We start from the raw sequence: 72,089 nt of genomic DNA, 5'->3' as shown, positions 1-72,089 counted from the left end.
ACAAACTTAAACAGTTATAAGATCAGAATTAAGGCAGCAGAGAGCAGTGTCAAAAAGTTCCCCCTGAGATGATGCCTTAATCTTTTTTCAGTCAATTTATATATAAGGAAAACAGTTCCCCAATGTGATTCCCCCTGAGTCCATATTAATTTTTTTCCCCCTTTTGGCATCATTAAAAAGAATAAAAGCACAAAGAAGTCCAGCCAAGCTAACTCATGCCACATATGTACACACTAGCATGAGAAAGAACAGAACGCAAAGAAAAAGTAATAGACAAAATAAAAAAGGATTTAGATTAATAATAGTTTCATATGGCCCTTCTTTTGAAAAAGAAAGAGGCAACATTTGGACTTGATCACGGGAGCAATAGTAGTAGTACATCCCAACCACAATGAAAAAAAACAACAAAAAAAATCCACCAATCATCAACAGAAAAAAAACACATCCAGATAACTGGTCACTGAGGGGAAACTTAGGGGGCACTAGGAGGAAAAGGCTTGGAAGCAGCGGCAAGTGTTTGGAAAACAAGGTCTATTCGGGTCTTTTCCGACTTTTGCTCGTTGAGCAGTTCGGCTTTCAAGTTCTCAACTTGCGCCCTGAGGTCAGCATTTTCTTGAGTCAAACGGATCACCTCATCATTCGACATGGGAACCGCTCGAGCTTGCTGGCCTTCTAGGATGGCATTCCTGGCCTTCAGTCGACGTATCTCCTCAGCTGCGATGTTTTGGGCATTGATGAGCTGAGACACAGTTGAAGTGCTTCCTACACCCCCATACTTCTCAATACACTCGCACTCTTCCAAGGTTGTCTGTGAGAATGCCTGCTTGTGGGTCCCTAGTTTACCTGTTCCCAACGGAACCTCAAAGTATTTCAGCACTTGCGTGAGCAAGAATCCATAAGGAAGCCCGTGATTGCCATTCTTGAAATCAGCCACTTTCTGCATGTGCTCAATCATTATGGCAGGCAGACTCATAGGGTTGAAACCGTTCAATTGCTCCATTAAGAATAAATCAGATTTGGAAGTGATAGATCTCCTTTCTGCTCGAGGCAACAGGACTTTGTTCACCAGTTCAAACAACAACTGGTAGACGGGAAACAGTGCTTTCTTATGAACCTGGTCCCCTTCTGACTAGAATTATCTTTCACGACTGCATATCAGAAGTTGTATTGACAAACATCTCTCACACTAGACACCCCAACAATAGGAACCTGCAGAATTTCCCCAAGTAATTTCACGTCAAAGACAATATCCACCCCATTTACTAAAGCACACACATGGTCAGTATCCACTGGAAAGAGACTGGCGAATAAGCTCTTGACCTCTTCCTCATACACTTTAGGAGCATCAATGTAGAACAGATGTGTCCATTGCTGAAACTCCACCATTTCTAGAAGCTGACACATTCCTGCCATCTCAAAGATTGTTGGGTCAAACATGCGACCCAGCAAAACCTTTTGTTGCCTTAGTCGCTCAGATCCAAGGCAGACGTCACTTCTGGCTTTCTTCCCAGACCTAGGTTCTTTAACTGTTTCTTATTTGCGTTTCCTATGCTTTTCTCCACTAACTTTACCTTTCCCCTTGGACTTGACAAGAATATCTTCATCACTCACTGCCTCCTTTGTCTTGGTCTTGGAAGTAGATCCTTTTTCTATGGAGACAGACTCAACCTTTTTCGAGGACCTCCTAACAAGGGAACCAGGTTCCTCAGGGGTTCCTTCCTCCACCACAACGACAAGGATAACTTCATCACTTACAGGGACACCATTTTTTTACCAACTTTCTCCTTTTCTTTTTACTACTTTTCTTGCTCTTTTGAAGTGCAGAATCGTAGGTTGCTTTGACTTGAAGCCTGGTAGTAGGCTGCTTACTTTCAGACTCAAGAGTGGTAACAACCTTGCGCTGACTCAAGAATGCATCTAGGGCCACATTCTCTAGGTCTTCTTCATCACTAGACCTCATTTCTGATGCTTGCATTTTCAGGGGCACAATATTGAAAGCAGGTACAACACTATCCTGGGGATGAGAGTCCTGACCTAGGTCCTCCGAATTGGGATCAGGTTCCTCATGAGATGCCCCAGTAGTGTATACTGCTGCATCCCTTTCAACAGCCAGAAGGGTCCCTTCTACCTACACGCTTTGTGACTCTTGTCTCTGAGAAATAACTTCATGCAGTATGCCATCCGAGGATACAACAAACACAGTCTTCTCTTCCTCAACCAGTACTTCCACAACCATGGAGTTGACGGTAACGATGGCGGAGCCTTTCGTGAAGTTAGTATTTTCACCTTGTTTTCCAGGGCATCAGATGACGTTGAGGATGGAACAGTGGTTTTAGGAGTTTTAGAGTAGGGAGAAGGTTGGGAAACTAGGGAAGGAGTGATTGTAGCAGTGGAGGTGATAGAGGGTGACACGGACTCAATGAAGGGGAGAGGTTCCATGGATGGGTCGGAGGTTTTCTCATGGAAGAGGAGGTGTGATGATCCTTCCTTTTTGGTGAATCTAGAATAGGGCTTATGGTTAGGAAGATCATACGAGAGAGGTCTTTAAATGGAGAGGACAATTAGAATAGGTACCGGTTCTGAAACGGCGGTTGGGCATGTAGAATCGTGATGTTTCAGAGGGAGATGGAACATTTTGAATTGAAGAGACGTGACAGCCGGATCTGAAAAGTTGATGACATGGAAGTTGTATTTTGTGCCTTTTAAGATGTGTATTAAAGGATGTACAGAACTACTAACCTTTAGTACAAGAACCTGGTTCTTGCGAAACATTTTTTTCAAGCCCTCAAGACCTTCTTCCCCTTTTTTTTGAAAAGAATTAATCCTCTTTTATCAGTCATGTACTGCATCTACTGCTTCTATGCTCATCGTGCGTGATTACCTGCAACGTATTGAAGTGAGTTAGGCAGGGCCAGAAAACAATTTGAACCTATTATTTCTTAATAACTCTAGCCAACTCAAAAAGGGATCAGGTTCTTAGTTTGGCCTGAACAGTCCCAACTTTACCCTGTTTCTTTCAAACTATTCCTTACTTAGTGCCTTGGTAAAAATGTCTGCAATTTGATCTTTAGTGCTGCAGAACTTCATGCATATCAACTCTTTCTCCACATTATCTCTTAGAAAGTGATGCCTCACATCAATATGTTTGGTCCTTTTATGTTGGACTGGATTCTTTACCATGCTGAGTGCACTGGTGTTGTCATATAGGAGAGGCACACTCTCAGTGAGAACTCCAAAATCCTCCAGTTGCTACTTGATCCACAGAAGCTGAGCACAGCAGGATGCTGCAGCCACATATTAAGCTTCAGCTATTGAAAGAGCCTCTGAATTTTGCTTTCTTGTACCCCAAGAGATAAGACATGATCCTAAGAAGTGAGCTATCCCAGAAGTACTTTTTTGTCCACACGATAACCTGCATAGTCTGTATCAGCATACCCAATTAGATTAAAATTGTCACCTGATGGATAATATAGCACTAGGTCCTGCGTGCCTTTGAGATATCTTAGTATTCTTTTGGCAGCCTTCAAGTGAAACCTCACACACAACCCCACACTGAAAACAATATCACGTCGACTGGTAGTGAGATAGAGAAGAGGCCCAATGATGCCTCTATACATTGTTTGATTCACAGTAGATCTTGTTTCATCCATGTCCAATTGAGTGGCAGTTGCAATGGGAGTGTCTATCATCTTTGATGCTTCCATGTCAAACCTATTCAATAGTTCCCGGATGTATTTTTGCTGACAGATGGAAGTACCTTTTGGGGAATATTTTACTTGAAGACCCAAGAAGAAATTTAATCCCCCCATCATGCTCATTTCAAATTTACTTCCCATAAGTTTTGCAAATTCTTCACATAGAGAGTTAGCTATTGCTCTAAAGATTATATCATCAACATAGACTTGAACAATGAGCAGGTTCCTTCCTCGTTTCTTTAAGAAAAGAGTGTTGTCAATCTTCCCTCTCTTAAAGCCATTTTCTAAGAGATATTTTGACAATCTTTCATACCACGCTTGAGGAGCCTGCTTTAGCCGATACAGGGCTTTGTCCAATTTAAACACATACTCAGGGTGCTCATGACATTCAAACCCAGGTGGTTTCTTCACATAGACTTCTTCCTTAAGTAATCCATTCAAGAATGCACTTTTGACATCCATTTGGAACAGAGTGAATTCCATATGGGAAGCAAAGGCGAGAACTTTGATGTCTCCATTTAGATGATTGGGGTTCATTCTGAGAAGAAGAAGGTATGTTTGTCTGATTTTCCTCTATCTTTTTCTTAGATGCAAGTGGAGTTCCCTGAACTGCATCAACCACTTTTTCTTTAGCTTCAGTGGTTGTAATTGAAGTGCTTGGTTCTGTAGATGATGAGGCAGCGTTGTCTTCATTTGCCTCCTTCATTTGACTCATCATATTTGCCTTTCCGTTTGTCATGTTAATGACTTCGCCAGGAAAAAGTAAGGGTTCTCTATCTTGACCTTCCTCAGCGTTCTTCTCAAATGATTGGTGAGATTTATCAAAGATAACATGGATGCTTTCTTCAACACATTGAGTCCGCTTGTTATATATCTTGTAAGCCTTGCTTTGAGAAGAGTAGCCAAGAAATATCCCTTCGTCACTTTTTGCATCGAACTTACCAAGCTGATCTTTTCCATTGTTGAGAACATAACATTTACATCCAAACGTTCTTAGGTAGGTCAACTTGGGTTTTCTTCCATTTAGCAGTTCATATGGTGTCTTGTTCAGAATTATCTGATCATGCACCTGTTCACTAAGTAGCAGGCAGTATTGACAGCTTCAGCCCAAAAGTTCTTTGCAAGTCCACTATCAATCAGCATTGTTTTTGTCATTTCTTCCAAAGTTCTGTTCTTTCTTTCTACTACACCATTTTGCTGAGGAGTTCTGGGAGCTGAGAAGTTGTGAGAGATACCATTTTCATTGCAGAAATCATCAAATTTGACATTGTCAAATTCTGTCCCATGATCTGATCTAATGCATACAACTCTAGACTCCATCTTCACCTAAATTTTCTTCATAAAGGCCACAAATACTTCAGCTGTTTCATCTTTTGTTCTGAGAAACAGAGTCCATGTGAATCTGGAATAGTCATCCGCAATCACGAAAATGTATCTCTTTCCTCCTATACTTTTCACCCTCATAGGTCTACACAGATCCATATGCAAGAGCTCAAGTGGTTTTGAGGTGCTCACATCTCTTTTTGACTTAAAGGAGGACTTTACATGTTTTCTTCTAGCACAGGCATTGCAGACTTTTTGAGTTTTGAATTATGACATAGGCAAACCATGGACCAGGTCCTTCTGAATTAGTTTTTTCAGAAGAGAGAAGCTTGCATGACTCAGTCTTCTATGCCATAGTTCAGCATCATCGTTAACCGCCTTCAGACAACTCAGATCACCACTCTGTAAAGATTCAAAATCAGAAACATAGATATTCTTGTATCTTTTGGCCATCAGGACTAATTCACCAGTCACAAGGTCAGTGACTGTACATATTTTGGACAAGAACTCCACCTTGTTTCCCTTATCGCAAATTTTAGAGACACTCAGGAGACCGTACTTAAGTCCATTGACATAGTACACATACAATAGAGTGAGTGAGTGACTTCTCAACTTTTCCAACTCCAAAAATGTACCCCTTTTTGCCACTGCCAAAGGATACACTCCCTCCCTGCAGGGCTTTTAGTGAAAGAAAGTTTTTGGTATTCCCAGTCATGTGTTTCGAACATCCACTATCCATGAACCATTGTTGACCACTTCCCTTCACTGTTCCCTGCACAAGAATTTTAGGAGTTATTTTTAGGAACCCAAACAAGTTTGGGTCCCTTGTAGTAACCAAGAGGAAGAATAAGAGCTATTTTAGTCCATGCAGGTAATGTGCATTCTCTATAAGTGGAACCTGGTCCCTCTTTTGTGATCACAGTTTCAGCAACCACTTTATCTTTTGGTACTGATTGATTTTTGGCTGGACACCTTCCTTAGAGTGCCCAGTGTTCCCACATTAGGTCTGAGGCCAGTTATCAGATGTAGTGGCGTTCTTGCTATAAGGGTTGTAAAGATCTTTTTTCCTTGAAGACCCTGCTCCCTGCCCTTTTTCACTATCATTAGTGAACAAGGCAGTGGTAGCCTCTATGGACCAGGCCACTTTAGAGACTTTTCAAGGTCATTCATTAATTTTTCTAGATTGGCTTGGAGGAGCTCATTTTTCTCAATTTCAGCGCTCATCCTACATCTCAAGGACTTCACCTCATCTTCAAGCATAACATACTCCTCACTAACTATCTCCTTTACTCTTTCAGGGTTTTCAGGTTTTGACTTAGTCAAGGGCTCTACTATTTGTTCCCTTTGGTCAGCAGCTTCTGCCAAGAGATCACTCTTTTCTTTTCTAAGAGTTTCAATGGCATTCTTTTGATTAGTAATTACAGCCAATAAGCCTTTCCTAGTATGTTCAGATTCTTCTAGTTCTAAGAACAAGGAATCTCTATCCTCTGCAAGACTACAAAATGTTGTAATTAAAACATCAGCTAAACACATGAGTTTTTTTGGAGAGTAGGATTTCAGATTTTTCTGAACATCCCTGAAGTTAACCTTTTCGTTGCTATTATCTTCATCATTGTCTGATTGCCCCATCAAAGCAAGTGTTGAGTCATATCCAGTCTCCTCGCCTTCAACTGCCATCGTAGAACTATCGTCAGTATTAGATTTATTTTGTTTTACTTGTGTAGTTCCATCATAAGCTATTTCCAAATCCTCCCATATTTCCTTGGCAGTGTCGCATGTAGAGATTCTGTCGTACACATTTGGTTCCAAACTATATACCAGAATTTTCTTGGCACAAAAATTCTTCTTCAATGCTTTCTTGTGTGCTTCAGTGTATTCTCTGCTGGTCTTGATTGGAACAAACGGACCATTGCAGATATATCCCAAAGCTCGCAATCCTCACATATGATGAAATCATACATTCTAGCTTTCCACCACCAATAGCATTTTCCATCAAACTTAGGTGGGTGCTATATGGATTGACCTTCTTCAAGATTTAGTAGAGCCATCATGAGGATCCTTTCTAGGTGTTAACCTAATAGGAGGAACCCGCTCTGATACCAATTGATAGTTTGTATGGGTCCACCAAGTCTTAGAGTATCTGGTCCTCTACAAGTTTCTGCTGAGAGGACTTAGTAAAGTAGTAAGTAAATGAGGCAGAGAATTTTTACTTGGAAAAATCCCGCACAAAGGGATCAAAAAAACCACGACCTACACCTGTAGGCTTTTAACTTTACTAACTTGTAATCTTACCTATTACAAGCCACTTTACAATACTTCCGATTGCAAAGGATTTACTCAACTAACTTGTGGTACCTTTACCACAAGCCACTTTGTGACTATCCTAGTTACAAAGGCTTTTTCTAACTTGTGGTGCTATCACCCCAAGTCACTTTACAACATTACGATTATAAAGACTTTTCTTTATGACTAAATCTAGTCACAACCTAAACTCAGCGAGTTCGAGAATTTACAAGAGGACTCCTAATCAGTATGCTTCTAAGTAAGCGAATTTAGGAGATATAGCAAGTACAACAACAAGGTTACAACTCAACTAGGACAACAACAATCAATCTTTTAGTAACTGGTCCGTAGTGGCGTTCAACCTTGTTCTTCAAGCTTGAGAGGATGATGAGTTTTCTATTTTTGCAAAAGCTTGAATTGAGAAACAGAAACCTTCCAGTGATGTCTTTGTATGAAGCTTCATCGGGTACATCTTGATCACATCACTTGAGGTGATGTGAGTGCTTTGTTTGGTCAAAGAGTGAGTGGGCTGAGAGTGTATTGTAGTGCGGCAGAAACAATGCCGTCAGTCACTTCAGTTCCAGTTGTGGAATCCGTTTAAGTTTGCAGCAATCCAAGTAGGTCAGGTTCCCTATCTGGTTCTTATCAGTAAGTTTGTTAGATCATCAAAACACAAGGCAAGAGTATTTAAGATCTATCACAAACAGTTTCGCTCAGTCAAAATTGGCGATCATATTTTTACCCGACAACTCTTTCATCCTTCCCGGGTAAAGAGGGGCAGCTGTTGATACCCAATTTTTCCATATATATTTCTTAAATATTCAAAATACCTGCAAAATGGCATATATATGCATACATAATCATATCCAAGGTTTTTATTATTTTCTAAAATTTTAAAAGGTTTAAATTGATTTATTTTTCCCTTTTTATCCATAAAATCCCCAATAATAATTTCCAAAATTATTGTTTTGATAATTTATCTATTTTATTTCAATATTTATGCCAAAATATGGCTAAAGTAATTTTTATAATTTTATTTAGTATTTTTAAAACTAATTTGCACATAATTGCAATATTAGCCCTTTTAAGATGTAATTATGTTTTATGTGCATAAAATTGGATCCTATATTTTTAAATTATTGATTATGTATTATAAATCATTTTAGTACTTTAAATTAGTTTTCAGATACTATTTACTATTTTTATAAATTAAAAAGGAAAAATAGCTATTTAAAATGTAGCCAAATTTGCTTTCAATTATAGCCCAAATAAAACCCCAATTTCCCAGCTCAATTTCAATTAAAAACCGATCCTAAACAAATTCAAATCCTACCCAAACCCGGATCCCCACTACCCGTCTCACCCTAGCCGTTGATCTCTAAGATCAACAACCCTTATTTCCCCTTACCTTTTTTAACCCAAACGACCCCCTAACCTAAATCATTCTTACCAATCCGCCGCCCTTGAATCCCCTTTCCTCTCCAATTCTCTCTGAAAACCTAACTCAAACCCTAGTCGCCGCCGCCCAAACCATCCCTAATCCCCTTCGATCCTCACTCAATCCATGGATTCCCATGGCTGTTTGAGACATATACTCGTCTCCTACGTCTCTTGGCTGCCCATTTTTGTGATTTCGTGGAAAGATCTCGAAGAGATATAGCCCAGATCTTGCTCAACTTCCACCCATGGTCTCTTATGCTACTTTCCGGCCATCCATGGCCGTTCGAGTAAGATCCATGGCTTTTCCGGCTGAAATCGGTAACGATCTAATGTTTTCTCATCTTCCTTGGGTTCTCTGAAACCCTAGCTCCTGAGATTTTCCATTTTGCTTTAGATCTGTCTTAGATCTAAGTGTGTCCATGAGTTTTAACCGATTTTTCTTCATCTTTGCTATTTTTTCGAAACCCTAACTTACTACTGTTCGATTCTTCACAGATCTTTATAGATCTAAGATGATTCAAGTATTATTAAATGTTTTACTTAAAAAATCTCCTGTTTTGAGTAACTATTTTGATTTTAGTGGCTCTTTTCTAAACTAGGGTTTACTGAAACTTGTCTTCTCAAAGTTTTCATGATTTTTGAGTGTTAATCATATGTTCTTAGGTATTATTGACTGATTTCTGCTAAGATTGTCTGGACCCTAACTATTTTGTGTTAAAGCCCTAATTTTCTTATGTTTTGCTTTGACTTTGAGTCTTTCCGAGCTACTTGTTACATTGTTGGTGTTGTGCTTTGACTTTTATGATTTCCCCCTTTAGCCTAATTCAGTATCTTGTGACTTTTACCCTAGTTCATCTCTACTAGGGTTTCTGAGTCGATCCCTTGGCAAGTTTATGCATGCTTATGAAATTCTATTTTTGCCTATTTGTCTATTTACGGAAAACTGATATTTTCCCTCTCTTCAAATCAGTATTATTTTTGAAATTTTAGTGGCCTGGTTTGTTTTGTTAAAGATTCGTATGCATGAACTTTATTTGTTTCCTTATTTGTAATTTTAATTGATCATACTTGCCTTAACTATCCGTCAGTATGATTTTGTGATTTTTACTGATCCTTTACTTTGTATGATTGGGATTCTTGCCTTAATTAGACTCTCTTGTTATTACCGTTAATCAATTACCTCTAATTAAGGGGTCTATTCCCGACTCCCTTATGATAATTGATTCTGTGATTGGTTGATTGATCCTTAATTGATTGAACTCTGATTCCCTTTACCTTATTAGTTCTACTCCTAAAGTGCTATATATACACTCTTGTTTTACCTCTCAACACACGAACAATTAGTTCAGAACAGACACATATACACTCAAACTCTCTCTTCTTTCTCTACTACTTGTGCTACTTCTTTGTCTAGCCGGCTGGAAGCCAAGGCTAGACTGTGGAACTCTGATTGCTTTACTTTTTCTGCATTTTGCTTCTTCAACTGGTATGTTCCTTGTTAAAATTCTGAAACTCAACTCTATGTGTTCCCTTGTTTGTCAATCCCTGTCTCTTTCTACACTGATTTAATGGCTTATGCTGTTAAATTGCACTTCTTGTTTACTGCTTTACTCAGCATGCCTAAAATTCTGCCCTCTCTTGTTCAAATGTAATCAGCATGTTTACTTGTTCCTGTTTATGTCCCTCAACTAGTATGTCTCCTAATGTACTTGATTAATACTAATTCATGACTGATTATGTGTAATAGGCCCCCTACATGACTATCCCATACCCTGTCCCTATGTTTTATTACTGTTATAATTCCAAGCATGATTCCCCTAAAGTAGTTGTTTGTGTTTTGAAGACCAATTAGCCCCTGCTCACCCCTTGTATTTACTGGTCTATATGCATCTCTTCTCAGCCATGATTATGTGTTTCTAATTTGGACCCTCTGTGTCCCCAACCCCTACTTCCCTGACTTTTGAAGTTGTACTGTTCTTTGAACTTGTTCTGTATGTGTTGTTGTTGCTCCTATCCCCTTCCTTTTTCAAAACTATTTTCCTTAAGCAATTGTTCTGTTGTCTTTTTGCAAACTCACTTCAAACATGATTGTTTTCAAAATTGTTTTCCAACTCAACTCCTCTAAATCTATGTCAAGCACTCTAACATATACTTTTAGACCACTAGGTTCTGCCCCTTTTGTGTGAGCCTTGCTTTGGGACCCTTGAGCTCCCTTTGAACCTGGACATATAAGAGCTGGCCCTTCCACACTGCACTTACTCTTGGTTATGCAATCTAGATGTGAGCACTACTCCGGATCCCTGGAGGTCCTTAGGGAACTCTGACACACACAGATATGAGAAAGGCTATGGAATGATATTGGCACTTGAGGTGGTTTATTACATAACTCAGAGAGAAAGTCCTAATCAGGCTTCCTATAGTGTAGCTTCTTATTTTTCATTTCTACTTATATAATTCCCTCACATGATCTATAATAATTTGTAACAAGTATTGGGGTGGTTAGTAAAAAGGGATAGGGTAAATATGCATGCTATAATTTGTTAAGGGTAGAAGACATGTTATTAGGTTTATATTTCTAATTGTGCAATAGAAACCATGCTTAGAATTCATACAATGCATTAGAAATCATGTTTTTAGGGCCTATGTTTCTTGCTTCCGCACCTCATTCATTGATCCATGCTGTATGTCTATGCACTTAGAAATACTACTCTTAGGGAAATTCTGCAACCCTGCCATGTGCATTTAGAAATCCTGCTCTTAGGAAATTTTGCAATCCTGCCATATGCATTTAGAAATCCCGCTCTTAGGAAATTCTTCAATCCTGCCATATGCATTTAGAAATCCTGCTCTAGGAATTCTGCGTCATGAGTTTTATACATGCACGTTAGACAACATGTTTTAGGATCTTCTTTGCACTTGCATTCACACTTAGTGTAAATTGCTAATTATAGAAGAGGTAAAAATAGCTTCACACTTGATTCTCCCATTTAAAATAACTGGTAATAATCTCTGCATCTGACTAGAACAACATGCTCTTAGGGTAAAAAATAAGCTCCAAACCGTCTTTCAATAATTCTAAATAACTACTGCATATTGCTTTACGCCTAGGCAAGCCTTAGGTAATAACTGGAACTGCCTTTGTTTAATTATCAACTGTTAAAATCAGTAGGCAAACCTGATTCGGACTTCTTTTCTGAGTCATGTAATAAATCTGGTTATGCTATTATCACTTAAACACCCTTCTTTAGGATTATGAATTCAAACTTTAGTTGTGCATGAGCCATGCTATCTATGTGCGTTATTAGTGGAGGTATACTTGAGCCTTCTACTTGCTTCTATGTTTTCCCCCTAAGTGCAGTCTTATATGTTTTTTATGTCGCTTTAGTATTTTGCCTTAAAACCTGAGGGTATGCCTAGAACCTCCTTCTTATAGGATAGGAGTCCTAAATTCCTCTGGGACTAATAGGAAGGGATGGGTAACAGCATGCAATAGGGGTCGGGACCAACCCTTGCTTTAATTACCTTCACGGGCGGGAAAGGGTAGATATGAATATGATGACTGGTGTGCTAATACCACGTGTAACTCCTCTTTTGAGGAGTGTCATACTGGGTATTGCATTGATGTGATCTATATTATTATAAAGTCTAGGACCCCCTCCTCCTTTTAGGCTTAGATTGTAATTTTTTCTCAAAAATCTTGCTTTCCACTAATTGTTTTCAAACACTCACTATTTGAGCCCTACTTGTCTACTTGCTAATTGCACAAATTCACAAAAACTGTCTGGCCGGGAACCACACTAGTGGATCCTGAGGAGTGCCTAACACCTTCCCCTTAGGATAATTTCAAGCCCTTACCCTATCTTTAGTTATCCAAACATAGTTAGAAATGAACCCTATAGGTGCCCTAACGCACCTTAAAATCGTTAGGTGGCGACTCTTCAAAATTGCAAAACCCCTTTCCCAATAGGAAAGAGTTGTCTCATACCAAAATGTCATGAACCTGATTTCCGCGGAACGAAAAAAGGAGGCGCGACAAGGCTAAGCATTGCCTTTCCCTGAATGAGACTAAGTATTGCCTCCTCTTTGCATGAGGCTAAGCATTACCTCCCTAATTGCATAAGGCTAAGCACTGCCTTTCCCTGAATGAGACTAAGCATTGTCTCCTATCTACATGAGGCTAAGCCCTGCCTCCCTAATTGCATAAGGCTAAGCACTGTCTCCTCTTCTTGCATGAGGCTAAGCACTGCCTTTTCCCGCATAAGACCGAATGCTATCTCCATTACGCGATTCAAGACTTAGCACTATCCTCTACTCACCTGGGGCTAATCACTCCCTTAATCTTACACAAGACTAAGCTTTATCTTGTTTTGCATATGACCAAGCATCATATTCTTGCATTTCATGGGCTTTAATGTTGCCATTCTATCCAAAGGCGTCATAGTCCGAAGGCATCATCCTCATAGCTGTAAGACACCATTCCATGGCATGAGGATCTTTCAATATTGCACATCTTTATTCAAAGGCGTCATGGTTCAGACGCATCATTCTCATATCCCGAGGATATCATTTCATGGCCTGCAAATCCCTTATCTCACGATTCATGGCCCATGACATCATGGTCTAAGGACATCATCCTCACCGTCCAAAGACAACCTTCACGGTCCAAAGTGAATTTGCATCATGTTTAAATTCTCGCAATAATCCATATATATATTTGCATGCATCGTGTTTTAAGTTTTGCAGGTAATCCAGGAAGTAACCGTTCTTCAAACGGGAGCAATCTTCGCTCTGGTTTCCGTTCATAACGTTCACATCCTGCAATTGTTTTAAATGTAACTGACTACCAGTAATTGCCCACCTTTTACTCTATGATCGTTCAAATATTTACCCTATGATATATCCATAACGTCTCAAGTTCACATTCATGACTTCGCATAAATTCATCTGATACTATCCTTCCCAAAAGAACATTTTCCAAAACGTACGACCATTCCTACAACAACTCCATCAGTTTCGTTCACCGTTGGATCCAGAACTACACCCGGCCTGATGCCCGTAACACCAGGGATTTGTAGGCAACTCAGGAACCAGGGTTTGGCCCCCATTTTTTCAAAATTACATCCTCCCTCACTCAATTCGGCCAAAATTGGTCATCATTTCTTTACTTGACAACTCTTTCATCATTCCTGGAAAAAGAGGGGCAGCTGTTGATACCCAATTTTGCCCTCATATTTTCTCAAATAGTATATATACTTTCAAAACATCAATTTGCATCATCATTTAATTTACAAACCTATACAAACATTTTCTATAATTTTTCATAATATTTGGAGCTTTAAAATTAATTTTCTTATATTTAAATAACTAGTAATTATCCTTTAAATTATTTTGTGATGACTTAGTTGCCTAAAATAATTATTTTTCACCTATAATATATGTTTCAAATATTTTTAGTCCTATTTCTTTAATTATATTAGCATTTTTAAGCTATTTATCTAATTTTGCAATAATGACCTATATTCATACATAAAGTCTCTTTATTCAATATTATTAGCAAATTTATATTTTTATAATACATATTTATTATTTTAAGTATTTCAGTGCATAAAATATATTTTTATTCATTTATTAAGCATTTTTTTATAAATTATTTTGATAAATTTTGGGGTATTTAAATAATAGCCTAATTTCTTACCTATTTTCGGACCTAAAACTACCCAGACCTCGACCCAATTACCCCAAACCTTAGCCCCATTACCCCAAGCCCAACACCAGCAACCCACTACCCATACCCATTTAATTAACCCACCCCAGTTCTCTTAAAATCCCGGCCGTTGATCTCTAGAATCAACGACCCACAATAACCCTACCCCTTTTAACTACCTGACCCCATAAACCCTAACCCCATTTCCCTTTATCCACTGCCTCAAAATCCTTTCTACTCTCATCTTCTCTAACCCTAGCCGCCTCACTCAAACCTTCTCCGAATCCGTCTCAGTCATGGATTCCTTCCATGATATTCTTACCATTTATGTAATTCCTCAGTATTCTTTGCAAGACTATGGTGTTACATAGTACTTGCCCCAATTTTGGCAAGTACCAGTCCCCAAATAGGATTCCTCTGCCTTCAACTTTTGGGATTTAGATGATATTTCGTCTATGTGCACTCGCTATCAGGCTATATGGTCCGATTCAGTGAGATTTTCGACCATCTATGCTTTCCTTTTGAACTAGGGTTTGAGATTTTCCCTTCTTATTTACTTATTTTCAATTGATATTCTTCCTTTTCCCGTGTTTGACTAATATTTTCCTTATTTCTATTTAACCCACCTTGTTTCTTTTTTTTTACTTTATTTTGCCCTAAGTCTGACTCTAATTGATTTTCGTATGATATTTTCCTTATTCTCTATTGTATTCCCTTATTTTAAGTGTTATTTGCATGATTATTTTTTCCTTATTCCTTGTTAGTTTGTTGATCTCCCTTGTTTTATGTATTATTTGCCCTAAAAATTGATTCTAATTGATTCGGGTATATGTTTCCTTATTTTATTTTTAATGTTTACTGTGTTTCCTATTTTATGTAGGAAATATGCTACTTTATAAACCCCTCTCATGAAACCCCTAAAACAATATTTGAATCTCCTAATCTCGGCTACTGTTTTCACTACTCTCTTCTCTCACTCACTCATTGTTACACTCAAACTCTCTAAAATTTTTGAACAACCTCCTCCAGTGCAAGCACTGCTCGGAGCCCATTCTCGAGGCTCTTGTGAACTCTGAAGAATCGAGGATTTGGGGTTTTTGCTATTACACTCTTCACTCTTTTGGTTCTGCTACTAGTTAGTGTTTAAACCCTCACAATGCTTAATTTCTTTCCTTCTATCTGCATATGCATTTGAACTTGTATGAGCATGATTCAATTATGATAACGTTTAATTTTAATGTGATTCTGTGTTAGTTGTACGCATGGGAATAGTCTATTGTTTGAGTTATGCTTCACCATGACCTGCAGTCTGTGATCTCTTATCTCCTAAGATTGGTTCTGCACCCTGTAGTATCTTAACGTATTTAATTTTGGACTTTAGTAGCAATCCACTCCAATATGAGCCTGATTATTGTGGTTGTATGTTGTTAAGTTGCCAATTACTGCATATTGTGTTTAGATACTACCCTAACTCTATGAAAACCCTTTTTACTTGAATGAACCCTTTTGGTACTAAGTCATGTGTATATTGGAATGCTCTTTAATGTTGCCCTAAAGTCTGTTCTAAACTTTTTTCATACTATCCTGGTCTTCTAAAGACAAACACTCTACTTTCTAGGACTCTTATGCTAACATGTTTCCCAATATGCCTTGGTTCATCTGCTATTCTCCCCTTTCTGTGATTATCAACATGTGTATCCCCCATTTTGTTCAAGTGTTGATTAATATGAGATTAGGTTAGACTTAACATAATTTAGACCCTTAGATGTCCACTAGTGCAACTTATGTATGCTTGCAAACTTGTTTCTTTTCCTAATTGTTATGATGGTTGTTTATGTGATACTTTTCTATGTGAACCTTGCTAAACCTATTGGCTTGCTTGACCAGTTCTGATGTATGCTCAGTTCAGTGATCTCTGTCTCCTCTTTTTACTTGTTACTATGACATTCTAAGTTCCTATTCTTAGCGGGATGAAAGCCAAGGCTACCTAGGATATTTGTTGGTCTCCCTAGTGTGAGCATTGCTCGGGGTCCAATTGAGGCCCTTGTGAACTATGACACACTAAGGCTAGGTTCTAGTCATTCCCTCAACCTCCAAACTGTCCCTAATACTATATCTATACTGGTTGTTCCAAGTGGTGCAACACTTGGTGTTGTGGTTCATTGAAAAGGGTCTGGACTTCCCTATGGGCCTGTGATCGTGTGGTTCTTTGTTGAAGGCCTAAGTATACTATGTCAGAAGTATTGAAGGCCCAGCAAGGTTGGGTATTTAGTTGTTTTATTTTGGCCTGCTATAGGCCTATCTGTTGTCATGTAATATTACTACTTTACTTATTAATTTAGGTCTGTAATAATATCCTTGTATAAACGATTGGGGTGCTAGTAAAAGGGGATAGGGTAGATTCTAATATTAATATGAGATGAGTAGATAACATGCCTATAGGATTGAATGATGTACTTGCTTTCTGTTATTCATACTCTATGCACACTGTAGAAAGCATGCTATTAGGAAAAGCATACACTTGCGCTACTTGTTTATTGGCAGAGCATGAGCTCAAATGCCTCAATATCTTTGTTGCTATATGTTATTAGAAAACATGCCCGTAGGAAATAAATATCACAGAACTCCCCTCTAATTTGCATTACTGCAGTGTATCCACTAGAGATCATACCTATAGGACTCTAATCCCTTTATTTATCATTGCATCACATTATTCACCTAGAAAACCTGCCTATAAGGTTTAATAAAAAAATCAGGTTCCCAAATATTAATCGTTACCAATCCTGCATATAGGATGCTACTGTTCGCCTTAATAACTGGTAATGACACCCCTTTTAATATTGTTCATCGCTCACTTAGGCCGTTATCAAAAGCATGAATAATTCTGAGTTTCTACTCTCGCTATCAAATCACCTAGACGCAACAGCTGCAAGACTAATAACTGGGAATTCGCCTTCTCAATAATCAGTGTGTAACAACCTATGCAATCCTATCTATAAATAACATTGGTCCCTAAAATTGTTTGCATGCCTTGATGCCTATCACGTAGAAATCATGCCTATAGGGATTTATGTTCCTTAATCTTGAACTGCATAACATGAAAACCTATTTCGCATGCATTTGTTGTTTAAGTGTGGAGGCTAACTTGAGCCTTTAATTGCCTATATGTGAAGTCCAACGTGTTTTTATGTCGCCTAGTTTTGACATTTTCTTAGCACCCTAAGTAAGGTCTAGAACCACCCAAAAAAATAGAGGTCCAATGCCTCATGGACCATAAGTATGGGACGGATAGTGCACATATAAGGTACGACTTAAAATCGTTAGATGGCGGCTCTTCTCTTTTAACCCTTCCATCAAAAAAGTTGTCAATGTTCGCTTTCGCGAGAAAACAGGGCGCGACAACGCTTCCGGATCCGAAATGGTACTTGTACTCAAGATCCCTACCGGTAAAGTAATTTGCCAGTCCATAAGATGCCCAGATATGACTAACAATGAGGCCGAGTATGAGGTCGTAATCTACTTTTACCAGACCCCACTAGTGGAATTTTACTAGGTATGTTGTTGTTATCAGGTATGGGGCAAAGCGGTTGAAGCTCTATTATGATTCACAACTTGTAGTCAACCAAGTCACAAGGACTTTCCAAATCAAAGTACAAAGGATGCAAAAATATCAGACCGAGATTTGTAAGTTGCTGCCCAAGTTCGACGAATGCCAGCTCGACTAGATCCTACATGCTCGGAATGTCAAAGCGGACGGCCTCGCCAAATTGGTCACAGCCACCAAAAGCATCACGACCGAGGATAAAAGTGTAGTCCACCTCCTTAACTCTCTTCTAGACCAAATCGTAGTAAGATCTGTAAGTTTAACTTGGGATTGGGGAAATCGTATTATTGCCTTCTTGCAGGATGACACACTCCAAAACGATAAAAAAGAATCAAAAAAACAAAGAATGCAGGCAGCCAGATACAACCTCCCCCATAGCGACCTATACAAGCGGACATGTGGCGGCCCTCTAGCGAAATGTCTGGGCCCAAACCAAACCTAGCACGTCCTCGAAGAAGTCCATGAGGGCCATTGCGACGCTCACTCCGGCGATCGAGTGCTCGTTAGGTGTCTCATACGGGCAGGATACTACTAGCCCACCATGAAAAAAGATGCCTCAGAGTTTGTGAAGAAATGCGAACAATGTTAGAAATACGCCCCAATAATTCACCAAGCAGGCGAGCATCTCCACTCAGTCACCTCTCCATGGCAATTCATCAAGTGGGGAATGGACATCGTAGGCTCCCTCCAAGTGGGGCGAGGTAATGTACAATTTCTTCTAGTTTTAGCTGACTATTTCTCTAAATGGGTAGAAGCAGAAACGTTCGCCTATATATGCGAACAAGAGGTGATCACCTTCATATGGAAAAATATTAGCTGTCGATTCGGCCTACCCAAAGAGATAATTTACGACAACTGACCCTAGTTTACGAGAAAGAAAACCGCCGAATTCTTCGAGAAACACCATATTAAGAGGATACTTTCAATCCCATATCACCCGGCAGGTAACGGGCAGTCAGAATCCTCCAACAAGTCCATATTAAACATCATGAAGAAAAATCTCGAAGATGCTAAGGGGTTGTGGCTGGAAATACTCCCAGAAGTATTGTGGGTGTGTAGAACACCCCAAAGACAAGCACAGGAGAGACACCCTACTCTCTGATCTATGGAACCGAAGCAGTCATACCAGTCGAAGTCAGAGAACCCGGCCTAAGGTACTCCCACGAAAGCGATACTAGCAATGACGAGAGTAGAAGGCAATAGGAGATTGCCGAACAAAGAGATATGGCGTACCTAAGAATGATCGCCCAAAAGCAGCTATCAGAATGGTACTACAACAAGAAAGCAAATGTTCGGCCGCTCAAAGTCGGGGACTACATACTGAAAGCCAAAACCCAAGCAAGTATAGATCCATGGGAAGAAAAACTTGAACAAACTGGGACGGCCGATACAAAATAGCCAAAGCAAACAAGGGTTCATTCCGACTAGAGACATTGGAAGGAAAACAATTACCAAACAATTGGAAAATCAGCCACCTCAAATACATCAACTTCTAAAGGAAGAAGCTCCCAAGTCGTACCCTTTTTCCCTCGCTTGAATTTTGTCCCATTAGGGTTTTATCAAAAAGATTTTTAACGAGGCGAAGAAAGGGACACTTCGAGTTAAAATATGCGAAGAAAGGACCGATTTCTCTTTCATTGCCCAACTCCTCAATACTCTCCAAGTCAGACAATGAAGGGACTAGATAGACAGAAACTGGGATGCCAGCCGATACCAAAAGTTTGTAACTTTCTCCAGTTATGTAATCAGAGCAACAACGTCAAAGTAATAGAAACTTACGTTTATCAAAATCGCCTTAACAAAAGGTTAAGTTTGACCAAGTTCGAACAACACCTATCGGCCCTCGACCGCAAGTTAATAAAAGGTTAAGTTCGACCATGTTCAAAAAACACCTATCGGCCCTCGGCCACGACTTAACAAAAGGTTAAATTCGACCATGTTCAAACAACACCTATCGGCCCTCAGTCGCGAGTTAATAAAAGGTTAAGTTCGATCAAGTTTGAACAACACCTACCGGCCCTCGGCCGCGACTTAACAAAGGTTAAGTTCGAAAAAACACTTATCGGCCCTCGGCCGCGAGTTAGTAAAAGGTTAAGTTCGACCAAGTTCAAACGACACCTATCGGCCCTCAGTCGCGATTTAAAAAAAAGGTTAAGTTCGACCAAGTTCAAAAAGCACTTATCGCCCCTCGGCCACTAGTTAATAAAAGGTTAAGTTCGACCAAGTTCGAACAACACCTATCGGCCCTCGACCGCGACTTAACAAAAGGTTAGGTTCGACCAAGTTCGAACAACACGTATCGGCCCTCGTCCACGAGTTAGTAAAAGGTTAAGTTCGACCAAGTTATAACAACACCTATCGGCCCTCGGTAGCGATTTAACAAAAAGTTAAGTTCGACCAAGTTTGAACAACACCTATCAGCCCTCGACCGCGATTTAACAAAAGGTTAAGTTTGACCAAGTTCAAACAACACTTATTGGCCCTCGATCGCGACTTAACGAAAGGTTAACTTCGACTAAGTTCGAACAACACCTATAATCCCTCGGCCACGACTTGTGAAAAGTCACAGATTCGACCAAGTTCGAACAACATCTACCATCTCTCAACCACGTCTCAATGGAAGGCTAAATTTAACCAAACAAGAGGCTAAATCCGACCAAGATCAAACTTAACTGATCGATCCTCAACTAAGGAGACATACTCGATCTATACAGGCAAATGAATGATTCAGCCTATGGCTATTCAACCCAAGGACTACGATCAGTTAGAGGACAAAAACAAAAATATAAAGGAGCAAAACACGCAAGTACAGAAACAAATCACGGCAAATAAGAAAGGCACGAACGAAAGCACAAAATCAACTTTGATATTTATAGACAAAGGTTTTTTACAAAGGCTCTTGGAGACGCCTGCAAAAATACACAAAATGATAAAAAAAAACTACTACCGGCCATCGCCATCACGACCCACTGCGTCCTTACTGGTCCTACCCTCAACAACATCGCCTCTCTAATCGTTAATACCATCACCGCCCCAACCGTTAGCGGCCTTTCCATCCTCTCCCTGAGGGTAAATAGAATTGTACCAGGGCTCATCCTCAATATGATCCATATCATCCTCCCCTTTCTCATTTTCTTCATCAGGGCGAGGCGTAGGAGGGTCATAGACATAAGCAATCCGAGCCTTGACCATAGCATCCTCAAGGGTCGCCCCAGAAATGGAGCCCATTGAATAGAACTCACAAAGAACTTCCAGTCGGGCCTCGACATGGATCCATTCTTCATAAAGTTCATAGGGGACGTTGGGGAAGCCAGAAGCAGTAGACGAAGAAGGTGTGCAAGAAGTTGGGCCTTCTCGACCTTTAGAGCAATAACTCGATTAAAGATCGAAAGTTTCTTTTTCCAACTCCCCAATCCTCTCATCAAGCCATTCCTCCTTAGTGCTCGCTATCAACAGGTCATTTTCCCGCTTAGAACAATGATTTTGGTCGATAACTCAAGGAAATCCACCCTCCTCCAAGCCTCCAACCAAGCAGACTCCGCCTTATCGAGCTCCTCCTACTTCTCGACGACCTCGCCACTGAGAGCCTTTTCCTTGAACTGGCACAATTCAAGTTTACCTCACAGTTGGACTACTTGGTCTTGAAGATCGCTACATAAGGCCTCTACGCCCCAACTAAGCTCAAGCTCCTCCTCTTTGCTCCTCAACGTCCCTTTAAGTCCTCCCTCAGGACCCCCACATCGCCGCCTTCGCGAAGCCAACATCGAAACTCCCGATACTTTCTATGGCATGTTATATACTTGTCTTTCAACTTCACGTAAATTTCTTTACGTCTCCTCTCCCATCGAGTACTTTCAATCTCTAGTATAACCGTCTACAAAACAAAGAAAAGGTGCTAGAACTTATAAAGAAACTAAGTCATAAGGAAAAGAACAGTCGATAGTCGTACTTACCGTGAGAGCAAGATCAGCAATGTTATTCGATAGATTATAGTCGTTTATCGTCTCAAGGGTCATACCCTCAAACTCAGAACAAAGAGGATCGAGGGCAGGGACTACTCCCTTAGTATTTACAAGTAGATTACGATCCATTGGGATCATAATAGTCTTGGATCCACCTTCCTACCTCACCTCGAGTTGAGTAAGTCCCTCATCGATCATCCTCAACTCGTCCAGATCCATATCAGAATCAGACACGACATCCTCCTCAGCCATGGTCTTCGAGGGGACATCCACTACAGCCCTAGAGGACGAAGCCTCCTTTTGCCTCGGAAGGGCGAGATTGTCATCAAGTATCCTCCTTTCGATCGTCTCCCCCGTAGGATGCACCGATTCATCCACACTTATCTCCTACAGGTGTGGGGCCTCAGAGTACATCTCAATGCCCTCTCCAACATGAACTGCAGTCGTCTCTCCAAGAGCGAAGTCTCCCTCCTCCAAGTCGATGGCTATTGGCCTTTCTCCTCTCGCATCTATGGCTCTCCTCTTATGGGGCAGTAAACCACCATCTTCAAGAGAGATATCGATGTCCTCATCAATCAGTGAAAAGAGTTGAGGAGCGGAAGTAGCGGATAGAACGAAGGTAGGTTATTGGACTACGGTAGCTGAGGGAGGGGTCAGTACAAAAGGGGTAATTGTCGCAATAGGGGCAGAAGCCGAAGGTGCAGTAGCCTTCCTCCGAAAGGATGGCACCGGTGCGCGGCTCTTTCGAGAAGACCCCCTGCTTGGAAAAAATACAAGCGTTGAAATTAGTAAAACGAATCGGCATACAACAGAAAATGAAACGACCACAGCCAAACAGAAGAAGTTACCTATCTAAGGAAGAACCGGTTTGAACTTCTTGATAAAGCTCGGCCAATCACAGATTCCTACGATGTGGGGGAGGATTTGCTCGACCCAGTCAAAAATGCGCGTGACTAGAAGGGGAGGTTGATTATTGGCTACATGAAAAGGAAAGTCCTTCAACTAATTTTGAAGCAAGTAAATGAGTGCAAATAAAAATCAAACACTTACGTGTATAATTCCAAGCCTCAGGAGAGCCATTGGCGTTAGCCACCACGTCCTCGATCCTGACGTAAAAGAAACTGAGCCAGAACTGGCTATTGTCCTTATCGTCCATCTTCACCACCAAGCATTTGTCTTTGCGATAGTGAAGATTCAACATCGTTACCCTATAGAAGCTATGGGCGAAGAGATGTATGCTGCAGAGTTGGTTCGACCTCGGCCAGCTCGGCAAATTTGGTCAATATTTTAATAATCTTGTAGAAGTATGGCGCAAGCTGAGTAGGACAGATGTCGTAGTGACGGCAGAATTTCCTCCACCAATGGAAGGAGGGGGAAAGGATAGCTGACAAGAAAGATATAGGCGTATAGAGCATAGTATCCGGGGCGATGAACCTGTACCATGTCTCCACCAACCGGGATCAGTTCGACGTGATTTGGAAGACCGAACTTGGCCTTGAGTTCTGCCAATTCTTTAGACGTCATCATCGATACGAAAATCCCGGGTGCAGCTCCGATGATCGGGTAAGATTAGACCTAACATCGGGATTGCAGGGATTATTTCCTCCACTGACAGGAATGCTCCATCCTCAACAATGACAGAAACACCATCCACATGGGAAGGAAACACAACTGCCAAGGGAGCAACGCGGCTCCCTTCACTAGCATCTGAGGGTAAGTTGCACATGATGCAAAGTGATAAAGAAGAATAACAAACGGGAGAGAATGGGGATGATTTAGGGCAACAAAACAAGGAAAGGAAGTTCAAAGAAGAAAAATGCAGAGAAGAAGGTTGGTGCTCTGAAAAATTAGAAGAAACAAACTTTAAATTCAAGTTCAAGAACCTCTATTTATAGAGATCATGGAACTAAACCCAAAAATAGCTTGTCATAATTGGCACCAGAATCGAAACGGCGGATCCAATCAAGGGTCACACATGAATCGAAGCAATATATCGGGAATATGTGTCATAATAATGCATGATGTCATGACGTCACTCTAACCTTGGGCAGGATAACTCCAACAAATCGCTTGGAAAACTTGAGATATTTGAAATATGCAGCCCATAGAGGGCCACATTGTCTGTTCGAGACGACGTGTATGACTCTTGCAGCTTACTCGATAAGTTCGACCGAAAATGACATTATCCGCTCATTAAGCTCACCTGCGAGGACGACCTCAATAAATGGAGGGACTAACTATATGGGTCAAAAATTATCTTTGATATGATCAAACCATGTTAACATTAAGGAGGTACTCATAGACTACCACATGTCATCAATACGACTTCAACAAAGACTTGCCCAAGGTCGAAGTGGTCCCTGAAGCGATGAAGGGTGTGGTCGAAGAGTCAGCAAAGATCAAGGTCGAAAAGTCATCGTAGATGAAGATCGAGGTCGAGCATCTTAGATAGAGTCATAACGGCTAGTTTTAGGATAGGACGCAAAAGAGAATATTTTAGTGGATATTCTCTGTACATGTACTGTTAGGGCTTTTAGGAATATGTTCCTCATAAATTGAAAGAGACATAATGATAGGGGACATAAGATATTTACTTGTAAGAAAACACATTGACTTTATAGAAGGAATCTGGCCATATTGCAAGTATACAAAAACAATCTTTTTACTAAAATTCTTGTCTAACCTTTCCACTTGATCCAAGAACAACCTGAATGTTCAAAGACTCATCAATCATTCATCATTGTCAGAAAGAATATCTACAGATCCCACCTTTTTTCGAGTGACTCACACGTTCTTATTTACTTAAATGTCATTCATTGCTATTTTTTACTTTTTAATGCTATCTTCCACCTTTGTGGATCATTGAATATTGTTAGTGTTGCTCACATCTATTGACATTCGGTTAAATATATATACTATCTGCCACAAAATCGATAATCTTGTCTTTCGGATATTAATATTAACGAAGATTGACTCTATTTTACTTAAATTTAATTGGTTGAACCCGAGTCTAAATTTTGAGTCAAACAAATATGACTAAAGACAGTTTTATCACTTTACGTTTAGAATGAATACGATTTAACAATCATGGGGGAAATACGTATATCTACCCATCCTTTATGAGTTAAGTTATATTACTAGAATACATAGTTTTGTGTCAAGGAAATTAAGTTAATGGGGAATATAAATTCATAACACTAGTACCTAGTCTTTAATTGATTGAATGTCTATAGAATATATATACTCCCTCCATTGACTTTTACTTATCTACAATGAACTTTGCACGCTCCTTAAGAAATAGTAGATGAAGTGCATGTTTTACTATAGTATCCATGACAATGATAGTATTTTTAAAAGTCTTGAGAAATAATTTGTAAAATAAGATATATTAATAATAAGGGTAAAACCAGAAAATATCTTCTCTTGATTTGTTTAAATTGAAAAGTAAAAGTAAAAATAATAAAGAAGGCTCGGTTCCACACTGAAGTTGACAAGTACAAGAAAAATGATGAATCAATGATTGTTTGGTTATGTGGTAGACCGTTCTAAGATAGTAGTACTTCCTCCATCTCGAATTATCTATCGTGGTTTTTAAAAATAGTTGTCTCAAATTAATTGTCATTTTAGAAGTTTAAAATTAAATTAATTATTTTTTTCTTATTTTACCCTTAATATTAATTGTTCTTAAAGACTACAAATACCTCAATTATGCGAAAATATTAAATAAAGAGAGGTTAAATCTTAAGACATAGATAAGAGTAATACAGTCAAAAACCTCTCTTATTTAATATTTTTTTAAAGAACGTGTAAAAGAGAAACATGATAGATAATTTGAAACGGAGGGATTAATGAGCTTTGTTCATACTAGCTTCCTATGGTAGAAGAAGACTTAAATCTCGGTGGTTAAATGTTTCAACGGCCACTTCCACTTTTATGAGCACTCAGTTCTACATCTATGAAAGTTCAATTATTGGGCTATTCAACAACCAGAATTCCTAGTTGGTGGAGTAATGGTGGAAGATAAGAGTTTTTGGAATAAATTGGAAACTTTTACTCACTTTGTCCCATTTTAACTACTATCTAGTACTTTTCACGTTCATCAAGAAAACAATAAATGGCGACGTATAATTTATTAAATTACTCTTGTTAAAAACTTTTTGAGAATTGAGCAGTTATAAAAGGAACTACTACTTTAATATTAAGTGTATAGTTGAAAATAATTAACAAATTTAATTTTGAATGCCTAAAGCGACTATTATTTTGGGACAATATTTTTGAACACACTTAGTCAAAGCTCAATTTCTATCTGATTAAGTTAAATGACCAACCATTGTCCTGTTAATATAACTTGATTTTTTTTATATTAGTTAATTGAAAATTCATGGTCTAATGTTACTACTCAACTTCATCGACGGGTGTTCGGGATACGGCTTGCTTTGAAGGATCATCTGAACAACATATGTTGCTACTCTAAATCTGACATGAGTGCGGCAACATCTTTGAAGCATCAGAGCAAAATGGGGGGTTACTCTTAAATTTACTTTTTTTTTTGAAAAATTCTCAGGGAAACCTGCATCAACTATTCTTTGGGTGCGCATTGGGTAACCTGTGCAATAGCTCGCAAACTACACATGAGATGTAAACCGCACAAGGCAAGCCCGGTGCAACGAGCCCTGACTGAGGAGACTGCTGGTGAGGAGAATCAATCCCAGGTCTCCCATGTGGAAAACCACTTACCCAACCAACTCAGTCAACCCTTGCGGACCTTTTATATTAAAGAAGAAACTATTATTCTGGGTAAGGGCCTAGAGGGTAGTCTGTGTCTAGGTGGTTGAAACTAACAAACCAACTGTACAAGGGGCACCTTACTTTCTACTGTTAAGACTATCCCCTGGTACCTCTCTACCTACTGGTTCTAAGATGACACTTCAAACCTCCAAATTCTCTTACCCCCCTCAAACCTCCAAATTCTCTTACCCCAGGCTTAGCAATTGTAAAGAAAGTAAAGAAACGATTCTTCGGGTTATTGTATCAAACATCGTCACAATAGACCCCTGTGGTCCGGCCCTTCTCCCGACCCCGCGCATAGCGGGAGTTTAGTGCACCGGGCGGTTCTTTATCGTCCCATTAGGCTAAAGTCTATAAATGAAAATATATGAATCACAAGCGTTTGTGTAAGACAGAAGACACACATGTAATTGAGCTGCTAAAACATAGTATTAGGATTTAGCATCTTATTTACATTACATACCACGACTAATGAAAGATATTCTTGGATGTAGCTTGTTTAGCATTTTGCCAGAGAAGTATAATCAAAGATCATGAGGTGTATGCATAAACTATGTACAACACTTTACAACCTAGTAGTTCAGGATTAAGGTTGGAAAACTAATCAGTTTCTGTACGACGAACTGATCATCACCTTTCTTGTATTAGTAGTTGACAAGCTTCATACTTCATGCTGCTGCTGGTGTGGAAGAAAGGTGATTAGCAACAATGCTATTATTAATCTTGCCATTCAATTCTGTGCATTTTGTAGTATTGCCATACTTTCCAACTTTTGGTTCAAATAGACTACTGATCATATTTCCCAAGGTCTCAGCTGTGTATTTTATGTGCTGATCACCAGTACTAGCAACTTCAAGTTCCATAGAGGGCATGTATTTTGCCAAGTAGCTACTGTAAGAAGGGACAACAACCTGCAAAACGAGTTGGCGTACTCGCCATCTTAACCCCTTATCACACAATTCCCAATGGGAATGCCTCTTGTAAATTTCGTCGAAAGCCTTAGTGAATTCCTTGAATCTCTTCTTAACCACTTGTCGATCAATGGCTCTCCCTCCAGGGAACAACACTAGACCTTCCTCGCTCACAAGGTCCGGGAGTTTTCCCCAGCTCTCTTTCAAATATAGTGTCTCGTAATACTCCATGTTTTCCTCGTGACCTCTAATCCATTCGTGTCCCATTAGCTCGCCAAGTTTTGTTCCTTTCGTGTACTTGCACAAGTACCAATGGTTATTCATCAAGAAGAGATTGGAGAGAGAATCGTCTTCGTATGTCTTTTCCCAACTCTCTATATTGAGCTCAATTACCATTATTATTTTTCGCATCTCATTTAGAAGAAGCCTCTTATCCAAGCTCTCGTGGTTCCAACTTTGATGTATCTCCACAACTTGGATAAGTGTGGACCAATATTCATCCTCAAGAAGCTGATTACAATACTCCGTGACAAAGTTAACCAGCCTCGGAACACTACCATTCGCCGGAGGACTAATTGTCCTCTGCAGTTCCACTTGGAGAGAAAGTTGCCAGAAAATTTCACAAGCACCATTCACAACTTTCTTGATCAGATCCCTTGTTTGGCTCTGGATTTCACCACACGCTTTTCCACTGAAAAGTCTGTTGAAATCGGAGCGTACTTTGTTTAGAGCAGCAAACATGTCCAATAACTTCAACAGCTTAACTGCTTCTTTCTTCCCTCTGGTAATTGTGTTGCCAAATTTGATGAAAGAATGAATCCCAGATTGGACTGCAATTTTCGCGAAGCAGTCCGTACAGCTACTATCTTTAGATGCCGATTTCTGGAATATTTCATTGCAAAGCCTGTGTTCTATGTCTAACAAATCCTTCACTGCGAATTCCAAGTGCTCGCGCCATTGGTCAATGTGAGACTCTACACTCAAAACACTGTCAAACTCTGTCAATGATATCTCCTCCAGATAGTCCAAATCCAGCTCTTCTAAAGTTTTTCTCACATTTGAACTCCGAACCTCAATATAAATAGACATACATTTGTCAAATCTATGGTTCGCGTCCAATCTATCAATAATGGCTTGCACATTTTGAATGATATTAGGTAAAGGCAAAGAGAGTGGGGCTATATCCGTTAACGAGGATGCCAATTCACTTTCCAGCTTGTCTAGTGCGACCATCAATGCTCCACCTTTGGCACGAGAACGTTCCTCTGTAGCCTGGAGTTGCCTAAGTATATTCAAACACTTGTTCACATTCATAACATACCAACTTTCAGCAACTGATGAAGAATTGCAGTTGCTGTTTTCAAGCCAAGAAATGACTAATTTGCAGTTATCGGTGAGAAGGCCGAGTGCTTCTTCCATCCATTTGAGTGTAGTGAGATAAGCTGAGATATCATCAGAAGGGCCAGTGGAAAGAGTTTTTTCAAGTCCACAAATGACATCAAATATCTTAACAACAGATGCAGCAGGACCAATAGCGCGATCAATATCACGACCAATCATCTTGTATAATGTACATTTACATGCTATAGTTCTAAGGGCATCTGCTAAGAAATTCAGCCTCTGCCCACAACTCTCCAATCTGCAGCCACTATCACCAATTTCTACTCCTAATTCTCTTGATTTCTCTATGTTAAACTTCAGAATTTCTCTTGCAGCTTTGATCTTCTCAATCCCATGCATTTTTTTGATCTTTTCTTTTCTTTCTTGAGAAAAGAAATTCTCTCAACACATTTAATGAAATAATTAAGATGGAAAATGATTGTTATACTGTATTGTTTACCATATAGTGATTACATGCATAAGGCTTATTTTTTCTTTACCAAACTCAACAAATGAGGTTAAACCAATTTCAAACCAAACTTCACTGCCAAAACAAGAATACATGTATGTGTAATAGTAAATCCACAACCACCCAAAACGTAGATCACTTTAAAGAGAATGTGCTCACATATTAATATAGTACACTTGCTTTTTAATATTTTCTTCTAATTGCCTTTGCTTCACTCTTCTTGGGGTGCCTTTTTTTCTCCAAAATTGTTCATCCTTTACAAGCCAAGAAACCACCAAGTTTGCCTTTTCTAAAGTGTGAATTTTTCTATGAGCAATTCTTTGCCATAAAAATATGTGGAAAAGCAAAAAATATTCCTAGTTGGGCGAGATGGAAGCAACTAGGACCGAGTCTAATGCTGGTAGGAAATTAAAAGGGGAAAGGGAAAAATTCACCTCATTTAACGATTTGGAAATTGAGCAACTTTACTCTCGGTTAAACTTTGGGTCTAATCTTACTTTGGTTGGTAGAAAAAAGTCTTATTTTTGTCCTTAACCCTTAACAAATCTCCACTTCGAAGGTAATTGTACACACTCAAAATAAAAGGGGAATTATAAATATTTTTCTTGAAAATTTTGGACACGCTAATTTCATGATGAAGCTCCGTTAATATAAAGGATAAATACAAAACTATTTGTTAATGGCAGGAATATGAATGGAGAAAATATCTAATGGATGGCGACATTGAGCAATTTTGGATAATAGATAAGTAAATTTGGACCTTTTCCTAAATTAAAAAGGCAAAAAGGAAAATTGATAGTATATGAATGTGGACCGGTTTTTGACTTTCTTAAACATTTGTGCATGTGTCACCATCTTGAAAATAATAAAAACAGAGGAAGACTTGTGGCATAAGTGAACATTTTCTCTTTGGTGGGTCTATTCCTAGGATTACTGTTTTTATACGATGAATCATGATCGTACCAAAGGAAGGAAAAAAGATACTCTACAAAAAGAGAACGCGGGAGAAAAGTTGCTATCTGTCACAATTATATATATCACGCTCTTTTTATTTAAAAATAAAATTTTAAAATATTTAATTTCATTCATTTCTACATAATTTCAGTGATCTTAAATTTAAATTTTGATATTTTATCTATCAGACTAAATTTTCAATTAATCTTAAATAGCATCAATTTATACTTCATATTTCATATTAATATTTTAAACTCTATAACTAATAAAATATAAAGTTATATAAATGAGACGGAGGGTATACTATCTTTTGTTTGGGTGAAAAGAAAAAGAGAGCAAAATTATGGACAATACTTGTTTGGGAAGAAATTTTTGTACCCTCTCTCTCTCACTTATCTCTTTTTGTTTCCGTGTAACTTTTTATTCACTGAGGCTAGATGAATGGTACCTTTGTAATTATTGTGCGCTGTGGAACGTCGCTCGATATGTTAATGGATCATTTCGAACTTTGACTCATTGAGTCAAGTGACAAACAGGTCATTACGCAATTCATTTAAACTTGGTCACTTTAGACGAATTACAAATTGATTTCGCCACCTCATATACTATAGCAAAGGCTGTAGTTGGCATCTTCTTGTCAAACCTGCGGTAGAAACAAGGACATTAAACACTATAAAAAGAACGCAATATTGGGACTCTAGGTCATTTGTGACTAAATTAAATACGATTACATTGTATTAATCCAGAATTGGAGAATAAAATAAGATTCAACCATCACAAAGGGTATGTATGTGTGTGTGTGTATATAAAAACAAGTAAATTATTTCTTCTTTATAATCTCCCGCGTTCAATTTATTTCTAGAAGGTAGCTTTCATCCTTGGAGCTCGCTGAAATTATCATATTTATTGCTATCAACATATCTCTTTTCCAAAGCGAACATATTTGCCTAATCGCCTTTGTAGTAAAAAACAGAAAACACGTCTCTTTATTATATGTGAAACTTTATATCCTTTTCTATAAAGGAAACTTTATTTACACATCCTTCTTTAAATGCTGCAGCAAGTAGGTGATATGCATTGTGTGACCTAAAGTTCCTCCAGCGAGACCACTCAACATGTTACAGGGGTTGATTTCATGTATTGTCATTATGCTTTTGCCAGTAAAGTCACAAATCTATTTTTTGTCACATTAACATAACCGGGCTATATCCATTACAACAGTAGAGACACAAATCTATTTTTGGTCACATTAAAGAAACTGAACCTTTCAATAAATTACTACTCTAAGACTAATAAACAATATATAATTCTATGATTTTCATGCACATGATAGTGTCCAAGCAATTCAACACTCAACTGATTATTAGCAACATGTATAGCCAAAGGAAATCACAAGGATTTAGAAGGGTACATCTACGTCTTGTGTTTCTTATAGACCCACATCAGAATGCTCCACATACTACAAGAATCATATGAACTGATAAATTCATGTGCTTGTCGTTTTCTATGCAGACTTGCACAGGTTTTGCCTGCAAAATACTCCAATATCCAAATGTGATGGAAAAGACAACTAACTCCCCCCCCCCCAAGAGTCTCTTTTTATATTCTCTTTCTTTCCACTTCATTAAGGCTTTTTCCCTTTAGCCCCTCGAGTGATAATTCTCACATACCTTATGTCTTTCCCACAGGTTCTGACAATTATTTACACTTATTTTACTATCACAAATATGTGTCAACTGAATTGAAAAAGGAAATGTGAGTTAAGAACTTGATATTGCTCCTAAGAAATAAAAAACAAAAACAAAAAAGAAACCACCACATAGGTTACCTCTAGGAACATGAATAAAGAAGGAAAATCTACATATTCTGTTCAGATAAGATGAAGGCATGAATAAGGCTCTGAGCAGCTCGTGCTTGATCTGGTGTCCCCGACACAACAACAGTGCCTTCTGTAGAACTGGCTACAGGATCATGAACTATTATCTTAGCACCTGAAATCTGAACCCCAAACACAAATGTTAACTACCTTATCTAAGAAGAGAAACAAAGCTTCCACAAGGAAACTGACCTACCCTTGTTATATCACTAAGGTTGCGAGAATCCTCTCCATAAACATGTTTTAACAAAATCTGAGGAATTACAACTTCAATAACAATGCCTGGCAAATTAGGTGTTGCCGTCTCACTGCAAAAAGAGTTTAATATAGTGGATATGCAAACCGATGGCAAGATATGAAAAGGATACGACAAATAGCAAATTAAACAACAATCGAAATCAACCAAGAAAAATAAATAGATCTATGAACTTCCAAGTCAAATGTTCAGATTCTACACCCCTTTCTCTTTCATTCATTAACAATGAATTGAACACCTCAAGTATCTCCAACAGACTTATCTTTATACTACAGTCAAGTTTAACATTTAATTAAAGACCTCAATATCTCCAACACAAACTTTACAACTCAAATTTTAAAGCAGGTGACCCGTGAGCTCTGCAGGGATTCCATTGACTTGCATTTGAAGTTTATGTGGATACTATTCTTACAAGAGAGAAGGGGTTCATACCTCAGTAAAGGAAATTCTATCTCATCATGTAATCTACGTCTCTATCTAGCATTCCTGTTTATAAGAACTTTACATTTTATAGACAAATGCAAATTACAGGAAGCTGAACGACTTAACAAATCTGCCCTCATCCAGCTCATAAGGCGGAGCTGCATACTCATGTTTGACCAATTTTCTGTAATCGTCCAGCCGCCAAACCCCAGGTTAAGAGAAATTTGAAGACTACAATAGCATATCCTCTACCCTATATTTTTTAAGATAGCCTCTTTTCGTACTTCCATAAAGAAGCATGTTCTTTTACATGGCTTGTCTATGTTGTGCATGCAAAGACATAACTTCCCTGACAAAATGGATTAACAGTGAATTGAGTTCATGCTTCTATATAGCTTTTAAATTCCTATACTGTAGCCTGCAACAAAATTAATCAAGCCGCTACCAACTAATTGCCCACAGCTCTCCACTTAAAGTTGCACAAGGAAAACCAAACTAGTATCCCCAAAAGGAAACAATTTTACCCCAAGTGAATCAGAAACCGGTGAGTCCTGCACTAACAGGGAAACCAGTAGCCCCTTTAGTGCATCCAACCCAGCACTCCCCTGGGAGATTCAATGGATCGCTTCAAGTTATTAGCAGTGATCACAATTTCATAAGCAACCTAAGACATTGTTGCAGACAGAGGAAAACAAGTTACCTGCCATTGTGCCCATTCTTCAAGGCAAAGCCTCCACTTAAATCAGCCACTCCAGCTGTATATCTAGAACTGACTGCCTGGATAAAACAGCAAGAAGGAACGTGAATAGTCGGGAATGCAACATTCCCAATCATAAAAAATGTGTCAATAATTTACATTTACTGGAAAGAGCTCCCACAAACCTGAGGACCCCATCTTCCAGGTGAAGGAGGTCTATCAAAAAATGGAACATGTCCTTGTCTTTCATAGCCATGGAAATGGGGAGCACGATCTGAATAAACATTACGGTCTAAATAATGTGAGCCAGCAGTTCATAGGGTTTGGATAAAATACCAGGTGATCTGAATACCAGGTTCCATACCATGAGGGTAGCCAGCAGGTGAGCGGTAACTAGGAGAAGCAGGACCGTGCCTTGGCCTGAATGATGGGGATGGAATTTCAGAATAGGAGGGAAAATGCGAAGGGGCAATATTTGAAATATGTGGCTTCATGGGAAACATTGTATCACGAAGCCTACAAGTAATTTGGAACAAAGCATCCTGGACAGAGTGCATGCTCCCAATAACCTGTAGAGAATTCAAAATCAGAAGTCACAGTTGGAACAATGAAGGATAGAAAACAAGGTTGAACTCCTTCTCATTTATATTTTTTATATAGTGCTGGTGGAGGTAAGTTCCACCAAGTGAGACAGAAATGCAATTCAATTTATTTGAGATACACGTGCATGTAACAAGTATCAGAAAATACAGACATGGAATGCACGTCTCTTTGATGATCATCATCGAAACACTTTGATTAGTCTATCTGAATACTCTCACATCTTAAATGCTACTCTCTCCCCACCCATCCCCAAGAAATTTAAGCAATATGAGTTTATAGAACAGAGGTCGAAATGCAACTCAATTTATTTGAGATCCATATTCATCTAATTAGAAGTATCACAAAATGCAGAAACAGAGAACACATGCATCCAGTAATCATCAACAACACACACCGTGATTTCCCTGTCAGAACACTAACTTCAACGTACCACTGTCCCTCCCCCCCCCCCCCAGAAAAAAGAAAAGGAAAATTCCAAGCAACACAAGTTATATAGCTGAGATGTAACGACTACTACATATTTTTTAGAATGAAAATCTGTATTTACCTGTAAAACTTCTTCAGTGTGGGAACCATATTTTGGAGAATGTTCTCTAGGAAAAATACGTATACTAGCACCAGTGAGTCGTCGCAATTCAGCAATTAGAATACTTCCATTACCAAAGAGAGAACTCATGTGACGTGCATGTACCAGAAGCCTTGAAACAACTGCAGCTCCTGGTTCAAATCCAATCTCGGCAATTCTGGCCTGTACACGAATAAGAGCTTCCTGAGCAGGGGAATGTCTTTGCTCTGGGTTCTGCAGAAAGAGCAAAGCAGCTGATCTCAATAAATCTTGGCAAGGATAGAGTAGCAATGTTAAAAGATCAACACATGCAATTCCTCCTCACTCAATTATATATTCAACAAGTTTAAATAATCTTCAAATTGACTCTACACAGTTGATCATATGACTGCCAAGTGGCACAACAAGGAAGTGAGCATATGACTTTAACATAACAAATGCAAGTTGGATCAGTGTTTCAAAAAGCATAAACAGTTGCTTAGTTAATGGTCAGCCTACCCACCTCCCTTGCAGATATCACAACAACTCTTTCATCTAAATCAGATGCTGAATCAGCAATCTTGATAGAAGCACCAGTTTCATTCTGCATCACCCTTATAATTGAGCCTCCTTTTCCTATTAAGTTTCCAACTTTGTCAACCGGACACAACACCTTAAACATGATCTCTTCCTCCAAGACCATCCTGTGGTTGATTCCAGCACTTTCAACACCAGAACTCCTTGAAAACTGATCTGGAGTGTGATAACCAGTTCCAGTTTGTGACATTCCTGAAAATTTTGGGGTAGAGGCATTTACTGAATCTATCCTCGAGTTATCCTGAAGACAACTTGAAACAGACAACAGAGCTTTTCTCACAGCTGAAAAGCTTCCGGTTATCTGCAACGTGAAGATATCCTCTGAGAAGTCAAAACCACATACAGAGTGATGTAATCATGCAAGCGAGACAAAAACAATTAAAAAAATGAACAAAAATATTTCTCAAATAAAGCTAATAAATCAATCCAGCATTTGACTCTGCTAAAATCACATATTCTATATAATACACACAGAAACATCACATATACTTGTAACAGATCTACTTGGTATAAAGTGGAGGAGATTGAACTTCTGGAAGCATACTTGGTATGGGATCATTGTTTAAAAGGATTGCCCCCAGCATCTGTTTGCCATCTCTGAAAATCAGCCAGCTCTGGTGGAGGGAATAGAAGAAAACAAAGATTTAGAAGGAATTGCAGGTTTAGGAGATGGAGGAGTTGGACGATATGATCACACTGTGTCTCATCAACTTTTAATGTGAGGGAACAGAAACTTGCAGGTGGAAGGATCAACTGATAGTAAAATCTCAGTCATTCTTTCTATTAGTACCTGTCAAGAGTGATACAAGGGATTTTCCCCTTTGCATCAGCATAAACAGAGGTACAAGTAAAGTGGTTCCATTTGTCTCGTGTATGCTCCTCCTTGCCCTCCAACTTAATATTACAACGGTCAGCTTTGGATATTGTCATGACACTACGAAGGTTACTTTGGTCTAGGTTTATGAATAAAATCAACGAGTAAAAGTACCTCCAACTCAACCAATATTTATATATCATAACTGCTTAGACTTGGTCGAGTTTGTCAGAAGACATTGTTTCATGGGTTCATTGATTGGCACAAACAATCCTATCACGATAGTATATATTTTGTGCACAGCTGATATTCAATATGTCTATATGACTGGAGGGGTGTTGTAGAAAGGAACTATTCTGCATAGGGCTCCTACTTTATATACCGCTTGTATAGAGGATCTTCCCATTGTCCACAGGGGGGGGGGGGGGGGCACTAATAAATGATGCCCTTTTATGCTAGATTGATATAGTATATAGTATCAATCTCACTCATGCATTGCCTTACTCACAGAATACATCACTGTTGTTCCTTTTCCTCCTTTCCTTTTTATCATTTTGTATCCATCATGCTTCAAGTTACGGACTTCCAAAAACATGCACTCAACTTTGTTTCACCTGCTTCCAGTATAGACTGCGGTCCAAAAAACTTATTTCCTTAAATGGCAGATTTTTTTTTTTAATCAAGACCTTAAATGGCAGAATTTACAATCTTCATGCATTCAATTGAACATAATACATTGCTATGCGATACTTTCAATTAGATGTAAGAGCTTTGCTGACTCCATTAAATTTTTATTTCAACATATCTCTATGAACTCAAGTATAATTAATCTATTCCAACTTCTTCCTCTTACTCTCCATTTTTGTTACTGCTGCAGGTGAACCTACTTTTGACAGGTGAGCATGCAAGATAACAGCGAACCTATCAGAAAGGAGGTCTATTAATTCCCTTTTTGAGTATAATTTACACATTCTAACAATTGTTTCTTCCTCCGTAGAGAAACAACAAGTTCAACACTACTGTGTTCCTTTAGGTACATGGAAGTCGTGAGCATGATCAAAGAACCAATTAAGCACAAAACTCCTCAACGAGAACAAATATTGTTCAGAGTAGTGTTCAGAGACAGTGATATGCAATCAGCAACTCTCTTCGTTTCAAAACATGTGGCAACATTTCCTTTTTAATCCATCCCAAAAAGAATGACGTCTTTCTAAATTCGAAAATAAGTTAAACTTTCCATTTTACCTCAATAACAAGCTTTTATTGCCACACGAATGTTATGTCATGGGCTGCTTTCCAGACATGCCCCATGACCCCTTGGCCGCGCCCCATGGCGGCCTAGCAAGCCTCACAATGCCTAGCGCCATGGTCGGCCCCGTGGTCTTGGCTGCGCCAAGTGACAAGCGCGCATGTGCCTCTGTCGCCCCACCGATGCCTCTCGCCAGCGCCCAAGGGCTGGCCAATGACAACAGCGCCGCGCGCCCTGACAATGCCGCGCGCGCAGATCCTGATGCCTCGCCAGCGCCCAGCTGCAGGCCCATTCCAGCAGCGCCTCGCGCACAGACCCTGATGCCAAGCACCAGTGCCCAGCCTCAGGCCAGCACATCAAGTGTCGCGCGCGCCCACAGCAACGCGCGCGCAGACCCGCAAGACAAAGATGCTGCCATCGGACTTAGTTTTTCCTTGTAATAATCTAAGTCCTTTTCATTGTAATCATAGACTAGTTTTCATCATTTTCATTTCAGTGTGCTTCTACAGCTTTATTAGGACTAGTCTTGTAATGTTGGTTTATTTTTTTTAAGCATTATTAAGGGGGACCAAACAATCAAACATTTCAATCAGCATTTTCTGGTGTCTCTCCCCCTCGACACCACATCATTGTAATCAGCATTTTCATTCAGCAATAAAATCATCATCATCATTCAAAACCCAATTCTCTCTCAGCTTCCGCAATTTGCTTACGACATTGGTTTTCCCGCACGGCACTGACAATCTAGTCTAGCGTGCGGCGAGGACCTCATTGGCGGACAGCAACCGCACTGACATCGGTTGCTTAGCCTTACGTTGCCCTTCCAAAGATCATCAGGAAGGCGTTGCGTAACAGTTGGTATCAGAGCCTAGGCTCGACATCGGACGAGGGAACATTTGCCATCATCACCATTTCTGACCATGGTGAATCATGGGGAGCGTCTAGCATCCCTAGAAGAGACGGTTGACCGATTACGACCCATCGTAGAAACGGTGCCTGATCAAAGCAACAACCTAGTGCAAAGGTTGGACGACCTGGACCGCCGAATGCGGCAGGCCGAAAATGACATTGCAAACATCAGTCGTGACTCCGACGAGGACCGACAAACGGCAGCCATCGAAACTGCCAATATTCATGGCAAATTTGAGGACCTCCAACAGGAGCGTGCCGACGATTAAGCCCATCAGCAACATGAGGCAGACAGACTAACTGCCATGCAGCAAACCATAAACGACTTGACTGACAAGCTCAACGTTGTCAATGCTGCCTTACAGAGCCTACTTCGAGAAGGCGATCATCACATCAGGGGTGCAGCAAACCTCACCCCCATTCCACAAAAGCTTAAGATACCGGAGCCAAAGCCATACAACGGATCCCGGGATGCTAAAGAAGTGGAAAACTTCATCTTCGACATCGAACAATACTTCGATGCCGTGGGCCATTTGGAGGAATCCAAAAAGGTAGCGACTGCTGCCATGTATCTTCAGGGCGATGCCAAACTTTGGTGGCGGGTCAAACACGAAGCCATCAAGGCCGATGAAGATACTCTTCAGACATGGGACGAATTGAAGGTAGCCATACGCCTGCAGTTCTTTCCCGCAAATGTGGAATACAATTCCAGGAGAAAGCTACGGGACCTCCGCCACACCAGATCAGTGAGGGAGTACGTGCGCGAATTCTCCGCACTCATGCTAAACATACGCGACATGGGGGACAAAGACAAACTCTTCGCATTCATAGAAGGTTTGAAACCTCATGCCCGTATGGAACTACAGCGACAACGGGTAGACACCCTGCCCAAGGCCATTCAAGCTGCAGAATGCCTTGGCGACTATCATTTGGGAACTCAGAACGACAGGCCCCAGCCGTCTGTCCGAGGGGGATTCAACGGGCACCATCCCAGCAATGGTGGTCCAAGCAAAAGTGGGGGAGATCGGAGTGCATCCAAAACTAAGACTCCTCCCTCCAACAGCAACAGTGCTGCATCCATCAACAACAATCAGGGAAGAAAGCCTCCCTCAGAATGCCGTCATTGCGGCGGGGCACATTGGAACAATGAATGCCCAAACATCAAGGTCAATGCTCATCAGACTGTCGAGGATGAGACAGATGCATCAGACACATCTGAAGACAACCAGGTAGGCGCCTTCAATGCAATTGTTGGCTCTATCCCTCATGCCTTAGCGGGGACCAGTGCATGTCCTCCTAAGAAAACATCAGTCCTGATCACCAGGAAAGGGAAAGAAAAGATGGACGAAGGACCTCCTAAGCAAGCGAGGACCCTAATGTTCGTCGAATTGAAAGTGAACGGCAAGCCCCTTCACGCATTGATAGACACGGGTGCCACCCATAACTACTTGTCATCAACGCAAGTAGAGCGCCTAGGTCTTGTGGTACAAAAGAGCAAAGGCCGCGTCAAGGCTATCAACTCACCACCTCAAACATTGGGTGGAACAGCTACAAATGTCCCAGTGAAACTTGGCCCATACAAAGGAAGCATCGACCTGCGCATCGCAATCATAGATGACTTCGACATCATAGTGGGTTTGGAGTTCATGAGGCAAACCAACACCATTCCAGTACCATTTGCCAACATGCTCCTGATGATGGGAGAAAACGGGGCCAAGCCCTGCACCATACCATGCTTTCCCATAAAGATGGCCGCTGAAAACATCTCGGCCATGCAGTTGGAGAAGGTAGTCAACAGACATGAACCTCAGGTTCAGGCTACCCTTCGCAGCAACAATCAACCATCATGTCATCGGCCTCAAAAGACTGGTGACGCTCATCATCGTGTGAAGACTTGTCAGCCATGCCACAAGGACAAGTCGGATCACTCATCACAGCCGGGACCCTCGCAGCCATTACATGTCCCTCAGAGACCATGGGAAAGTGTTTCCCTCAGATTCATCACGGGATTGCCCCAAGTCGGCAATCTTGCATCCATCATGGTTGTCATAGATCAGTTCTCAGACTATGCAACTTTCATAGCAGCCCCGCAAAACATCTCAGCAGAAGATACAGCTCGACTCTTCTTCTCGCACATTGTCAAACATTGGGGCCTGCCCAAAAACATTGTTAGTAGGCGCGACTCACGCTTCACTAGCAACTTTTGGACCCATCTCTTCAGGTGCTTTGGGTCAACATTGAGTCGCAACACAGACATCCATCCACCATCGGATGGCCAGACAGACCGGTTCGATGACATGCTGGAGGAATATCTCCGCAACTTCGCAACCGGATCACAGAAGCATTGGGTGAAGCTCCTGGATGCTGCTCAACTGTGTTTCAATTCTCAAAAGAGCCATCATACAAACAAGAGCCCTTTTGAAATTGTTACCGGACAGCAACCGCTTCTCCCGCAAACGGTGAATGCCTCAACCATGCCGAAATCTCCTCGAGCTGCCAACTTCTCGAGCGAATGGGAGCGCAACATGGAGATAGTGCGGAGCTATCTCATCAGGGCCCAAGAGCGGGCAAAAAGGTTCACCGAACAGAAGCTTTGCTTTGCCCAACATCAACCAGGGGACAAAGTAATGCTATGCATCCCAAAGCGGTACTTGTTTGCAGAAAGGACCCATGACCCTCGCCTGCAACAAAAATACATCGGGCCCCTGCCCATTGCAAAACGCATTGGGAAGTCCACATACCAGGTCAAAACTCCATCCTGGTGGAAGATCCATCCAGTCTTCCATGTCAGCCGCATGCAATCATTGCTTCGCTACAACAGCAAGCTCAAAGAACAGAGGGGCGCAGACCTCCCATCCAACAACCATCAGAAACATCATCATCATCATCATCATCATAAGGCTCCGAGGACGGCGCCAACTCAGGTGGGGGAGAATGTCATGGGCTGCTTTCCAGACATGCCCCATGACCCCTTGGCCGCGCCCCATGGCGGCCTAGCAAGCCTCACAATGCCTAGCGCCATGGTCGGCCCCGTGGTCTTGGCTGCGCCAAGTGACAAGCGCGCATGTGCCTCTGTCGCCCCACCGATGCCTCTCGCCAGCGCCCAAGGGCTGGCCAATGACAACAGCGTCGCGCGCCCTGACAATGCCGCGCGCGCAGATCCTGATGCCTCGCCAGCGCCCAGCTGCAGGCCCATTCCAGCAGCGCCTCGCGCACAGACCCTGATGCCAAGCACCAGTGCCCAGCCTCAGGCCAGCACATCAAGTGTCGCGCGCGCCCACAGCAACGCGCGCGCAGACCCGCAAGACAAAGATGCTGCCATCGGACTTAGTTTTTCCTTGTAATAATCTAAGTCCTTTTCATTGTAATCATAGACTAGTTTTCATCATTTTCATTTCAGTGTGCTTCTACAGCTTTATTAGGACTAGTCTTGTAATGTTGGTTTATTTTTTTAAGCATTATTAAGGGGGACCAAACAATCAAACATTTCAATCAGCATTTTCTGGTGTCTCTCCCCTCGACACCACATCATTGTAATCAGCATTTTCATTCAGCAATAAAATCATCATCATCATTCAAAACCCAATTCTCTCTCAGCTTCCGCAATTTGCTTACGACATTGGTTTTCCCGCACGGCACTGACAATCTAGTCTAGCGTGCGGCGAGGACCTCATTGGCGGACAGCAACCGCACTGACATCGGTTGCTTAGCCTTACGTTGCCCTTCCAAAGATCATCAGGAAGGCGTTGCGTAACAGTTGGTATCAGAGCCTAGGCTCGACATCGGACGAGGGAACATTTGCCATCATCACCATTTCTGACCATGGTGAATCATGGGGAGCGTCTAGCATCCCTAGAAGAGACGGTTGACCGATTACGACCCATCGTAGAAACGGTGCCTGATCAAAGCAACAACCTAGTGCAAAGGTTGGACGACCTGGACCGCCGAATGCGGCAGGCCGAAAATGACATTGCAAACATCAGTCGTGACTCCGACGAGGACCGACAAACGGCAGCCATCGAAACTGCCAATATTCATGGCAAATTTGAGGACCTCCAACAGGAGCGTGCCGACGATTAAGCCCATCAGCAACATGAGGCAGACAGACTAACTGCCATGCAGCAAACCATAAACGACTTGACTGACAAGCTCAACGTTGTCAATGCTGCCTTACAGAGCCTACTTCGAGAAGGCGATCATCACATCAGGGGTGCAGCAAACCTCACCCCCATTCCACAAAAGCTTAAGATACCGGAGCCAAAGCCATACAACGGATCCCGGGATGCTAAAGAAGTGGAAAACTTCATCTTCGACATCGAACAATACTTCGATGCCGTGGGCCATTTGGAGGAATCCAAAAAGGTAGCGACTGCTGCCATGTATCTTCAGGGCGATGCCAAACTTTGGTGGCGGGTCAAACACGAAGCCATCAAGGCCGATGAAGATACTCTTCAGACATGGGACGAATTGAAGGTAGCCATACGCCTGCAGTTCTTTCCCGCAAATGTGGAATACAATTCCAGGAGAAAGCTACGGGACCTCCGCCACACCAGATCAGTGAGGGAGTACGTGCGCGAATTCTCCGCACTCATGCTAAACATACGCGACATGGGGGACAAAGACAAACTCTTCGCATTCATAGAAGGTTTGAAACCTCATGCCCGTATGGAACTACAACGACAACGGGTAGACACCCTGCCCAAGGCCATTCAAGCTGCAGAATGCCTTGGCGACTATCATTTGGGAACTCAGAACGACAGGCCCCAGCCGTCTGTCCGAGGGGGATTCAACGGGCACCATCCCAGCAATGGTGGTCCAAGCAAAAGTGGGGGAGATCGGAGTGCATCCAAAACTAAGACTCCTCCCTCCAACAGCAACAGTGCTGCATCCATCAACAACAATCAGGGAAGAAAGCCTCCCTCAGAATGCCGTCATTGCGGCGGGGCACATTGGAACAATGAATGCCCAAACATCAAGGTCAATGCTCATCAGACTGTCGAGGATGAGACAGATGCATCAGACACATCTGAAGACAACCAGGTAGGCGCCTTCAATGCAATTGTTGGCTCTATCCCTCATGCCTTAGCGGGGACCAGTGCATGTCCTCCTAAGAAAACATCAGTCCTGATCACCAGGAAAGGGAAAGAAAAGATGGACGAAGGACCTCCTAAGCAAGCGAGGACCCTAATGTTCGTCGAATTGAAAGTGAACGGCAAGCCCCTTCACGCATTGATAGACACGGGTGCCACCCATAACTACTTGTCATCAACGCAAGTAGAGCGCCTAGGTCTTGTGGTACAAAAGAGCAAAGGCCGCGTCAAGGCTATCAACTCACCACCTCAAACATTGGGTGGAACAGCTACAAATGTCCCAGTGAAACTTGGCCCATACAAAGGAAGCATCGACCTGCGCATCGCAATCATAGATGACTTCGACATCATAGTGGGTTTGGAGTTCATGAGGCAAACCAACACCATTCCAGTACCATTTGCCAACATGCTCCTGATGATGGGAGAAAACGGGGCCAAGCCCTGCACCATACCATGCTTTCCCATAAAGATGGCCGCTGAAAACATCTCGGCCATGCAGTTGGAGAAGGTAGTCAACAGACATGAACCTCAGGTTCAGGCTACCCTTCGCAGCAACAATCAACCATCATGTCATCGGCCTCAAAAGACTGGTGACGCTCATCATCGTGTGAAGACTTGTCAGCCATGCCACAAGGACAAGTCGGATCACTCATCACAGCCGGGACCCTCGCAGCCATTACATGTCCCTCAGAGACCATGGGAAAGTGTTTCCCTCAGATTCATCACGGGATTGCCCCAAGTCGGCAATCTTGCATCCATCATGGTTGTCATAGATCAGTTCTCAGACTATGCAACTTTCATAGCAGCCCCGCAAAACATCTCAGCAGAAGATACAGCTCGACTCTTCTTCTCGCACATTGTCAAACATTGGGGCCTGCCCAAAAACATTGTTAGTAGGCGCGACTCACGCTTCACTAGCAACTTTTGGACCCATCTCTTCAGGTGCTTTGGGTCAACATTGAGTCGCAACACAGACATCCATCCACCATCGGATGGCCAGACAGACCGGTTCGATGACATGCTGGAGGAATATCTCCGCAACTTCGCAACCGGATCACAGAAGCATTGGGTGAAGCTCCTGGATGCTGCTCAACTGTGTTTCAATTCTCAAAAGAGCCATCATACAAACAAGAGCCCTTTTGAAATTGTTACCGGACAGCAACCGCTTCTCCCGCAAACGGTGAATGCCTCAACCATGCCGAAATCTCCTCGAGCTGCCAACTTCTCGAGCGAATGGGAGCGCAACATGGAGATAGTGCGGAGCTATCTCATCAGGGCCCAAGAGCGGGCAAAAAGGTTCACCGAACAGAAGCTTTGCTTTGCCCAACATCAACCAGGGGACAAAGTAATGCTATGCATCCCAAAGCGGTACTTGTTTGCAGAAAGGACCCATGACCCTCGCCTGCAACAAAAATACATCGGGCCCCTGCCCATTGCAAAACGCATTGGGAAGTCCACATACCAGGTCAAAACTCCATCCTGGTGGAAGATCCATCCAGTCTTCCATGTCAGCCGCATGCAATCATTGCTTCGCTACAACAGCAAGCTCAAAGAACAGAGGGGCGCAGACCTCCCATCCAACAACCATCAGAAACATCATCATCATCATCATCATCATAAGGCTCCGAGGACGGCGCCAACTCAGGTGGGGGAGAATGTCATGGGCTGCTTTCCAGACATGCCCCATGACCCCTTGGCCGCGCCCCATGGCGGCCTAGCAAGCCTCACAATGCCTAGCGCCATGGTCGGCCCCGTGGTCTTGGCTGCGCCAAGTGACAAGCGCGCATGTGCCTCTGTCGCCCCACCGATGCCTCTCGCCAGCGCCCAAGGGCTGGCCAATGACAACAGCGTCGCGCGCCCTGACAATGCCGCGCGCGCAGATCCTGATGCCTCGCCAGCGCCCAGCTGCAGGCCCATTCCAGCAGCGCCTCGCGCACAGACCCTGATGCCAAGCACCAGTGCCCAGCCTCAGGCCAGCACATCAAGTGTCGCGCGCGCCCACAGCAACGCGCGCGCAGACCCGCAAGACAAAGATGCTGCCATCGGACTTAGTTTTTCCTTGTAATAATCTAAGTCCTTTTCATTGTAATCATAGACTAGTTTTCATCATTTTCATTTCAGTGTGCTTCTACAGCTTTATTAGGACTAGTCTTGTAATGTTGGTTTATTTTTTTAAGCATTATTAAGGGGGACCAAACAATCAAACATTTCAATCAGCATTTTCTGGTGTCTCTCCCCTCGACACCACATCATTGTAATCAGCATTTTCATTCAGCAATAAAATCATCATCATCATTCAAAACCCAATTCTCTCTCAGCTTCCGCAATTTGCTTACGACATTGGTTTTCCCGCACGGCACTGACAATCTAGTCTAGCGTGCGGCGAGGACCTCATTGGCGGACAGCAACCGCACTGACATCGGTTGCTTAGCCTTACGTTGCCCTTCCAAAGATCATCAGGAAGGCGTTGCGTAACAGTTATATTGTTATGGCATATTTAAGACCACAAGTTTCAAACATTTTCATTTTTTTTTCTTAAAGTCATTAGAACAACAACAACAATTACGCCTGAGTTCCAAACAAGTTGGAGTCGTCTAGGTGAATCCTCACTTCTCCATTTAAGCTCAATTCATGTCATCAGTTCACATAAATTGCATCAGAGGGAGTAAATGATACGGAGTATTAAATTCAAGACAGCTGGATATTAAAATGAAGTGTATGGAGCACGAAGAAAGTGCATTGCCTGAATTAACTCGTCACCAGGTGAAGCACAAGCAAGCAACTGATCTTTAGGCAAAACCCTAACTTGAGCTCCAGCCTCCTGTCTTATCTTCTCAATAATCTTCCCCCCTCTGCCTAGCACGCTGCCAACCTGATTACTCGGTGCTAACAGCCTACAAACAACCACTCCCTGTGGACCAGATACGTCACTACATTCATCCTTCCTCCCCTCCCCTTCCGCATTCCGCTCCTCGTCCACCTTCAATATCCTCTCGAAAACTCTAATCAACGCCCGCTGAGCCTGCGATGACGATGACTCGTCGTCCAAATTTGCTAATTCTTCGGCACTGGAATTAGCAGCTGAGCTGCACTCTTTCTTCGTCGAGTCGGCTATTATAACAATAACGCGCTCATCGCAGCCGGGAAGTGAATCGTCGATACGAATTTTAGCTCCGGTCTCCTCTCGGACTTGGCGGATGATGGCGCCGCCTTTGCCGATGACGCCGCCGGTTTTGTCCGCCGGACAGAGGATACGGAAAAAGGCTTCACTAGGAGCGAGCTTCAGAAAAGGAGGCGGCGGTGTACGGAAGGTATTGGACGGCGGAGTTGCAGAGGAAGACTGTAATTGGTGACGGCGCTTGGTGGGAGTGGAAGCAGTGGAAGTATCTGCTGTGGTGGAGTCCAGCTGTCGCTTCTGCGCGAAGGATGCGTCCATGAAAGGGAAAAGGCGTTGAAAGAGAAGAGAAGCAGTAATATGGACTAGTGAGGATTTTTTTTCGCGCTATATTATTGCCGAAAAAATGACAAAAAAATATAGGAATATTTACACAACAACCGGTTAAATTTATTAATAGTACTAATTATTTTTTTAGTAGATTATATACAACTATATACATATTATATACTAGTCTTCTCCTAACGTGCGTTGCACCTTTGTTCCCTATCATTATTATAAAATATCGACAAATTTAAAAAAATATTAAGTTATAAAATAGGAAATGCTGCAACTAACAAAAAATGTCAATTTTACCTTTTAAATTTTATTCATTAAACAAAATTCATAACAATGGAGTGATGTATTTTTCATTTAGCAAGAAGTGTTTGAAGCTAAGTAAGGTAATATAACCTCAAATGTATGATTATGTTGATGAATTCCTGCTCTAAATTTAATAAACACATGTAAATAGTCTTAACAAAATTAGAAAAAATCTAAAGAAATATATATTTCAACAAAACCTGCAATCAAAGCATAATGACTATATATTTATCTTCGCCCCAAATGTTCAAACGTAGGATTGTTTGTTCAGATTTATAAATACTTCCTTAGAAGTAGAAATGAAAATAAAATTATAATAAAATCTAACTTGCACTCACTAATTAAATATTTCGCTTTACTCAATCAAGTACTCACAATTACATACCAAAATTTGAATCTCGTAGTCTCGGAAGATAACAATAAAAGAAATAAATACAAGAAAATATTGAATGAGACTAAAGGTATAACACCACAATGACAAAAAAAAATATATTTATTCAGTAAAATTACAATACCTCTAACTTACAATTGAATGTTAGTCCACACAAGAATTTATTACGTATATTTACATATTTGTACAATAATAACAAATTGTATAAATGTGTAATAAAAGGGTAAAATGGTCGATCAATATTTGAAGGAGATTTTAGTAAAATAACTTCCACTAAAAGCCTTCGCACTCTGATATGATATGATGATGATTAATATTATATATTCGAGTGGTTCAGTTACATCCAGTGGCAAAGCCATGTTTGCCGAAGGGAATCAACGGCATGAAATTCTTACCTCCGCCACCGGTTAAATATGATGATTCTATAGAGCTACTTAGCTGGTAATAGAACTAAAATGCATAGTCTAAACTCTAAACTACTTGTGACCACTATTCGATGTCCTTAGATCCTAAGCTTTGATAAACGTTGTAAATTCAAATTTAACACAATAATTCTTGACTTATCGTAATTGTTGTCCTTCCACTGTCTAATTGAGATGTTGAGAAAACCAACTATACACTGAAAAAACATAAAACAAATGGAGACCAGCAATTTCAAGAGAGGTGCCTCGAGACCTTATTATTAATTATTGCACATAAGTTCAATAAATTAAAGAACAAACATTGTACCCAAGTGATATCGCTTAGGTATAAATTCTCAATCACAAACTTTATTCTTCAAATCTGATGATAAAATCAAAACTCAAGATAAATACACCTAATGACCCTGTCATTCGCCATGCTACTGGATAAATAGAGATACAGCAACCACATAAAAGACTGAGCAAACACGCATTTTTCCACCATGATTTCTCCAGATTTCAGGGATCCAGACGTGCATTACGGAAGACTGCACACAACTCACTTGATGTGTTCTTACATTGTAGAAGACTACAGAATTATTTTCTGCTCACGAATTCGGTCGATTCCTCCAAAAATTGCACGTTTCAGCAAATAACAATTATCGAGTCTCATCCTCAAGGCTGCGGAAACCAGCAGTCAAATCATCATGAAGCTTCTTAAACTTGCCCACCAGAACGTCTTCGCCTTCTGCTGGATCCTCGAACTTTTGGGACCTGTGTGAAATGGAAGTGTAAAAAGCAGGAAAAATAGGGAAAGTACAGGCCAAGTATTGGACTGTCAGCATGGAGCGCAACTGCATCTGTAATATGATGATAGATATAGCAGAACAAAGTCCATGTCTAGGCAGTAACTTACACCAAACGGTAGAATAAATCTCCTAAACGGTGCTTAATCAGAGTGTAAGTAATTTTCTGTCCGTCCATACCAGCTCCTCGTTCAACAGCCTGTCCAAAGATGATAACAGAAGATGTTACAAGGAAATCCCAAGGTTCAAGTTTCTCTGGTTACTGGTCTAATGACAATTGTCCAAAAAGCTACCTTAGAATCTTGCTAAATATGACAAAAGGAGATGTAATTGCATAAAATAACATGAGTCATCAGTATAAAGAATTGAAATGCATCTGCAGAAAATAAAAAAAATGCACTCCGAAGGAAATAGAGAAGGAAAATCCTGATGCATTGAATGCCAAGACTATCATTACCTGGTTAGCCAAGTTATAGAAGTGGATAATGTTGCGCAACATCCAAACAGATTTGTAGAAAGGGCAGAACTTATCATATCTGTCATAAGACAAAAAAGTGAGACCATGCCAATCCTAATTCCTTCCAGAATAAGGTATCACAGTTTATTTCTATAACTTACGGTGTAAAAGCATTTTGTGCAAGGTAGTCCTCCCTTAAAAGCTTTGCAGTTTCCAAGGTAATCTTATCTGTTTCAGCTAAAGCATCCTTTCCGACAAGCTGCAGAAGGCAAGATCACCCAATTTAGGATGGATGTGTAGTTTCTTAGTTTTTAGGTAGTAATATGTCAGAATTGAATGCCAGTAATTCTCTTATAGAGCTAAAACAAATATCTTAATAACTTGAATATATATTTCAGTAGTAATAAATATGATAAAGAGTCGCGGACCAACCTTGGAAACCAGATACCTAATCAATTTCAGTGGGATATACTAGGAATTGATTGATTGAAGGAACCAGAAGGTAAACAATGAGTTCTAGAGTAATATTACAATGCCGTGTTTAGTAGTGCTGCATCTTTGTTGAATGTTCTTACTTTTGAATCCCTTTCTCTAATACCCTCCTACAAGTGTAAGTTGGTTCTTGGGTTTACGCGTGGATTACTTATTTTCTCTGTCTTTTTTTTTGGCGGGAGAAGATTGTAGAGTGGAATTAACATAGCTATATGTCAGGGACCAAAATTCACCCAGCTGTGTCATTCTACCCAATGTAACCAATTTCTTTTCCACCCAACACAATCCATCTAAGTATGAATTGCCTCCCTCACAACATGAAATATGAATTGCCTCCCTCACAACATGACTTTTAAGTCTGTTCTTCAAGGAATATGAACAAGGAAGACAGAGAGCAAAGGCTGGCAAATAGTTATTTGACCAATGGATGTTTCTGTGTCCATATCAGCAATAGTCAGACCAAATACAAGTGAAAAAGCTCCTTAAAACAAAAACAAGCCTAAAGGTAGTGCTACATCGACCCCACCATCCCCTTCTCCCAAGTAAATTAAATCGGGTGGCAATATCACATACAGCTCCAAAGAAAGCAAAAAACCACATACTTGAACAATTTCATTTAGGTCATCCTCCCTCTGCAGCACCTCACGGGCTTTTGTCCTTATGTCAATAAAATCAGCATCAAACTTCTCATAAAAGGACTCTAGTGCCTGGATATAAAAAAAATGTCAAGTCAATGAGAAGCAGTTTATCGCCAATGAGCACAAACAGCAACAACAACACCAACAACATACCCCAGAGTATTTCGAATAGGAAATAAGCCAATTTACAGAGGGAAAGTGTTTCCTTTGAGCCAATTTCTTATCCAGACCCCAGAAGACCTGCAAAAGAAAAATCCTTTAGAGAAGCTGGCAGAGGCAGGAACCAAAACTTCCAGTAATGACGATTGTGTTTTTACTTGCCTGAACAATACCGAGGGTTGCAGATGTAACAGGATCTGAGAAATCTCCTCCTGGAGGAGAAACAGCACCAACAATCGTCACACTACCAGTTCTCTCTGGTCCACCAAGACACTTAACTTTACCAGCACGCTCATAGAAAGAAGCCAAACGTGCTGCCAAATAAGCAGGATATCCACTGTCTGCAGGCATCTCAGCCTGAAAGGTGCATATTGTATCAACATACATGAAGACACCAAGAAAACAACTTCTCTCCACATTGGGGAAGTCTCGTTTACTCTATTGAAGGTTTTGATCCATAGCACGCCCCCACAAGTTGCCCCAATGGTTGAAACTGGACTCTTAATGGGGCAGCAACTTACATGTTAGTAAGCATATATGCTTAGAAATTTAAAAAGGGTGAATAGAGCACCCCAATGAAAATAAAAAGAAAAAGAGTTTCCTTCTCTATATAACCGACTAAGGTTAAAATGCATGATATAGAGAAGCTACACAGATACTCCAAGCTGCCACTTTCAAAAGGAAAAAAAGTCTAGGAAGTTGGAAAAAAAGTAATGAGACAAAGGCCAGGGCATGGCCACCGAACTTACCGAAAAGAAATTGAGAAGGAGAAAAGGAAAAGGAGATGCCACAAAGTTCCTTCCAATAAAGTATAAAGATTTTTCTTTTTGAAAATAATAAGAAAATTTATATACTTTGTTGGAAGGATAGATCTTTATACTTAAATCTCTCTAGCCTGCTCTAACCGCTAACCTTCAAGTCGAAAATACGCGCTTAGAAGAAGAAAATAAAAGTAAATCCCTTCACTTACTCTAGGAGCAAAGTTATCTGAATCTCACGCAAGATAGGAGTAAAAATTAATGACTAAAAGAAAGTCCAAAATTACTTTGAACACCGCAATACTAACTGCAAGTCCGCAATCACATACCAGTAACCTCTTTACGACTGCATTAATGGTACATTTTCACTAATGTCCAGTCAAATCCGTTTCATTTTGAATATAAAACAAAATCAGTTCTGCTTGCCACAATGATTTTACTGAGATTTGGATTTCACACAGATTTTAGTTTACAATGTCTGTCTGTGCATGGGGTGGGCAATATAACGAGTCAAGTACTGACAATGCGAAAAAATGATAAAAGAAACCTTAAAGCATCAGTTGCCGAGAATAGGAGAATATTTTAGCTGTTGCAACTAAGAGCATGTTTGGAAAGCCACCTTGGAAATGGATTTGGGTGTAATTGGGTGTAATTATACAATTTGGCATGTTTGTTTAGCCAAGTAATTACTTGGTCAACATGGAATTGGGCGTAATAGGAGGGGTGTAATTACACTCTCCAATTCTCAAGGGAGAGGTGAGAATTGGTGGTAACTATACTATGTAATTACAAGGTTGCTTTTTAGTTTCTTTCCTTTTGTTTTTATTTTAATTTATTTTCTTTATAACTTTTTATTTCTATTATTTTAATTTTTTAATTTTATTTTTACTTTTAAATTTCTTTTCAAATTTTTAAATATATTTTCTTTGTACATTATTTATTTTTTATTTCTCTATCTTTACTTCTTGTGATTCCATATAATTGTATATTTTATTTATTTTATTATTCTATTTTGAAACTACACCTCCTAGTATTAGAAATAATGAGTCATTAACAAACTTGGCATATAATGAGTGATGCAATTAAAGTGGAATTTCGTTGTTGAATGTGGTTATAAACTTATTATGTTTCCTAATCTTAAACTGTAGTGGAACTTACTATTATTATGCTGGAATTTGACATATGTTAAACTTTTTTTTTTAGAATTTTGAAATTGTCTTATATTCATAGTTTCAATTTACTTGTTTTAGTAGTATTGGCTCACATTGCATATTGTTCATGTCTTTAGTTAGAATTGATAGATTATTTTTGTCAAACATTTAAATAATGTTATGACATTATATTTATAAATATTAATTTATTTTATCAAACATGAATTCTATGATGTTCTTACAAAACGTATGTTTTTAGTTTTTGTAAGTATCTAAACTAAATATTATTAATTTGGAAAATATATAATTTTTTTTGAAATTTTATTTTAAGCATATGATTACTAATTAATGTATATTCACGAAAAAATATACATCTTAAATACCAAATATAATATCATTTATACTTATATAAATTTACAAGCATTTATTTATTATATTAACTTTTAAGTTTTGATAATTACTTTATTTAAAATTTAATCTAATTGTGTAATTACACTTGTGCAACCAAACAGTAAACTTGTAATTACACTATAACAAACAAACAGGTCTTTTTAATTACACAACTGTGTAATTACTAGGTTGTGTAATTACTACCCTAGTAATTACACCAATTCCAATTACCTGGTGGCTTTCTAAACTGGCCTTAAAGAAACGAAGAAGTTATCAGACTTGTTGCAATGGAAGGAACGGCATACTCACCAATCGACCTGAGATTTCACGTAAAGCTTCTGCCCAACGAGATGTCGAATCTGCCATCATACTGACATTGTAACCCATGTCTCTGAAGTATTCTGCTATAGTAATACCTGAAAATCATAAAGACACAAGCTGAAGAACTGCATTGGTGTATGAAGAAGAGCTTGCTTTTTTTAGAGAAGAAAAGGCATCAACGGAATATAAGATGACACTTTATATCGGAAGCGTAGGAAGCAGCACTCAGCAGAAAACATCTACATGAACATGAACATACAAAGAACAAAAAGAGGAACACTCTTTTATTTGGTATAATAAACAGGTGCCGGAGCAATTATGTTAGCTAGAATTCTAAAGCTAAGCAATTACACTTATTCTACTGGACATTTAGTCATTCTTTTTATCAAGAGCAAGAGAGGAAAGACATTTTACAGCAAGCATATATCATAATACAGGAAAATTACACGATGAGATAAGACCAATTGTAAATGGCAGAATCAAGGACCTTCTCCAAGGAATATTGACATAGTAGGAATATTAGAGAGTGAAGCAAGTACCGACCTGTATAGATAGAGGCCTCACGAGCAGCCACAGGCATGTTTGAAGTATTAGCCACAAGTGTGGTACGTTTCATGACAGACTCTTCACGCCCATCAGGCAGTGTCATTGTCAATTGAGGGAAATCCATAAGTACCTGAAATTAAGGGTCTTCTGCTATGTGACTCAATATAATAAGAAAGAGCTCGCAAATAGAGTGGAAAAACTCCATACCTCTGCCATTTCGTTTCCTCTTTCTCCACAACCAACATACACGACAGTGTCCGAGTTAGAGTACTGCATTCATTATTAAAACGAAACAATAACTTGAATAAGCTTCCTAAGGATCAGTTCTAATTTTTGGAAACTGGAATTAAGTAGGTAATCCAATGTGAATAAATATGAGACTCGCCTTGGAAAGAGCTTGACTAATCACTGTCTTCCCACAGCCAAAAGCACCAGGTATGGCACAGGTACCACCAAGCACTGAGGGGAACAGGGCATCCAGAACACGCTGACATGAAATAGAGCAGTTTTCTTTTAAGGGACACGAAATAGAGAAGTTAAAGCACAGATGTCTAAAATTCTCACATGAAACCCCAAAAGAGGCCTAATATCTAAGCAAGATTTACCTGTCCAGTAAGAAGAGGAGTATCAGCAGCTAACTTTGATGCAACAGGCCTAGGAGTACGCACAGGCCAAGTCTAAAGAGATGGGAACAAGTTAGTGTCAGTATCCACTGCTGAAACTGTGATACAAACAAAGCAAAAGCCAATCTATGGAACCCATGTAACTACAGTGTTATTGACCTGAAGCATAGTCACTTGCTTTTTGACGCCTTGAAACTCAAGCTCAAGAACAGTATCCTGCAAGCATAGGGGGGAAGAGAAAACAATGAAGTCCCCTGATATAATAGTCAATGCATTGCTTGCAATATCTTATCTTTTCCTTATTTGATCTCTGATACAGAAAAAGATGGTCCTACGGCAATCTTATCGTCTTTCGTTCTTTGATAAAAATTATATAACGTTCTTTTTAACAAAGGAATATACATCTTAACTACATGTTCTTACAAGCTATAAATCTTAACCATTAAAACAATGTAACATGAATAGTACATTGAGCAAGTCATACACTTGCTACCAAGCTTTAAAATGGGAAAAAATAAAGGAAAAGGCATTACTACTGGAGCCATCTAAACTGCAATCTAGGTTTGCTGTTCCGGAAATGGAGTAGATTTTCTATTTTCCTTTCCAAACAGTAAGTACAGGCCAATTGGTGGCATAATTTCACACGCTCAGGGAGGTGCCTAATTGCCATCAAAATGATTCAAGTTGGACCAGCTCTTAGACAGTCGAACCATAGCTTTATAAAAAAATTACTTCAGACCACTATGCACTACAATAGTAGAAAAATGGGTGGACCTCAAATAGAAGCTTAATGAGCCAACAATAACAGTAACACCAAATGTGTACTGATATTTAAAGCATAAATTGTTAACATACATTCAAAGAGTAGTGACCAGCTGGAGCAATGTAAGTAATCTTTCCCATGGCATCAGGAGGAAGAGCAACACGATGTTCCATTAAGGTGTTCTCAAAGACAGTCTGCCAAAAGAAAATTCACGTATATACTCAGATAACAATGATACTGGAATAGGGCTTTGGAAAAGGTTATCACAAATTTAGTTAAAAGAAGTTAAGTTCACTTACAGCATACAAATCTCCACCTGTTAAGAGATCTCCCTCACCTGGCACCATGATATTGATAATGAGCAGAGTCATCAATATTTTTCTAAGTTCAAGGTCCAAAATGTCATATAGTAAAAGGCTACAATTATACCTATTTTCTTAGGCTGAAATTCCCATAGTATATCCTTGTCCAAGGCCGGAACAGATACACCTCGAGGGATGTAGACATCACCAGACCTTTTTGCAATTGTCTTCAGAGGCCTCTGCATTATTGAGGGAGAAAACATATAAAAATCATGTAGCAGCTTTCTATTGATTGACGCTAATGGCTCTGATTTCACAACGCTTGGATTAAGAATTCATTTAAAAAATGAAAAGGACATTGTCAGATGATAACCTGAATACCATCGAAGATGTTTCCCAATATTCCAGGACCCAGCTCTACTGACAGGGGCTGTTATTTGAAACAGAACATGAAGATCTTGGAATTTTGAAATTTTAATTGACAGTTAAAGGAAAACAATTGAAGCTCAAAGAAAGAATTTCTTTTGACCTTGCGTGTACGTAGCACAGGATCATTCACCATCAGACCAGCTGTTTCTTCATAGACTGCAAGAAAGGCAATTTAACAAACAAATCTTGCTTTTAGTTTGAATCATGTGAAGTACGATACTTTAAAAGCTGGTCAATATCTCCTTTTTGCAAATAGCTTAGGAACAGGCAAAAGCAAGGAAGTAAGAAATTCAAGAGCAATATACCCTGAATTGTAGCAGAATCTCCTTCGAGCCTAATAATTTCACCAATGAGATTGTCATGTCCGACACGAACTAGTTCATACATGGCAGCCCCCGCCATTCCATCAGCAACAACCACTGGTCCAGACACCTGTTACGGAAGATGAATGACAACCTCATAAGTTCTACCAATAGCCCCTTTCGTAGTGGAGTGGGAGAGTAGACTTAACCAGTGCTAGGTGAATAGATCAGAGTCAAACCAACAAAGATAAGTATAATCATCTTAGTTGTACCCATCAGAAGGTAAATACACTCATAATAGAAGGTTTGAATTTGAACTTAATAATTAATCAACAAATCAAGCAGTGAAAAGACCAAGTATCTGCATACAAGCTAAGGCAAAAGCAGATATTATAATCAGTGACTAACACATGATTGAACTTTATAGGTTCGGGATTCTAGGAAAGCAACCTCAAGTGCTAATAATTGGGTTTGGAATTTAATATGTGTTCATATTTTGTGGATTTCTTAACACATATACATGGTATAGGTCAAAGCTAATGGGTTCGGCCGAACCCATATATTACACTCTAATTCCACCCCTGGACTGATCAATGAGAACAGCAACAATCAAATCAAAGTCGCAAGATGGTTAATTTTTATTTTTCATCTTTATTATCACGGGTAAGTTTAGTTGCTTTTAGTTGCCAGCTGCTTGACCGACGATCCACACTAAAAGCTTCTACACAAAGAGTAATCTAAAGAAAAGCTCAATACAAATAGAAAAGGTTAGGGCTTAATGAATCGTCCGGGTAAGTGAAGTCAAACCGATCCAATCATATCCAGTTTCCATCCGATTAAACAGAATAAATTAGATCTCAAAGTCAAAAAACAATTACAGATCTAGGGAAAAAGAGAATACCTTTCTGACATAGCCATACTCGCTTTCCTTCTCAGAATCCTCAAAAGTAGTCATCGGACCTCCGAAGAGTGACGGCATTGTGGGAGATTGATGCAAATAGACAGAAGTAAATCTGAATTGCAAAGATCTGATACCTCAGAATTGAAATCCCGCACACAGAGAAGTGAGATTGAGGTCAAAGCAGAAGCAGCGAGAGAGTAGATAGGCAATAATTGTTGGAGGAACCTTCACCTTGTAGTGATAGAACGAGGGAGGGCAGTAACTCTCGTGTTTGACTTCAATTTTTTGTAGATCCAGTTATATGTAGACACGTTCCGCATGTGTAGATCTACTTACATGATCTGGTTGCCTGCCCCTCGTGAATCTGGTCCTTACATGTGCAATTTAGTTTATTGTATTTTTATTATTTTGGCCAATTTCGTAGATAACCACTAAACTTAGGCAATTTTTTTATGGGATGCGAAAATATTAATTTCACACTTAACCTTCATAGATGTCCTAATACTTTTTATTTTTGTCCAAAGTAAATTCAAAACCACCTTATAAAGCATAACACCATTTTTACGGTATTAGGTGTTCCACGTGTGCATGTCATGTCAACACCATATTAGAAATATAATAAATTAATGATTTTTACTATTTTTTCTTCTTTCTTTTCATTCACGTATTTTTTTAAAAATTTTCTTCCATACCTACGACCAATTTCACTAAACCTAAAACTCTACTCCTGCTACAACCATTATTGTTATTTTCTTTATGTAAATGATTTTTTTCCCAATAACACTTTGTGTGTAAATTGTTATTCAAATATTTTAGCCTAAAACATAGCCCTGAAACTGATCTGGATAAGGTTAACCGCACGATTGCTTGTCATGTCCACAGTTTATGTCTAGTAACTGCCAATGTGTTTGGCATACTAACGCTCGTTACCATGTATATGCCAAGGGCCTAATCTAGTAGTCAACAATGCATCTAAGTGCATTTCTGCACCCTTTTTGACCAGCTTCTAAAATCTACTTATTTTAAAAAGTGCTTTTTACAAAAGTACTTTTGGTGAGAATCGGTTTTGTGTTTGGCTAATTAATTTGAAAAGCACTTTTAAGCAGTAATTAATGTTTGGCCAGGCTTTTGAAAACTGTTTCTAAGTATATTTTTTTCAAAAGTGCTTCTCAGAAAAGTGTTTTCGGAGAGAAGCTACATTTTTCTACTTCTCAAAATTGCTTTTGTTTCTCCTCAAAAGCACTTTTTTCCTTCTAAAAGTTTGTCCAAACACCTCAATTTTCGGCAAAAAACACTTTTTGCCAAAAAAATTGGTCAAACGGGCTATTAGGCTCAAACTTATGCACATGCTCATCTGCCATGGCCCATGCTCATGTCAATGTTTGCGTAGCACAAGTGTTGACTACCTTAGCTTGTATTAGTTATCAGTCGTTTGCCATGCCTTAGAACTAATGCACTGTGCCTTGATGTACGTCGATGTTCGGGTGCCAATGCCATGCTATTGCGCCACTGTGAGCCTATTTCGTTTGTCAAGTTGCCTTGCCTTATTCTAAGACCTTGGAAGTCACCTGCCCATTTTCCTTTGTGCCTTGGTGTAAGCTCACACACCTCAACCTAGCAATAGTCTTGTTGCCCGTGACAACACTCTCATTGTCAAGTTCCAACTTGTGCATCAGTGCATGTTGCTTCCGCACCCGTTAAAGCCTATAGCAGAGTAATACGCTAACACCCATGCCACAGTCGTGTCACTTTCCGATCAACTTGTCTAGGAGTCTAACACCTAGTATGAAAATGGGGCATTCCAAAGTTGAAGTCCTAAGGGAGGGTAAGTGTAATACCCTACAAATCCTTAATAGTTGTACTAGAAAGGGGGTTCATTGTAAAGCTTACTAAGGCAAATCTTATATCGCAATTAGAGGGAAAATTTACGGGCTGTAAAAAGTGGGCTCGTGAATTTAACTATTGAGGAAATTTTTGGATTGAAGCTCAAGAAGATAAAGTCGTGAGACCTTAAAGGTTAGGCCAAAATGGACGACACTTTGACAGTTTGACCTGGGGCATTATAGGAATACCAGAGTTGTTATCTCTATTAAACAATTATGGGGCAAGTTTCAGCAAAGACATTGAGTCCCTAAAGGCAAAGTAATAATCTATGGATTGTTGGAGGTTGAACTCGAAAGTGAGTTCGCTTTGAAACGTCTTTAGGCAAAGCCTACGTCGAAATGAGAGGAAAAGTCCGGGGACATATAAGGGCGAGCTCAGGAGTCAATTGCGGAAGCGTCTTTTGGATTAAGCACAAGGAGACAAAATCACGAGGGGCCAAAGGGTGAGCAGACGATATCTCGGCAATGGGACTTGAACCGTTACGAGTCTAATGCATTTATTTTGCTTTCTTTTTGTTGTATTAGGCTACAACTCACTTGATTATATACATTTGACACTCACAGAAGTTCCATGAACCTAGTAGATATAGTTGGTTATTTTGAGGGTAGTATACATAAGTTATCGCTTGAGGGACTTGTTTTGCTACGATGACTCCTTCAGATATTGTTGATGTTTATTCATTTTATATTAAAGTACTGCACAATGATATGAGATCTCTTACTAATCTTTTTGCATGTGCTTGATAGTGTAGAGTCGTTTGAAATTCCAATTTTATTTTTTATTTCTTTTGCAGCAATTGAATATGAGTTTGCTGATGGAATTATGCTCGTTGCATGTAAGTCGCATCACTTTATTTTCGAATCCTGACATGGGGGTTTAAATTGTGATGTTCAAGATTTCAAAGAAGAATGAATTCAATAAATACATAATTACATGTGAAAATTTTACTAATTTATCCTTACTAATCCTAATTACTTTTAATTTTGAAAGAAAATCTACGTAAGATAATAATATTCTATCAAGAAAAATATAAGTTAATATTATAATATATCTAGATCAATTGTAACACTCCGTAAATTTGGGTTAGGTATGGATGTGTTAAATGAGTGTTGATGTGATATTTTAGACATATGAAGTCATGGGTGAAAACAGTTACTTTGGAATTAAGACGGTAAGTGATGAAGTGCATAAGATTCAATAAAATCAACTAAGTTTATGGAAGGTCTGTCCTCCAGCCTAATTTCGTGACAATCTGTTAGGAATTTGAGAAAACTTAAAACATTAAAGTTGTAGGCCTTTGAAATACCTTTCCATTGATATATTGTGTATCCCGAGGAGATATCTGTTCAAGAAGTTATGTGCATTTTACTAGACAATGCGCAGTCTGCGCGCTCGATTGCGCGCCCAGATGTCCCGTGCGTGGCAGCGCACTTGTAGCAGTACCACTGCCCTTGCTGCGCGTTCAGGTGCGCGGTTGGGCCTTCAGCTACATGGACGCGCACTCGGAGGGTCATTTTAAAAGCCCTACCTCGTTTCCCACACCCTAAAACATGAAAATTTGCTCTACAAAGGGAAGCTCTCAAGAACCTAACTTCCTTCAAGGTCCATCCATCATCCAAGGTAAGTTCTAATGATGATTGTAAGTTAATTTCAATTCTCTAACACCTTATTAATATGGGTAAACCCTTCAAATCATTAGATATTCGATTGAGACATTATTATTGAGAAAAGAAACTCTAGAACTCGAATGCAAGAGGATTGAACTTAAAAAAGGTAATGCTTCTACTCCCTAATCATTTATGTTTGTGAATTGATGAGTTCTTGGAGAATAGTTAAGTTTGATAAGGAGAATCATATGAACTAAGCTAGGGTTTTGGGTTGTTGACTTAAGATTATTGTAATTATTTGGGTGATGAGAAATGATGTTAGTTATATCTATTTGAGATTGTAGAATCACCTAGAAGTAGTAGAATGAGAATTTGGTGAAGAAAACACCATGAATGAGGTACGCGGCTTTACGCCCATAAGGTGTTTGATAAAATGCTAAAATGATTAAAATATGAGCACTAGTGCTAATTTTGGTTCCTCTTGATATATATTGACATAGATTATCGTTAAAAGAGGCGATGAACATTATGATATGCTTAAAAATGCCAAAGTCAAAATATGCGAGGCTAACTCTCTATGTTTGGGAATGTTAATGATTCTCCCTACATTATGTTTTTTTTTACAATGTTACTAATTGCCTCAGAAATATAGTTAAGCTTAGTTCCTTGAATAGTTGCAGAAATTCTATTCTCTAGCTTCGTAATTCGTTCAAGACTTTTATTTCGAACGTTGTGAGCTCAGTGCATAATCAATATAAACTTGTGTTTGATACCCATGAGTCTTAGTTTAGATTATGCAGTATGACATAAACAATTGAAGCTTCAGTTCTCATAATCAGTTCATGAATACATGTCTCAGTCTAGTTCTATTCAATATTCTAGTATCATGTAGCTTAGTATGGTTCAGTATTACAGTATCATGTATTGCAGTATGCTTCTCAGTTCCTGATTTTTAATCTCTAAATGTTGAACACTTATATTTGCGTCGGAGGCTACAGTTTATGTTTTATGTATCTTTGGGCCTGAGGCTTTATGCTTTATGCTTCTTTGGGCCTGAGGTCGCAGTTATGTACACGTATACTTGGGCCCAAGGCCGCAGCTTGTGCACATATATATTGGGCTTAAGGCCGCAACTTACTTACTTCAAATAAACAGGTGGTTCATCACTCAGAAGAGGGAGTATTTGTATCTTTAATTCCTTGTTCAGTTATCATTTATTAGTTCGGTTTCAGTTTCAACATTGACAATTTTTTCTTTTAGTTGCTTTACATACCAATGCAATTCAATGTACTGATGTCCCTTTCGCCCGGGGCCTACATCTCACGATGCAGGTAACGATTTACAAGTTGAAGATTCAGAGCACTAGGATTCTCGTACCGGTTATTTGGTGTAGCCCCAGTTCTTTCGGGGCATTATCATTACTTTACAATCTTTCAGTATTTATAGACAATCAATATTTTCAGTACTTCATTAGAGACTTTATAAACTAGAGTAATAGTTAGACAGAGTCGTAGGCTATTCATGTTAAGCAATGTTGGCTAGAGATATAATTTAGACTTATAATAGTGTTTTCGCACTTGATTTATCTTATCCAACCTTTCAGTATATCATCATGTGTTAGTTTATCTTCCGCATTCAATATGTTATGATGTCACATGTTGATTCAATCAGCCAGTTGGTTCGCTCGATTACATGTAGTCAAGTACCGGGTGTCGTGTTACGCCTAGGCCCAAGTTCGGGGCGTGACAAAGATTGGTATTAGAGCACTAGGTTCAAGTGTCCTAGGGAGTTTATAAAGCTGTGTCTAATGGAGTTTCCTTTATATGTGTGTACCGGCCATGCATATAAACGGTAAAATACCAAGACATTCAGGATTATCTCATTTCTTTCTACTCTAGATCATGCCATGAAGCTTATAGCAAAAGGTAACCTTCTTTTCCTATCGAATTCCAGACGTATCGAATGCCCAAGTGACTGGCAGAAAAAACCTAAGGTCCTAGAGAGGATAATTGTCCATTGGGGCATAATTATAGAGTACGGGTTGGTAATACATGAGACTTGAAAGGATGTAGTGGATAGCAGTACAGATTAGAGCATAACCTTATCAGAAAGTACCAAAACATTTACCATGTTTTACGGTTATTAGTTTACTTCACTTACCAGTTATACCGTCTTTCAATTAGCATGTTTATGGTTATTCAGTACGCCATTATTCAGTTATTTGGTTACCAGATCTCCAAATTTTAGCGTATCTAAATTCTAGTGACTTGTAAGTATACAGTGATACCTATGGGTGCTAAAAGAAAATGTAAATAACGATGATTATAGCAAAATCTTCGCATGTTTTAGGTCCAGATTAAGACCCAAGACTGGACGGATGGTGCAGAAAGTGATTTATCAGGTGATGGTATACTCTAAAGGATAAGTTTGTGTATGGTAGTGTATCCGTATGTGTTTTACCTGACAGAACAATTTTATTTTTATTCTTGGAAATGGAGTCGCAAGTTAGATGATGATAGTTTAGATGTTAGACCCCATGGTATAACAAGTTAATAATTTAACCACAACGGGCATTAAATTGATTACTATAATTTTAGATAGAAAAAAGCCTAAGGGCAATATACCTGGGAGTCAGAAACATACCAAAGATGTGTTTTTCGTATGACTCATGCATATGACTTAGAATATATGATGTACAAAATGAGAACCAAGAGCAACCGATATTGAATTTCAAGGAATAATTTTAAGTTGTTCTGATTTATTCAAATCTAAACTAAAAAGTACCACGTTAGTAAGTTACTATAAGAAGCAATTATTATTCTAAGATAAAATATATGACAGTTCCCCTATAAGTTATGTGACTAAGTGTGACGACCCGGCCAGTTGTCTCATAAGTTACCGCTTCGTTTCAACCATTTCTGCTTCTTATTGCTTTGTCTATCGGTTCTATATGTGATCAGGTTGGTAGGCTCGGGTTCGGAAAGGTTTTGAGACACTTAGTCTCTTTTGAGGAAGCTTAAGTTGGAAAAGTCAACCGGATATTGACTTATCTGTTAGAGGGCTCGGATATGAGTTCTGATAGTTCGGATAGCTTCGGGAGGTGATTTGGGACTTAGGAGCGTGATCGGAATGTGTTTTGGAGGTCCGGAGTAGATTTAGGCTTAAATTGGCGAAATTGGATTTTTGGCGTTTTCCGGTTGATAGGCAAGATTTTGATATAGGGGTCGGAATGAAATTCCGGGAGTTGTAATAGTTTCGTTGGGTCATTTGGGATGTGTGTGCAAAATTTCAGGTCATTTGGGCGTGGTTTGGTTTATTTTTTGATCAAAAGCGTAATTCGGAAAATTTTAAAAAACTTAGGCTTGAATCCGATGTGTTTTGGTTGATTCGATGTTGTTTGGGGTGTTTTGAAGATTGGTACGAGTTTGAATAAGGTTATGGGATAATTTTGTGCTTTTGGTTGAGTTCCTGGGGGCCTCGGGGTAATTTCGGATGGTTGACGGAAAGAATTGAACTTTGGTTTGGCAGCTGAAGAGTGAAGTCTGCTGTCATAACCGCATCTGCGGTTGGGAGGCCGCAGGTGCGACCCCCGCAGATGCATAAAAGAAATCACAGAAGCGGAAGAAGCTAGGATGGTTGTGACCACAGAAGCGGTTGGTGAACCGTACCTAGATGGCGCAGGTGCGGCTAGTGCATCGTAGTGCGAAATTTAGTAGCTTAAGTGAAAACCGCAAAAGCGGTTCAAGGACCGCAAAAGCGGTACCGCAGAAGCGGTAGAAGGGCCGGAGATGCGAAATGCCTAGGTCAGAACATATAAATTCATTCCTTCACGATTTTTGAGCTATTCCACAATTTCTAAGTCGGTTTTGAGCATTTTGGGCAATTTTGAAGGGGGAATTCAAGGGAACTTCATTGAGGTAAGGATTTTGGACCTAAAACTCGTTTCTATGGTATTATTTCATGGATTAGAGCTGTAATTAATGGAATTTAAGGGTTAAAAATTGGGAAAACTAGGGCTTGGTATTAGAGACCTACACTTGAGGATTTGAGGGACCATTTTTGGTCGGATTTTGGTACTTTTGATATGTATGAACTCGTGGGGAGATAAGGAAACCTATTGATGTGAATTTTATCAAATTCGACGTGGGCCCGGGGATCGGGTTTTGGCAATTTCGGGATTTTATGCTATAAATTGATTATTTTCGCTTGGGCTTCGTTCCCTTAGCATATTTTTACGTTGTGATTCTGAGTTTGGATAGATTCGACGCGAGTGGAGGCCGATTCGAGGGGCAAGGGAATCGCGGGCTAGAGTTCGGACCGGATAGAGGTGAGTAATGATTGTAAATGTTGTCCTGAGGGTATGAAACCCCGGATTGCACATCGTTGTGCTATATTGAGGTGACGCACATGCTAGATGACGAGCGTGGGGTCGTGCACTGTTGGGGATTATGATTTAGTCCGTCCCGAATGACTATTGTACCGCGTATTTGACTGAAAACTATGTGCTATCATCATGTTTTTGGCTGAATGCCATATTTGGGCCTCGTGCCAACTATTTGAACCCTTAGGGGAGTTTTACTGATATTTCCTCACTGTTTTGACTTTATACTTGAACTCAGCCATGCTTGTGAGCACGTGTTTTTTGTCCTATATGAATTATTCCCATAAATTCAAAAACAAAATAATTTTTTCCATTGTTCGCAATTTTGCGAATTTTTTGTGGCATTTTCTGTTATTGTTTGCATTTTTCTGTGCATGTTTATTTTATTTAAATTATTTAAAAATAAAAAAAAATATGTTGCATTTTTTTTTGCATTTATGATTTAACTTTGCATTTTTAAGAATTAATTAAGTAGCTTTACAAAAATGGAAAATCACAAAAAATAGTTTATTGTTGCTTTTTAATTTTTGATTTTTTGGTAATTCTCCCTTTAATTTGGTACTTAACTTAGTTGTGGTAGTCATAATTTAGAGTTAATTAAATTAATTAGATAATTTGGATTAGGAATTAATTTAGGTTTTTATTTTAGTTTAATTTAAAAGAAATTGGGAAAGGAAAAGAAATGAAAATAAAAGAAAATAGAAAATGTTGTATTTGGGCCAAACTTGACAATTGTCCCCAAAACCCAACCAAAACCGGCCCAGACCCACCCCAATAGCCGGTCCGTCTCCAGCTTAATCCAAACGACGTCGTTTCATGCGTTTTAATCTGGACCGTTGAATTAGTTTGATCAAACGGTCCAAATTCTCGCCCATTTCCCAAACCCCAACCCGATCCAGAACCAAATCGGTTCCCCCCAGTGAAACAAAACGACCCCATTTTCCATTAATGATTTAATCAGAGCCGTTGGATTCCAATCATCCAACGGCCCTAATTAAATCATCAATTTAATATACTCAAAACCTCAAACCCCTTACCTCCTCGGAACCCCCTTCATCGTCCCTGACGAAAATTTTGACAATCGGTAGAAAATTTTCTGCCCCGGTTTTTGGTGACTTCCCTGGCGTTGCCTCTCGCTGCCATCATCAATCCTTTGTTTTCCTGCAGCAGACAAAAGAATTTAATTAGTTTTAATCGTGGTGGTAGAGGGTGCCTTTCCGGCGGATGATTTTTCCTCTCTTCCCCTTTTATTGCCCTATGTCCCCATAATTGGTTAGTGGACAAAATTGCCTGCTGGGGGTCTCTAGCCTGCTGGGGCTGGTTTTCAATTTGTTCCTTTTTTTGCTTTTCTTTAAGCACATGCTGTGGGAATCTGCTTTTACTCCTGAAACCATTCCCTTTGGAGCTTACTTCCTCCAAAACTGTGAGGCACGATTATTGCATTGTCTAGGGCCGGCTTTTAAGACTGTTTGTGTTATCCTGCATTGGATGAACTCCCCTTCGGTCTCTGGTAGTAAGCTTTGAAAAATCCTTTTCAAGACAAATTTTTAGGAAGAGGACATAAAAGATAGAAAAGGAGAAAATCTTTCTGAACCAATATTTGGTGGGAGAAGAAACTCAGAAGAACTTATCTGGAGGACATGACTGGTCCTCGTGATCATGTCGTGCACCATAGATTCCCGACCCAGTCTATTTGTATCAATCGATTTGCCTGATGGTCTAACTTGCTGGGGATGATAAATGAGTGTCCATTTCGTTGCGAATGTGGTAGCTTTTGTTGATTTGTCTTGTCGCCTCATAGTGCCCTTCGAGGGGTTTTCACTAATGAGACTCTCTCTTTTCTCTCATCTCCCGGCGCCTTATGGTGCATGTGAAAGTTTTCACCAATAAGACTCTCTCTTTTCTCTCATCTCCCGGCACCTTATGGTGCCTGTGAAGGTTTTCACCAATAAGACTCTCTCATTTTATTTCTTTCTTACATCGCCTCTCGGTGCCTGTGAAGGTTTTCATCGATAAGACTCTCTCCTTTTATTTCTTTCGAGGAATCGGGGTGTTGTAGATACGACCCTCTCTTCTGGAGATTCCTTTGATCATCGATTCATTCCCAATCTTACGATCCTCTTCTTTGCTGGGGATCGGTGTATTATTCTTGGTCTTATTTGCCTGACTTAGCATCTCTTGGACATTGATCGGGAGGTCTTTTGGATGTTGATGTTGGCACTGGTGTGGGGTTAAAGAAAGGCTATAAAAATGAAAATAATTTGATGGGTGATGTGCTACAACTTTTGGAATCAAACCTTTGTTGGAACTTAAAACATAACCTCTGCCCCAGTTTTCTTGCTTGGGGAATTTATTTTTTACACTTATGTTGCGCTATGTGCGTTACGCACACTGTGCCTATTATGCACACTATGTACATTATGCATCCTATATTCGCTATGATGCATACTATGACCGAGCCGTGAGGCGCCTACGTATCCTCTTTGAGGAATCAGGTCAAACGTAGTTCCCACGGTTTTGTATTTCTTATGATTTTATCTTCCTTTTTTTCTTTTTCCTTCTTTTCATTTTTCTTTTTCTTTTCTTCTCTCTTTTTCATGTTTTTTCCATTAGTGATTCCAAAAGAGGGGTATGAAAGAATAACTTAAGGCTCAAAGGGGGAAGCAAGGGTTAAAAAGTGTTTGGATAGAAGAAAGAATTGCCTCCGTCATCTCATTATCCAATAAATGCCAAATACAAACAAATAAACCAACAATTGCCATAATTAAAGAAATTACGCATAATATCTCTTGACTGCATCTGAATTGATAGCCATGTCGACACATCTCCCCTCGACATCTGTCAAACACAAAGCACCGTTGGACAATACTCTGGTCACGATATAAGGCCCTTGCCAATTTGGGGCGAATTTGCCTTTTGCCTCGACCTGATGTGGGAGGATCTTCTTCAATACCTGCTGCCCTACTTCAAACTTCCTGGGGCGCACCTTCTTATTATATGTTCTTGCCATTCTCTTCTGGTACAGCTGACCATGGCACACTGCTGCCAATCTTTTCTCATCTATCAGGCTCAACTGTTCCAATCGAGCTTTGACCCATTCATCATCATTAATCCCGGCTTCAGCGACAATTCGGAGGGACGAAATTTCGACTTCCGCTGGTATTACGGCCTCAGTTCCGTACACCAACAAATAAGGAGTTGTGCCTATGGAAGTTCGGACGGTAGTGCGGTAACCCAACAAAGCAAAGGGTAATCTCTCGTGCCATTGTCTGGACCCTTCCACCATTTTTCGCAGTATCTTCTTGATATTCTTATTGGCTGCTTCGACTGCTCCATTCGCCTTGGGACGATATGGGGTGGAATTGCGGTGTGTAATCTTGAATTGTTGGCATACCTCTCTCATCAAGCTGCTATTAAGATTCGCACCGTTATCCGTGATGATCACTTTTGGGATCCCAAATCTGCAGATGATATGGGAATGAACAAAGTCCACCACTGCCTTTTTTGTTACCGATTTGAAGGTTTTAGCCTCAACCCATTTGGTGAAGTAATCAATGGTCACTAGAATGAACCTATGACCGTTGGATGCTGACGGCTCGATGGGCCCAATGACATCCATGCCCCATGCCACAAACGGCCAGGGTGCTGACATCGTATGTAACTCTGTTGGCGGAGAATGAATCAAATCTCCATGTATCTGGCACTGATGGCATTTCCTCACGAAAGTGATACAGTCGTGTTCCATGGTGAGCCAATAACACCCTGTTCGAAGGATCTTTCTTGCCAATACATATCCGCTCATGTGTGGCCCACAAACTCCAGCATGTACCTCTGTCATAACCGTCGTTGCTTGACTGGCATCTATGCATCTCAACAATCCCAAATCTGGGGTTCTTTTGTACAATACTCCTCCACTGAGGAAGAAACCATTCGACAAACGCCGAAGGGCTCTTTTTTGGTCTCCAGAGGCATGTTCTGGATATATCCCCATTCTGAGGTATTCCTTGATATCATGAAACCAGGGTTCGCCATCTGCTTCTTCTTCTATGGCATTGCAGTAGGCGTGCTGATCACGGACCTGGATGTGTAGAGGATCAACATACATTTTGTCAGGGTGGTGCAACATTGATGCTAAGGTGGCCAAGGCATCCGCAACCTCATTGTGAACTCTCGGGATGTGTTTGAACCTCACCGATAGAAATTGCTTGCTCAGATCATGCAAGCATTGTCGGTATGGTATGAGCTTTAGATCTCGTGTTTCCCATTCACCCTGAATTTGATGTACCAAGAGGTCCGAGTCTCCCAAGACCAAGACGTCTTGGACATCCATGTCAGCAGCCAAGCGCAGACCCATAATGCAAGCCTTATACTCGGCCATATTGTTGGTGCAATTGAAGCGTAGCTGAGCCGTAACAGGATAATGTCGTCCTGTTTCAGAAATGAGTACTGCTCCTATTCCAACCCCTTTCGCGTTTGCAACTCCATCGAAGAAAAGCTTCCAACCCGGTTCCTCAGGCAATTCCAACTCATTTGTATGCATTACCTCTTCGTCAGGAAAATACGTTCTTAAGGGCTCGTATTTTTCATTAACGGGATTCTCTGCCAAATGGTCTGCCAGCGCCTGGGCTTTCATGGCCGTCCTCGTTACATAGACGATATCAAACTCTGTGAGCAGAATTTGCCATTTTGCCAACCTTCCCGTGGGCATAGGTTTCTGAAAGATATACTTCAATGGGTCCAAACGGGATATGAGATAAGTAGTATACGAAGACAGGTAGTGTTTCAACTTCTGAGCTACCCAAGTTAGGGCGCAACATGTTTTCTCGAGTTGAGTGTACTTGACCTCATGTACTGTGAATTTCTTGCTAAGATAGTAGATGGCTTGCTCCTTCCTTCCTGTGTCATCATGTTGCCCCAATACACAACCAAATGAATTTTCCAAAACCGTCAGGTAAAGAATTAGGGGCTTCCCGGGCTTAGGCGGGACCAATACGGGTGGATTAGACAGATACCCTTTGATTTGGTCGAAAGCCTCCTGACACTCTGCCGTCCAACGTACCGCAGCATCCTTTCTCAGCAGCCGAAATATGGGCTCACAAGTTGCTGTGAGTTGAGCGATGAACCTGATGATGTAATTGAGTCTACCCAGCAAACTCATTACCTCTGTTTTGTTCCTTGGCGGTGGCAAATCTCGGATGGATTCAATTTTGGATGGGTCTAACTCAATCCCCCGTCGACTGACGATGAATCCTAGCAACTTTCTTGATGGAACCCCGAATGCGCATTTGACCGGGTTAAGCTTGATATCATACCTTCGGAGTCTCTGGAAAAATCTCCTTAGGTCTGCCACATGGTCCTCCTGACGCCAAGATTTGATGATCACATCATCGACGTACACGAGGGTTCCACGAGGGTTCTGATCAATTCTTCCCTGACATTCGGCTCAATGTGGATGCTGATTTTGGTTTCTTGGACGTTATCAGCGTTTCCTAGGTTTACAGCCTCAGTGTCATTTAGGTTAGGCTTGGGTTTTTCTTCAAATTGGCATAATTCTCGGTTTATCTCTTCGAAGGCTTCATCTTCATCACATTCAGATTCATCATCACAAACGACCTCTTGCATCATTGAGTCAGATTCAGATTGATTTATTAGACTAGTTCGAAGATCCGCTGTGCATGCCATGTCATTAGAACCAGTAAAAAGAGAACTGTTCAGAAAGACAAAAGAACGAAACAAAATTAAAATGGGCAAAATAAGAGAATTTTATTAAACTTGTGGGATAAAAGGGTTCACACTTTTACAAAACGAAAGTAAAATTTGGATTACACCCTGGGATAATCCGAACAAAACAAAACACACAAAACATAAATCAAAGCCTACTACCAAGACTCCCCTCGGACAGGAAGAGGAGTAACTGTCCAATTGTTGGTCTTGGCCTCAAGTCCCACAAACTGTATCTCTGTTCTGCTGGAACCTTCCCCAGCTTCTACCATGCTGACATCAGCGAAGAGCCTCTCAAAACTCTGATTCAGGTCCTCATTTATACCGATCAATGGTCCTAGAATCTTCGGGACCGGTGACCCCCTGGCACTTGCTTTGACAAAAAACCGTGAGAGACGCGGTACTGGTTTAGGCAAAACCCAAACCCTCTTCTTCATTTTTCGTGCTTGCTTCCTATCTGCTGCGGTTGGTTTGAACCCTAATCCGAAAGTTTCCAGATTTTTAGGAAGGGAGACAGGTTGGACAATCCCTTGAAGCTCGACTCCCAGGCCTTTTCCCGGCACAAATCCATTACCCAGCATTTCTGAGACCATCATGACCGTTGCGGCAGCTACCCTAGGGTGCGAGATGATTTCTCCTTCAGAAATTTTGTTGGCCAACCCTGTATCGAAAATCTGGTAGACCCAAGGACCTTTGTCATCAGCGGTCTCTATGAAAGGTGCAATGGTTCCGCCCATGGTGCACGTTGTATCCTCGCCGTGTAACACGACCTCTTGTCTTTCCCACTCGAACTTCACCATCTGATGTAGGGTGGAAGGCACCGCTTTGGCTGCATGAATCCAGGGTCGTCCCAACAGCAGGTTATAAGATACTGTGGCGTCCAACACCTGGAATTCCATGGTAAACAGGACCGGACCAATGGTTAGTTCAAGTACAACATCCCCTACAGTAGCTGTTCCGTTTCTGTCAAACCCTCGGACACAGATACTGTTCTTGTGGATCCTTCCGTGGTCGATCTTTAACTGGTTCAAGGTAGATAGTGGGCAAATATTGGCGCTTGAGCCGTTATCCACCAATACTCGAGTTACCACCGAGTCTTCACATTTGACAGCTAGGTATAGAGCTTTATTATACTCCGTACCTTCCACCGGCAGGTCATCATTTGAGAATTTTACCCTGTTCACCTCGAAATCTTGCTGGCAATGGTTTCCAGGTGGTTTACAGCAATCTCACTGGGTACATGAGCTTCGTTCAATATCTTCAGCAGGGCCCGACGATGCTCCTCAGAATGGATCAGTAACGACAACAGTGAGATCTGGGCCGGTGTTTTTCTCAGCT

At 40.3% G+C, this 72,089-nt stretch overlaps 3 protein-coding genes across 5 annotated transcripts; all 3 read right to left on the bottom strand.

Annotated features, from left to right (window-relative positions):
* Positions 1-27,215: 27,215 nt before the first annotated feature.
* Positions 27,216-29,592, bottom strand: LOC107793472 (exocyst complex component EXO70A1-like). The gene has a single exon (XM_016615845.2). The coding sequence runs from the start codon at positions 29,448-29,450 to the stop codon at positions 27,468-27,470; it is 1,983 nt and encodes a 660-aa protein (XP_016471331.1). The 5' UTR covers positions 29,451-29,592; the 3' UTR covers positions 27,216-27,467.
* A 1,206-nt stretch (positions 29,593-30,798) lies between these two features.
* Positions 30,799-47,063, bottom strand: LOC107793475 (RNA-binding KH domain-containing protein RCF3). Of its 2 annotated transcripts, XM_075240968.1 has the most exons (9): positions 46,315-47,063; positions 35,436-35,810; positions 34,916-35,167; positions 34,130-34,334; positions 33,951-34,039; positions 33,769-33,845; positions 32,586-32,697; positions 32,342-32,511; positions 30,799-31,156 (listed from the first exon to the last, which is right to left on the bottom strand). In XM_075240968.1, the coding sequence occupies exons 1-8, from the start codon at positions 47,005-47,007 to the stop codon at positions 32,371-32,373; spliced, it is 1,944 nt and encodes a 647-aa protein (XP_075097069.1). In that variant the 5' UTR covers positions 47,008-47,063; the 3' UTR covers positions 30,799-31,156; positions 32,342-32,370. The 2 variants fall into 2 exon arrangements, with proteins under 2 accessions (XP_075097069.1, XP_075097068.1); XM_075240967.1 differs by lacking the exon at positions 30,799-31,156 and having other exon boundaries at positions 31,971-32,511.
* Positions 47,064-48,371: 1,308 nt separating this feature from the next.
* Positions 48,372-57,516, bottom strand: LOC107809443 (V-type proton ATPase catalytic subunit A). 2 transcript variants are annotated; one of them, XM_016634079.2, is made up of 20 exons: positions 57,159-57,516; positions 56,261-56,387; positions 56,056-56,111; positions 55,900-55,956; positions 55,654-55,765; positions 55,524-55,561; positions 55,317-55,418; positions 54,621-54,677; positions 54,444-54,515; positions 54,224-54,325; positions 54,046-54,108; positions 53,836-53,968; positions 53,281-53,387; positions 50,835-51,029; positions 50,667-50,753; positions 50,478-50,582; positions 49,545-49,642; positions 49,384-49,462; positions 49,037-49,125; positions 48,372-48,894 (listed from the first exon to the last, which is right to left on the bottom strand). In XM_016634079.2, the coding sequence occupies exons 1-20, from the start codon at positions 57,234-57,236 to the stop codon at positions 48,780-48,782; spliced, it is 1,872 nt and encodes a 623-aa protein (XP_016489565.1). In that variant the 5' UTR covers positions 57,237-57,516; the 3' UTR covers positions 48,372-48,779. The 2 variants fall into 2 exon arrangements, with proteins under 2 accessions (XP_016489565.1, XP_075097067.1); XM_075240966.1 differs by having other exon boundaries at positions 56,056-56,140; positions 56,225-56,387; positions 57,159-57,395.
* Between the last annotated feature and the right edge of the window lie 14,573 nt (positions 57,517-72,089).

Source organism: Nicotiana tabacum, chromosome 20 (genome assembly GCF_000715075.1).
Source record: "Nicotiana tabacum cultivar K326 chromosome 20, ASM71507v2, whole genome shotgun sequence".
NCBI lineage: Eukaryota > Viridiplantae > Streptophyta > Magnoliopsida > Solanales > Solanaceae > Nicotiana > Nicotiana tabacum.
Note: the sequence above shows the minus strand (reverse complement) of the source record. Positions and strands in the feature narration are given on the sequence as shown.

What these genes read in the sequence shown, in the direction of transcription:
- LOC107793472 (XM_016615845.2), bottom strand. Translation starts at nt 29,450, where the DNA reads ATGCATGGGATTGAGAAGATCAAAGCTGCAAGAGAAATTCTGAAGTTT.
- LOC107793475 (XM_075240968.1), bottom strand. Translation starts at nt 47,007, where the DNA reads ATGGACGCATCCTTCGCGCAGAAGCGACAGCTGGACTCCACCACAGCA. An exon ending in ACCTGCTGGCTACCCTCATG is followed by an intron (nt 34,040 to 34,129) that starts GTATGGAACCTG and finishes ATGTTTATTCAG; the next exon opens with ATCGTGCTCCCCATTTCCAT. An exon ending in ACCTTAGTGATATAACAAGG is followed by an intron (nt 32,512 to 32,585) that starts GTAGGTCAGTTT and finishes TTTGGGGTTCAG; the next exon opens with ATTTCAGGTGCTAAGATAAT.
- LOC107809443 (XM_016634079.2), bottom strand. Translation starts at nt 57,236, where the DNA reads ATGCCGTCACTCTTCGGAGGTCCGATGACTACTTTTGAGGATTCTGAG. An exon ending in ATTTCAGCCTAAGAAAATAG is followed by an intron (nt 55,562 to 55,653) that starts GTATAATTGTAG and finishes TCATGGTGCCAG; the next exon opens with GTGAGGGAGATCTCTTAACA. An exon ending in CCTATTCGAAATACTCTGGG is followed by an intron (nt 50,583 to 50,666) that starts GTATGTTGTTGG and finishes TTTTATATCCAG; the next exon opens with GCACTAGAGTCCTTTTATGA.